The sequence below is a fragment of the Castor canadensis genome, chromosome 14 (assembly GCF_047511655.1).
Source record: "Castor canadensis chromosome 14, mCasCan1.hap1v2, whole genome shotgun sequence".
NCBI classification, from domain to species: Eukaryota; Metazoa; Chordata; class Mammalia; order Rodentia; family Castoridae; genus Castor; species Castor canadensis.
Window position 1 is genome coordinate 32,369,865 of NC_133399.1, and position 72,089 is coordinate 32,441,953.

Sequence of the window (72,089 nt, forward strand, 5' to 3'; positions counted from 1 at the left end):
TCAGGCTAGCAAAATAATAAACCATCATCTTACCATCCTAGTTCTTACTCATGGTTAGTTTGACTAAATTCAGGAATCCGTCTGACCTTCATCTCCCTTCAACAATTATACATCCAGAAATTAATTTCTTACTAAAAGTGACAATAATAAGAATGCTTAATGTCTTAATTTGGGTTCATTAGGAAACAGACTGAGATGGTAATTTGTGTTCAAGAAGTTTCTTGGGGCCTTTTGTTCAGAATGACACCAGCAGAACAGGAAGAAATTATAATAAACTTGTGCTGGTGCCAGTGCCTCATCCTGTAATTCTAGCTACTCACGGTGCAGACAGCAGGAGGATCATATGTTTGAAGTCAGTCCCAGTACTGGGCAAATAGTACAGTGAGACCTTGTCTCAAACAAAAAAAAATCACAAGAAAAGGGCTGGCAGAGTAGCTCAAGCATCAAGAGTGCCTGCCTAAGCATGAGGCCCTGAGTTAAAACCCCAGATTTGCCTAAAAAACTAGCTAGCATTTGTTGCCCTTAACGCAGAGAAACTAAAGCAGATACCTTAAAGCAACTGAGGCCAATAGGAAAAGGGGACCAGAAACTAGAGAAAAGGTTAGATCAAAAAGAATTAACCTAGAAGGTAACACCCACACACAGGAAATCAATGTGAGTCAATGCCCTGTATAGCTATCCTTATCTCAACCAGCAAAACCCCTTGTTCCTTCCTAGTATTGCTTATACTCTCTCTACAACAAAATTAGAGATAAGGGCAAAATAGTTTCTGCTGGGTATTGAGGGGGGGAGCGGGAGGGGGTGGAGTGGGTGGTAAGGGAGGGGGTGGGGGCAGGGGGGAGAAATGAACCAATCCTTGTATGCACATATGAATAATAAAAGAAAAATGAAAAAAAAAAAAAAAAAAGAAAGTAGCATAGATGCAAGAAAGACCTCAGCTCATAACACACGGCTCTGGAGCTGATATCATCCTTTGGAGTTCTGAGCTGGGACAAAGGTATCTGGCCAGTCCACCCACACTTTGATTATTCCTTGGTGTAGGCTGTCCCAACAATGCATACAAACTTTTCTGAATCATTTTCCCTGGGGGCATATGCTAAAAAGACCTGAGCAGTAAGCAGTCTGCAAACTATATCTCTCAAATATGGCAAAATGTGTAACTGGGCCAAGTGTGGTGGTCCATTCCTGTAATCCCAGAAGCTTGGGAGGCACAGATAGGGAAGATCATGGTTTAAGGCTAGCCTTGGCAAAAATTAAGTGAGAGTCCATCTCAACAAACTAGCCAGGTGTGCTGGCATACACCTATAATCCTGGATATGCTAGAGGCATAGGTAGCAGGATTATAGCCTGAGACTGGCCCTCAGCAAAAATAGACTCTATCCAACATATAACTAAAGCCAAAAAGGGCTGGGGCAAGATTCAAGTCATAGAACAAGAGCCTAGGAAGTGCAAGAACTTGAGTTCAAACCCCAGTTCAACCAAAAAACGTATACCTGGGTCATTAAAAGTGTCTCTGGATGGCTCCCTCCAACATGTCTACACTGCCATGGTCCATGTACACACATGATATAAATACATACTCATGCACATATATATGCACACACACTACAATAACATTGCTGCTGTATATCACAGCACCTTGACCTCACTTAACAACTCCTTACAACTTCTAATTTAAATATACAATTCCTCAAGAGAGGAATTCAACAAAATTGCATCAGGAAATCTCTAGTTCAAATCAGGCTATTTTATACTGAGCATCAAAAAGTCATTTTACTGTCTTAAAAATAGCATTCTCTGTACCTCCACATTCTTACAACTACCCCACAGCTCCACTCAAAAGTTTTTATAATAAATTTTCTGAAATGTTTCTAAACACATTTCTTTTACAGGGAGAACAATACTCTCATGTATAAAAACCTATATCTCAGCTAATGGCTGAAGATTACTGACTAAAGACATAATGAAGTCAACATGTTCATTTAATATAAGGATATTTCTCTTTAGCCTTTTTTGTCCTAAGTGTCAGAGTAATTATTCTTTCCTGTTAAAAATTCTATATTCTTCTTCACTCATAATAAAATTTCCCTAAAATAACGCCTGATGATAATCTCTATCTTTGGAAACATTTGTCTCATTGTTTTGACTCCCAGTTGACATTGTCAAAATAACTTCTTTTAACAAAGATTTTTGATGATACTACATGAATACTATTTCCTATTTTTATTGTAATGAATGTTGCTGAATTAGATGGATTAATTGGTTTCTTTTCTTATTATGAAAATACATCAAAATATTAGCTCTTATGAGAAATTATGTCTTCCTACAGCCAGTAAAATAAATATTTGGGGGCAAGCTACTTATTTATTTTAAAGTTGTTCAAACTAATTAAAATGCAAGTTATATTGGTTATTGAAAAATGGTATTTTTCTTCACACACAATGAGATTATTTCTTTGCTGGTCTGTCAGGGTAGGAGTCAGATTCTCGAGCATAATCTTTCCAAGGTGTCCAAGCTACTCAGAACCAAAAGCTAAGTTCTCCCTTCAGACCTGCTGTGAATTCATTTTTACTCTTTGCATTGCAATTATTATCAATGACTAGTTATTGTGTTCAGCATTAAAATGGACATTAAAAGGCTGGAAGTATTGCTCAAGTGGTAGAGTGTCTCCCTAGCTAGCACGAGGCCCTGAGTTCAAGCCCCAGAATCACTAAAATAAACAAGCAAACAAACATTAAAGGAAATGATAAGATAAAAAGTTAAAGTAAAGTGGTGAAAACTTTTGAAGAGTGTAAAACAATACTCAACAAAACATCTCTCAAGTGCTAAGTATGTGACAAGTAATATCTCAAAAGCTTTGGTGTTTTAGCAGTAAAGCAAGGCAGATATTATTTCTGAGTTTTCAGATGAGGAAATTGAGGCACAGAAAGAGTCTGACATATGACCAAAATGATAGCACTACTAAGCTGATGAGCTTACTCAGGCAATGGGATTCCACAGTTAATATCTTGATTGTTACATCACAGTTTCTTCTAATGAAGAAAACATTAGGGAGTTTATATTTACCTCACATTTCTATAATTTAGAGTGTTTCTGCAGTGATATAAATTCTTATTTCTGACTTTTTGAAATATGAAGGAATGCTTTGGAAAAAGTAACATTGGCCAAAAACTTATGATAAAAGTAGAAAGGCAAGGTTTTATAGATGAATAGATAGTGATATGCAAGGACTTGGATCATATCCAATCCCTGTTAAAAAGAAAGGGGATAACAGTTTGGAGTGTGTTAAGGGAGGAGGTCAGAGCTGATATTCTTGGCAGGTGCTGCTTTCTCTCTTTCAAGTTGTGGATCTATGGCCTGGCTGGTTGTTCTATCTGAACCCAAGAATGGAGAAAAGGTACAATGAATTGATCAACAACCACATTTTTTGAATTAATAATATGAAACTGGTCAATACTGATTGATAAAACATTTGTATCTATAACCTGATTTTGCATTCTAAATAAAGCTCAGGCAGAGTCAATGTCCAAACCAAAGTAATGAATTTATTCTTGGTATAGATGGAGAATTTAGGTCCATGAAAAATTGGTTTTATTAAGAATTTAGTATAGCCATGAGTGGAGCACTTTTGTAACCCCGCAATCAGAAGGCTGAGGCAGGAGGATTGCACATCTTCATACTGAAAATCTCTCAGGAAAAAAAGTACCTAATTTACCTATCTATTTCTCTTGACTGCTTTTTCAGAAGGAAAAACAGGTCCTATTTTATACCTCTTGGCTTTTTGCCATTGCAGTGTTATCTTTTCAATAAAGGTTTCTTAGTGTACTTTGTCTGAAAGTCATCCTTTTAAAATTATTCAGGTTTTGGGGTAGTCAGTGTAGTATTTTATATTGTAAACAACTTTTTGTTCCCTTTCTTCTCTTGTGGCATCCCCGATTGATCAGCTAAGTTATCTGAATTCAGGTAAAAAACATGACACGGTAGAAAAGAGAATAAAAATATTTTCTTGTTTTGCATCTTAAAAAGTCCTATGTTCCTTGGGGAAATATCATTAGTGAAAGCTAGGCTTAATTCCCATTACTCCCCAAAGGACAATACACATCTCTTATACCCATCCTGAAGATGGAGAGAGACTGAAGAAATGAGATGAGAAGAAAGTGGCTGGAGCATAAAGGGCCAATCCACCCAGGAATGAAGACAATCTCAGCAAAGGTGCACTATGAAGACATTATCAATTGTCCAAATGCTCCTGGAATGTGCATCTGCCTCTTCATCCCCCAGAGACTTTGTGAGGATTTCCTTCCTTCAAGCTAGGGCTTTTCTGGTGACTGTCTAGCATCCTTTGCTGAAACTCAACTGTCCACCCTCATTGGGTGAACAAGGCCCTCTTTTCTACACTTCTCAGTGTCTAGAAGAAGGATAGGTCTTAGAAAACTTAGATCAGGTTTGGGAAATGGAAAATAAAACTAGTCCAGCATCCCCAATACCCCACAAGAGAGGATGACATAAAGCCTGTACCCTTGTTTGCTTCTTTTAACCAAAGTAGTTATCTTGATAATGCTATGGCATTTTTTTTGTTCTTTTTTAGCCCCTTTTATTTCTTTATTTCCTGGGATTTTTCTTTTCAGATTATCTTTGCTCCTTTTTCTTTGTTCAGTCTTTAAATGTTGGTGTTTCTTAGCCTCCCTTTCATACCTCTTCTTTTTTTCCTTTTAAACATATTTTGGATAAATTACTTCATCCATTCTCATAGCATTGACTACTACTAATATTGAAAAGATTCTCAGATCCATACTATTAGCCTAGACTAGTTCTAAACTCCAGATCTACGTATCAAATTGTCCAGTGAACATCTCTTCTTTGATGTACCACAGGAAATTGTCCAGTGAACATCTCTTCTTTGATGTACCACAGGCATTTCACTACAATTGAATTTACTTCTAATTTACTTCTCCTGTGTCTTGAAGAATGCCACAACCATTCTCCCAGTGTTTCAGCTTAGGAAACTGACAATTATCCTTGTGGACTTCTCCCCTTCTCATATCCAACTGATCTAATTCATATTCTTGTTTAATAAAATCCTGATTCTTATTTTTTCTTAAATGAATCACTGCTATAAAGACTGTACCAAAATTCCTTCCACCACTACCCAAAGTTCTCAGAAATGTATATGTGTTTATGTTATCCTCTATGTAGACTGTGGGATAAAAATTTGAAATACTAAGTGGACTATTCTGAGGTCAGAGCTTAGGGAGATCTCATTAAGGACAAAGTCTGGTAGACAAGGAGAATAGAATTGATTAGTTCTGAGCTTCCTCAAGAGGTAAGGGTTTTAGCCTCTGTTTGAACCCAATTTATTATGTGGCATATGACAACAGATTGCTGGCCTCCTCCAGGCATAAGCACAATTCTTCAGCTTCCTTGCGAAGTCTTCAGCATTTAGTAGTACACTAATTTTACATAAAGAGAAGTACTTTGAGTGTATTAATATGCTTTAATTGTTTGGAATTTAGTGTATTGAGAAATATCTGTTTTCTTCAAAGCAAACTTATTGTATGGGATTGCATGTATTATATCAGAATTGTAAAGAAAAAGTGTTACTATCAGCTCCCAAAATTCAAAATAAGACTTTAAACATGCCATATGAGAAATATTTTTTCTTTTGTTTGTGTGTTGTTGAATCTATGCAAGTAAAAATATAAGACTGCATTTTAAGGGTAAGGCAAGAGATACCAACAGGTTACAATATGAGGTTGGTATAGTAAGAAGTGATGTCTGCGTTGAGTCTTGATGTATAAGTAGGAGACAGCCTGGAAATTTTCATTTGAGGGTGGGGTAAAAGAAAAAGCAGGCTAAGCAGGGGATGTGCGTTAGATACAAAAAATGAGAAATCATAGTGTATTTTCAGAGGTGGAGATTGTTCATTGGAGCTGTACTGCACACTTGAAAGGGCAAATGAAAGAATCATTTCCAAATCAGAGACAAGATAATGAAAGGAGGGGAACAATGTAACTGTCACATTTTCTGTGGTCTAAGAAGTCATAGATTATAAGATACACCATCTATTTTTATAAGAGCATTCAAGGGGAAAATTGAATTATTAATCTAAGAGTTCATACTTCTTTTCAAATTAACTATATCACCCATTTATCAATCTAAACTCTTTGCTTTTAATACTTCAATCAGAATTTGCATCTAAACCTTGTTGACAAATATAGAACAAACAGAGATCCTTTTAAGCCACTGTTGGTCATTGGGTAGTTATATTTAGCTTCTCACCAGGGTTTGGGGACTTGAATTTTTTAAGACTGACAGTAAATTTTGACTTATTTTTATTTTTAAAAGCCCATGACATCTGAATAGCCTATAGTTTTCAAGAGCAATGAAATTCTGTCCCTAAAATTAACAGAAAAATCCAGAACTTCTTTTTGTTCTTAGAAGTTTATTCCATTTCAGAACTAAATACTCCTGATAATATAAATATGTATAATAAAATAATTATCATAACTAATTCTTATCATAATTAAAACAAGTATTTAGTATACAGTCAAATATGTCAATAAACAGAACAGGAAATCAAGATAGTTCTTATCGCCAATACTACATGAACCTCAGTTTATGCTTCCATCAAATCTTATTGAGCATCTACTACTACCCTGTTATGGTCATCAGGAATGCATTAGTGAAACTTTTACCCTAAAGTTCATTTGGAAACACAAGAGACCATGAATAGCCAAGTCAATGCTCAACAAAAAGAGCAATGCTGGAGGTATTACAATATCCAACTTCAAACTATATTTTAAGGCATAGCAATAAAAACAGCATGGTACTGGCACAAAAATAGATTTGAAGACCAGTAGAGCAGAATAGAGGACCTGGATATAAATCCACACAGCTATGCCAACCTTATCTTTTACAAAGGTGCCAAAAATACACTATGGAGAAAAGATAGCCTCTTCAACAAATGTTGCTGGGAAAAGTGGTTATCTGCCTGCAGAAAACTGAAACTAGCCATGTCTATCACTCTGTACTAGTATCAACTCAAAGTGGATCAAGGAGCTTAATATTAGACCAGAAACTCTGAGGTTAGTATAGAAAAGAGCAGGGAGTACTTTGGCAGCAATAGGTATAGGAAAGGACTTCCTCAATAGAACTCCAGCATCCCAGCAACTAAGAGAAAGAATGGACAAATTCAACTACATGAAATTAAAAATCTGCACAAAAAAACAGTCTCTAAACTGAAGAGACCACCCACAGAGTGGGAGAAAAATGTTTGCTAGCTATACATCAGACAAAGGACTGACAACCAGAATACACAGGGAGCTCAAAACATTAACTCCCCCAAAATTAATGAACCAATAAAGAAGTGGGCAGCAGAACTAAACAGAACTTTTTGAAAGGAAGAAATCCAAAAAACACATGAAAAAATGCTCACTATCCCTGGCCATAAGGGAAATGTAAATCAAAAGCACGCTAAGATTCCACCTCACCCCTGTTAGAATAACTATCATCAAAAAGGATGCGAGAGAAAAGGAACCTTCATACACTGCTGGTGGGAATGTAAGCTAGTACAACCACTTTGGAAAACAATATGGGGCTTCTTAGAAAATTAAATATATATCTGCCATATGATCCAGCAATACCACTCAAAAGAATGTGACTCAGGTTATTCCATAGGTTCCTGCAATACCATGTTTATTGCAGCACTATTCATAGTAGCCAAGTTATTGAAACATCCAAGATGCCCCATTATTGATGAATGGATTAAGAAAATGTGGTATTTATACACAATGGAATTTTACTCAGCCACAAAGAATAATGAAATTTTATCATTTGCAAGTAAATGGATGGAACTGGAGAACCACATCTCAAGTGAAGTTAGCCAGGCTCAGAAGGAAATCATATGTTCTCCCTCATATGCAGACTTTAGACCTAAAACAAATGCAGTAATGTCATTGGACATGGGTCACACACTAAGGGGAGACCACATACAGGAGGAATAGGGAAAAGTAGGAATTCAAAACTTGAAAGTGTTTGATGTGCCCACTTTAGAGGAACTAATATAGTAATCTTAAACTTACAGAGGCCACTATGGGAAGGTGACCGGGACGTAGTGAAGAGGTCAGGTAAAGATGAACCAATTCAGGTTGTAATACACATGTGCATGGAAGCAATGCTAGGAGTCTCTCTGTATAGCTATCCTTATCTAAAACTAGGAAAAACACTGTCTATATTCTTATTGCTTATGTTTTCTCTTCAACAAAATTGGAGAAAAGGACAGAACAGGTTCCACCTGGAAGCAAGGGGTGTGATGGGAAGAGGGAGGGGGTGTGGGGCAGAGGGAGAAATGGCCTAAACAATGTATGAGCACATGAATAAATGAATAATGAAAAAATTGTTTGGTACACATAAAAATCCTAGTCTTTATCACAAAGTGACTGATACTGTGTTATCTACTGATACTGTTTCATCTAGTAAACTCGTTTGAGCTCAATAAATGAAGAGACTGTGTCAACCTTACAAATTAAATTCAAGTTTTGAGTTTGCCAGCATTGTATCTCTGTAGTAAGTTCTCTGTGATGTATTCAGCAGGTCTCACTTCTCAGTGAAGTCCATGGCTAATCATTATGGTCAGTGAGTTCTGAAATACCAATACATTCTATAGGAACCAGATACTAATCCTACCCATGCTCCTCGGAAGAAGGTTCTCACCAGCAACACTGGGGTTGAAAGAGGGCTTCATAGTAACTTCAGATAGGACTCTGAGTTATTCCAAGTTGAATCCTTAGAAGTTCACCTTCTCAGTTCATGTTTGTTTCTTAAGTCATATGACCCAGTATCAAGGATTTCAAGCAACTCTACTGAACTGGAATTATATTTCACACATTTATGTATTATACATAATTGTAAAATATTCCATATATTACAGATTTATACTATATAACATACTTGTATTATATGCACACAAACACACACATGAAAGGACAAAAATATTATTTATTTCTTCAGGTATTTTTAGTTATGTATGTATTTTTATTCTGTATTTTGTAGGCATTATTTTTAATTATCTATTTTTATTAGGTATCATTTGTATTTATTAAGTACTATTTTTTACTTTACGTATGTATTTATTGATAAACCTGTGCATTTATGTATTTGTTCATTTATTCATTTGCTCTTACTGAGTTTTTAATTTATGTATTTATTCTTTCAGTAATTCATTCATTGGTTTATGTTTTCTTTCTGTCTTTCTCTCTGCGGGACTAGAGATGGAACACTTTGCTTCAAAATAAACCACTAATTCTTCTGACAGCCCCAGTTTTCAATGCGTTTGTGGAGGTGGGGATGCGCCATCCCCCTGATCTGAGTGTCCTGAATCACAAGAAATGCAGGGCTGAGCCACTGGAGTACAGCTGGAGGAAAGAAAACCGCAATGCCCACGGAGGGGGTCGTGGGATACCAACCATGCAGCCCCTAGCCCCGAAGCCCACTGCTCTACCACCTGAGCTGCGCTGCCAGCCGCTTCCTACGCGCTCTTTTGCTGTCCTATATACCTTCCTTTCCTACAGGCCCCTGAGTGAGAACAAAGCAGGGGAGGAAGAAAACTGACCAGTGCAATTCGGAACCTGAAGAGTTGCGCACAACTAACACGAGGTGGAGTTCGCTCACACTTCTACCTGCCTGAGGGAGAGAGGCAGGTGAGAGACCTGGGGAGGGGACTGTTAGCAGTCAGCTGTCAGCTCTCAGATGTGCTAGACAATGGTCTCCAAGAAGCAAGGGGAAGGGCGTTCGCGGGTGTGTAGGTTCAGGAGACATGAGTAGCAGGAGGCAGGAGGCAGAGGAAGATGAATCACTGCAGGGAAGCGGAAGGGAAGGAGGTGGAGGTGGATGACAGCAATCTCCTGGGGGAGCAGTCTGAGCTGAGCAGGGGACTAAGGCAAGGTGGACTGTCCCGAGGTTGGCCTGATCGAAGGCTCCCTGAAATTGACCGTTGGGCGCGAAAGCCTGGCCTCACCCTGAGCACAGAAAGTGCCGCCGCTCTGGTGCCCTCCACCTCTCTGTGACCCTCCCTTTTGTCAAATCCAGGTTACCAGCCCTGCCATGGCAGCTGCTGTCCTCTTGGGCCGCGGTCAGGCGCCGCCGCCTCCAGTAGCCACAAGCTGCCTCTACAGGGACCTCGGTCCTGTGCCAGGTGGGGCCCGGCCCTGCTGCTCGCACCAGTTCTCTGCAGGCCCAGCGCGCGCTGGTCGCCTAGACCCGGAGGTGGAGGCGGGGTTCGAGGTGCCCTAGCCTCCCAGTGCCTGAGGCAGCCAGGTGGAACCCAGACAGGGCTGCACTCCCCTGTCACGTCCTGTACCTGCTTCGGAAACCTGCGTAGCTCTAGGCAAACATCCTCAAGCAGGCAGAGCTCAGCTTCCAGCCAACCAGCGCTGTGCTGGCCACCATGAAGCTGTACATAGATCACTTGTGGGCTGGATCTCTCCTTAGCATAACCTGTTTTCTCATATTGCTTGTATTTCTATCGGGCCTATATTCCACACTTTAGAGAAAATGTATGTGCAATGTTTTGGCTTTCTGATGTTGGCTTTCTTAACCTGAGTAACTTCACTTAAGGTGATGTTCTTCAGTTGCACCGATTTACCTGCAAACAAAATTTCATTCTTTTTGTTTGAATAAAATTCTATTTTATGTAAATACCATATTTTCTGAATTCATTAGTCAGTTGTGGGGCACCTTTGCTGTTTCCCTAGCTTAACCATCATGAATGAGCTGCTGTAAACATTGGAGTGCAGATGTCTTCATTGTAATCTGATTTATAATTCTTTCTGGTATATCCCCAGGAGTGGTTTTGCTGGATTGTATAAGCCGATTATATCAGGCATTTTTTTCAGTAACAGAAATCTGATTAACACACATTCTCTTCCTACTCTTGTTCTATATACTACAGGAAGTATTAGTCAGAGGAATAGTGAAAAAGAATTTAAAGGCAGTTAAACATGAAAGGAGGAAACCAAATTATTCCTTTTTCTATATTTAGAAGAAACTAAAGACTCCATGGAAATATTTTTAGCACTGATACATTCAATACTGATTAAGAATGTAAAATCACCATAATGTCCTAAAGCTGTCCTACCTTATATTTCAAAAGTTATAAATTTACATGGAATGAGCATATGTATTATAAAAATATGCTAATAAGCACAAAACGTATTCAATCCCTTAAATATAAATGTCTCAACATGATCATCAACATGACATCATTTCTATAGTAGTAAATGATATTGAAATGTGGTCACGTGCTCTGAGTATTTGGATACACTGCATATTATTGCCTTTTGGTAATTTTATAATTGAATGAAGATATTAATTTAAAATGAAGAAATATATTCATATATGAAATTATCACAATGATATCTCCTTATATTATTAATATAGTCTAATTCCAAAATAAATAAGATTAACATAAAAGAACAGTACAATACAACCTAAAATATGTAGGTGAATAATTTCACTTCATACTCCTTGTGAAGGAATCGTTGAAACTATGGCAACAATACTGAAAAGATTTTATGAAATTGTAAACCAGAGAATCATGTTTCTGTCTATATTTTTGCATCCAGAATTGATCACAAAATACTTTAGGATCTTCTATGAAAACTGTATTAAATTTAAAATTTCAGTATACCTCAATGATAGTGAAGAAAAAAGCATTCCTGAGTGTTTGTATTTTACTGTATTCTTGTTAATATTTATATTTTCATTATTATACACACATATATAACATGTGTGTTGTCTTCTAAAACAGACATATGACTTCCTGATACCAATCATCATACAGAGTTTCATTTGTTAATAGCAAAAAGGATCACTGGGATTCATTAACAGGTTTTCTGCTATGAATTCAAGTTCCATGAATGGAGATGAGCAGAAACAATGGAGGGAACTGAATGATTTGCATCTGTTCTCAGGATTCAGGAAATTATCCATTTTGTAGTCCTTCCTTCTGTAGGGTTAGTATGTAGCATACACACTACTGTGGTCAAAGTAATAGTGAAATAGCTGATCTAATGAGGAGCTTTGGATATTAAGCCCCCAGGGAAGGGGTGTCTGTAGAGACTGTAGGAGCTGGCATGTGATCTCACACAAAAAGCTCTGCAATCATGAAATAATACCTCACAACTTCCCTGTGATGATATTTTGGCCTGGATTCCATTGACTCACTCAGTCTTTCTGCCCTTTCTGAGGAAAGATTGTCTATCTTCAATATCCAGGTGACATATGGAATATACTTTCTCTTGAAAGCAATGAATTAATACAATGTTTCAAATTTTTTGGCTGTGCTGGGGTTTGAACTCAGGGCCTCACATTTGTTAGGGAGTTGATTTTTTGAGCCACTCCACGAGCATAAAATTTCATTCTGAGAAGCATTGAAGAAAGTTGGAAACAAGGTAGAGAAACAACATCCACAATCTTGCCAATCATCTGTCATTATCTTAATGCATTCTCTGTTTTCCTCAATAGTGACTCAATACTCACTCTGTTCATCTCGTACTCTGTCCAAGAAGAAAGCCATTTCCTTAAGAGCAAAAATCTGACGATTTTCAAACAATATGACAGTTACAAAATGTACTGAAAACTTCTTGAATTCTTGTGGAGATATTTGAGGTTTTTTCTTGACAGTAATAGATGCTAGGGATGTCAAAACTCAGGACAAGAGACTGGGTAGGATAACAGCAGTAGTTTTCCACAGTTCTGGAATCTAGCAGTCTAAAAATAAAGGTGTCTTTAGGTGGAGTTTTTATAATATATTCCGGGATACTGATGGCTGGCAGAAACATTTTGTTTTCTTTTACCCGAATTTTCCATCAGATCCTTCACCAGCACAGAAGTTAAAAACCAAACAGCTGTTTCAAATTTTCTTCTCCTGGGAGTGAGTGATGATCCATACCTGCAGCCCCTCATCTTCAGCCTTTTCCTGTCCATGTACCATGTTCCCAAGATGGTGGTCTTGGGGAACCTGCTCATCATCATAGTCATCAGTTCTGATTCACATCTCCACAAACTCATGTACTTCTTTCTCTCCAGTTTGTACTTTACTGATATCTGCTTAAGCAGCATCACTGTCCCAAAGATGCTAGTGTACAACCAAGCACAGGATCAGAGCATCACTTATGCAGACTGTCTCAGCCAGGTCTGCTTTGTCTCAGTTTTTTGTGGCATAGAAAATTGTCTCCTTGCAATGATGGCTTATTATCACTCTGTGGTCATTCATCATCCCCTGAGGTACACAGCTATCATGAACCCCTATCTCTGTGCCATGCTAATTCTGGTCTCTTTGTTCATTATCATTGCAGATGCCCTGCTGCACAGTTTTATGGTTTTGTGGCTGTCCTTTTGCACAGAAGGAAAAATCCCCCACTTCTTCTGTGAACTTTCTCTGATCTTTAAGTTTACCTGCTCTGATCCCCTGACCATGAACCTCCTCGTAATTATTAAGCTTGTATATTTGGTGGTGTTCCACTCAATGGAATAATTTTCTCTTATATTCACATTGTATTTGCTGTTCTGAGAATACCATCAGCAGCAGGAAAGTACAAAGTCTTTTCAACCTGTGAGTTTTAACTGTCTGTTTTTTCCTTGTTCTCTCAGACAGGTTTTTGAGTGCACATTAGCTCTGCAGTTACTGATTCATCCAAGAAGGCTGCAGTGGCTTCAGTGATGTAATCGGTGGTCCCTCAAATGATGAATCCCTTTATTTGCACTCAGAGGAATGAGGAAATGGAGGAAGTCTTAAGGAAATTCATCACTATGAAAACATCTATGATGTATTATTTCATTTGGACTTAGGTTTCCAGAGAAAATCCATGTGACAGGAGACAGAATGATATCCTTATGTCACTACATTCTTCTAGAAAGACTGGATAGCATATTATCTATATACATTTTAGCTTGGTATCTGAATATTTTCTGTTTTGGTCTGTATACCATGTCACACATTATTTTAATTTTCTAAACTCAGTTTCTTTATTTGGGTCCTAAAGAAGCAGAGACAAAAGGAGTAAAATTTTTGCAAATTTTCTTAGGCATGCTCTCAGAAGAAGGTAAGTTGGAGAAGGAAGCCAGGGCAGTGACAATATTTAAGGAATGATGACATTGTATCCAGAGAACAGTTTTAACTTCATCATGTGGCTAGGGTTATAAGAATTACATTCTAGTATAGGTCCTACTGTGAAGCAAAGGAGTGAGAATTCATAGCCTGAGAGATATCACAAGGCCTATTACTGGTTAGCATCATACTGAGGGAATCCTATCTACCATATTCAGTATAGTGATCTATTAAATTGACATAATTATGTGATACCAAAGTTTGAGATGTTTGTGAGTAATATTGGAAACTTACCATAAAAATTCCTTAAACAGTAATCAGGAAAAGAAACTCTTACATTCATGTAGTCACCAATAAAGGGAGTTACTTTCCATTCAATTCACATCAGAGATAAAAAAAATGCCAGAACAGAGAGTTGAACTTAATTCATCCCACCACAGTGGCCTCATCCTAGGAGTGGTTCTCCTGTAGGTCACTAGTTCTTTTTAGGAAACATAGGTGTCAAGTTTGACACCCAACCATGACACAGAGAAAGAAAACTGAATAGTCTTCCCTGAGTTCATTCAGAGTTAGCTTTTCCATATATTCACCAGACCACATTTCTTTTTCTTTCCTTCTTTCCTTCCTTCCTTTCTTCCTTCGTTCCTTCCTTCCTTTCTTCCTTCCTTCTTTCTCTCCTTCCCTCCTTCCCTTCCTTCCTTCTCTTCTTTCCTCCCTCCCTCCCTCCATCTTTTTCTGTCTCTTGTTCTCTCATTTTTGTAGCACATGATCTTACTATGTTATTCAGACTGGCCTGGAAGTTACTTTGTATTCACTACTGTCATCAGAAGTGTGCTCCTTGTCCCTCAGCCTAGAAATTCCTGTACTATATTGAATAAGAGTGGGAGAGTGAACACTCTTCTCTCATTCCTGATTTAAAAGATATGGTATCAGTTGTTCCACATTTAATATGATGTTGGTTGTAGGTTTGTCATATATAGCCATTTTAATTTTGAGGAAAGTTCCATGTAGATTCTTTACATTCCTCAGAACTTTTTATCATGAAAGGATGTTGAAATTTGTTGGAGGCTTTTTCTGCATCTATGTAGATGATCATGTGGTTTTTGTCCTTGATTCTGTTTTATGTGGTATATTACATTTATTGATTCAAGTATATCTACCTTCCTTGCATCCCTGGGATAAAGTCTAATAGATCATGATGTATGACCTTTCCAATATGTTGTTAATATTGCTTTTTAAGTATTTTATTGAAGATTTTTGCATCTATATCATCAGGGGTGTTGTCCTATAACTTTCTTTTTTTTTTATGTGACCTTATCTGCCTTTTTGAATTAACGTACTACTGGATTTATAGCATTAGTTTGGTTGTATTCCTTTCCTTTGTGTTTATGGACTAACTAGAGGAGCACTGGAATTAGTTCTTTAATGGTCTGGTAAAATTCAGCAGGCTCAGTCTTTTCTTTGTTGGGATGATCTGTAAAACTGACTTAATTCCATTAGTCATTATAGATCTGTTTAAATTGTTTACAACCTCTTGGTTCAATTCTGGTGGGCCACATACATTGAGGAATTTAACTATTTTTTTCTTGATTTTCCAGTTTGCTCAAAATATTTTTATGTGACCTTCTTTCATGGGTGTCTCTTTCAATATCCATTTTATCATCTCTGAATTAATTTTTGTCTTTTCTTGTTTGGTTAGTTTGGCTGAAGGTTTTTGACCCTGTTTATCTATAAAAAGAAGAAACTTTTTTTTTTCATTGTAACATTCTTTTGATCTCCACTTAATTTCTGCATTAAAATCATTTCCAACTACTACATTGAAGATTGTCTTGTTCTTGTTTTCTAAGAGTTTCTGGTACATCATCAGTTTGTCTTATTTGATATATCTCTAATTTTTTGATATGGGCACATATGCCTACACACTTACGTCTTCAGACTGCCTTTACTGTGTCCCAAAGGTTCTGGAAAGTTATGTTCTCATTTTCATTTGAATCTAGGAATTTCTTGCTTTCTTCCCTAATTTCTTCAATGACCCAATAATTACTAAATATATGTTGTTCAGTCTCCAGGAAATGAATAATTTTGTAGTTTTCTTTGGCATTGATTTCTAACTTTATTCCATTGTATGTGTTATGTTTCAGATGATTGTACTTTTTGTATTTGTTGAGATTTGCTTCATGTGATCAATTTTGGAGAAAGTCCTATGTGCTGCTGAGAAAAAATGTGTAATCTGCTTCTGTAGAATGGAATGCTCTGTAAATGTCTGTAACATCCATATCATTAGATTAGTCCTAGCATATATTTGTTAAATTTTCATCTGAATGTCTTATCTATTGATGTTAGTGTAGTGTTGAGATGTTAAATATTATTGTAACTGGACCCACTTGTTACTTTATGCACAGAAGAGTTTATTTCATGAAGTGATATTTGGCACATATATATTAGAATTTTTATATCTTCTTCTGAATTGTTTCCTTTATTACTGTTTAGTGATCTTCTTTACCTCTTCAGCTGATTTTTGTGTAAAATCTGTTTTGTCTGATATGAGAATAGCTATTTTAGCTTGCTTTCTGCATCCCTACTGTATCTTTTCCCAACCTTTCATTTTTATTTTTTGTGTGTCTTTGATTGTGAAATTTGTTTCTTGTAGTCAAGGGATTGTTGGTTCTTGCTTTTGGATCCATCAGACAATCTATATGTTTTAATTGGAGAACTATGCCCATTATATTTCTGGTTATGGTTGATAGGTACTTACTGATTCCTATAATTCCATTGCATTTTTCCAGTTTGAATCTAATGTTGATTGTTGTTTACTTTTGACATTGCTCATCTTCTGGATTACCAAGTTGATCATGCTTGATACTTTCCTAGTTCTCATGTTTTCACCATTTCCTGTTTTTGGTTTTATTATTTCTTGGCCTCACATATTTGTGATAGATTCTCTTTCTCATCTTTCTGAAATATTCTCTTACTTATCTTCTGTAATACTGACATGGTAGATATGGACTACTTTAACTTCTCTATATATCAAAAAGTTCTTATTTCTCAATCAAGATTGAAGCGCAGCTTTGGTGCATATATTGTCCTTGGTTGACAATTATTCTCTCTCAGAGCTTGAAATACATTACTTCATACATTCATGACTTTTAGGGTTTGTGCTGGAGTTCTGATATGATTCTTATGAAGCTTTCAGCATTATTCTTTCTTTGTCTTGTAATTTGGTGTTTTAATTATGATATGACACTGAGTTGTTCTATTCTAGTCATGTCTGTTTAAAGTTTGTAATGCTCCTGTACATAACTATCTCTACCATGATATAATCTTGGGAAATTTTCTGCTATTATTTCATTGAGTAGATTTCCTATACCTTTAGTTTGTATTTCAGCTCTTTTTTCCACCCTATGAATTCTTAGGTTTGGGTTTTTTTTATTGTGCCCCAGGGTGCTCATATTTTGTAATCATAGGTACTTATTTTTTATTTTATGATAGTTTGTGTGCAATATCTCCTCTATCTTGTCCCCCATCTTTACAATGCTTTTGCTTGATCTGGTTGGCTTATACTACTATCCACATGTTTTTTTTATTTATTGTGGCTTTCATTTTTACTTTTCTTCTTTTGTTCATACTTTCCATGTTTTTGTTGAGTTTTTCTTCTGTGTTGCTGACTTTCTTGTCTAGGTTTTGAAATGATTGAGTAAATTAATTTATGTGTTTGTTTGAATTCTCTTTAAGGCCACTGATTATTTTTACCCATAGCTTTCTGAATTCTCTACCAGACATATCAACTGATTTCTTATGTTTGGATTCAGTTATTGAGTTATTGTACAGTTTTTATTAGAATATAAGAATTGTAAAGTGATATTTACATATGTGCTTTACATATCTAACTGTATCTTAGTTAGATTTACTCCTTTCATCATTCTCCTGATCCCCACCTCAGTGCCTTCTTAAAGAATTTCAATATTTTGATTATTCTATTTACATACATGAATACAAAATACATCCACCAAATTCACACTTATTCACCCTTCCTTATGCTCACCCCTCCCACTAGTACCTACCACAGGAAAAGGCCTGCTTTACCATCCTGCCTTTCCTTTTGTTAATGTATGGTGAGAATCCAATTGGGTTTCACCTTGGTACTTCAGACTATGTATAGCATGTTTTATTCAAATTAACTCCCCTTATTTACTATCTCTATCACCATGCTTGCCTAATATTCAACAGCTTACAGTGTATTATATATTATAATCATACATAGATGAGTTGTTTTAATATTTTTCATTCTCTTACATTTTTCCTTCTGTTGCCTCTCATTTTCCACTCAGACATAGCCACCAAATATTTATATATAAATATATGGATATAATTATATATGTATTTATATACACACTTATGTTATAGGTTTATTGTCCACATGTGAAGGAAAACATGTGATCTTTGACTTTCTAAGCCAGGCTCACTTTGTTTAACATGATGTTCTCCAGTTCCATCCATTTATCTAAACAATATAATTTCATTCTTCTTTCTGGCAGAAAAAACTTTATAACTTATATATACCACATTTTCTTAATACACTTTTCAGTAATGTGGCATCTGGTTTGCTTCTAAAGCTTGCCTATTGTGACTAGTACTGCAATATAAATGGGTGTATAAGTGGCTCAATCATATACTGGAGCATATTTCTTTAGATATATGCTAGGAGTGGTATGTCCGGATTGTCTGGCTTTCTGTGTTTAGGTTTTGAGGGGCCTAAATCAAGCATTCCATAGTGTTTGCACTAATTTACATTCCCACCAAGAGTGAGGTGTTGTAGAGTTTGGAAGGGTAGAGAATGTCTTGATTTTTCATATTTAAATTTCTACACTGTTATATTAACATCTGTTGAGCTAAGTTTCTCTTTTAATGCCTTGCATATGTGGAGAAAATACTGCAGGAACTATTCAGTACCTGCAACCTGCGTGGGTATGCTGCATGAACCTGTCTAAGAGCAGTGGGGAATGAGAAATAAGACATACATAGACATACAGACATAAAAGAGAAAAGCTGGGTACAAGAGTCCTGCACATTCCTGATGGGAAACGTGAGCACCTACTTAAGCCTGAGTGTTTATTTTATTAGGTCAGTACAAGGAAAAGACTCAGATAAAAATCGAGCTTTAATTCTTGATGCAAGGTGAAAGGACTGAGGTTTGGTGGGCTAATAATCCTAAGGCTTATGAAACTTAATGGCAGCACATCAGTTCTGGAACCATCAAAGCATGCAGTACACCTTATCTAAGGTATTGATTAATGAGGCATCGGGGAGTCTTCTAACAGTTCTGGTACTTTATCTAGTTTTGCATAGGGGGCTGGTATGCAGACACAGCAGGTTGTATTCTTCAAGGAGGTATGAGAAGAAAGGTCAAGACACCAGGTACTGGGAAAATTATGGTAGAATAGGCTGTGCAAATTTCTACATGGAGAGGCTGTGCAAACTCCATTATATCCCAGTCCAGGGTTCATGCCTGGTCCCCAACAATTCAGTAATAAGTCAAGTATTTGAATAAATAAGTAATAATTGGCAGCCTTACTTATCTTTCTACTAAGGTTGTATGGAGATAAAACTCTTCTTCCTTGGAAGATGATCTAGAAGCTTAACATTTGTTTAACTGTATAAAGATTGGAAATTGAGTAATGAACGTTATGAATGTGTAGAGGAGAGGATAGTAGGAAGATAGGAAGAAGAGGCACATATAAGGATAATAGTATAAGGAAGTGATATATATTTATAATGGGGAAATAGTGAATCAATGAGAATTAGGGAGAAAAAAATTAAGAACTAAAGAAAAAAGCTTCCAACATTAAGGAACCAAGTTTGAAAAAGAAACAGCCAAACAAGAACAAATTAAATTAAAACAAATTCATAGTTCTTGTTTAATAGGAATATTGATATGCACTGCATTTTATACAAGTTGATCACTTTTGCTCTGGTTTTTGTTGGCCCATCTTTTTCAGGAAGGCCAAGTTACACCTATGGAAATTTTCAGCCTGTCAAGCCAGTTTTTCCAGTAAAGAAGTTACTGCAATGAGTGGAAATTCATACTTTAGGACACACATTGTGGCCTCTAGCAGAGACAGCTCAGATCACATGGTTGACATATTCCAGAACAAGTCTCTTAATAAAGTACATTAAAATGGAGTTGTTACTGTATGACACAGACTCTATAGAGGGGTCAGGCTTCTTGTCAAAATGTCAAGACATCTGAACAGACAGTGACATTGTTCCATGGTTGGTGTTGCAAGGATAACTAGTGGATGATAGTTCAGAATATGTGAATAACACCCTCCACCTAAGATCTGTGCTGTCCTCTGTGCTCACTTTAGCATGCAGTCATGTGGAGTGCACAGTTATCACCATGTACTTCTGTTAATCAGTTTCTTTGAAGAACCTAAATTCCCATCAGCTTGCTGAGCCCTCGCTGAGCTTCAGTTGGTCTCCATCTCATGAAACTCCATGTGGGTTTAAGGATGAGTGTCTTTGGTCAGCCTGCTTAGCAAAGTTGTTTTCCCAGTAAGATGAATTTTTCCTCACTGTCACATGTACTAACTTTCAGGGATGAAGCAGTCTCACCTTTATGGATGGTCTCTGATCCATTCTTTCTGCTTTGGGTGGTTTGCACAGATGCTGGTCATCTTGGGCAAGGAGGGCCAGTGTGCTTAGTCCTCCTTCCTGTCTTGTTTGCAGGGTGTCCTTTGAGGGTGACTCTTGTGGGAAGCAATTCACAAAAAAGTAAACACATTAAAAACCCTTGGTCTGGATGGGACACAGGTTGGAGTAGGTTCAGGTTCACAATCTCATGCCAATGGTGGATTTGCACTTTTAGAAGTTTGATTAGATGTTGGTACTAGCTACTATTTATCCCTAATAACAGCACTCTCTTTTTTAGTGAAGTAGCTTGTTCACCTCTCCTTGCAGCCACATACCTGAGGGGTTTTTTTCCAGATTTTTGGAGCCAAACAGAACTGGTGTCTGTCAACAATCCTCCATCTTGTGCTTATCTCATTTCTATTTATTAACACATTTAACTAAATAGACCATCCACTTAGTGTAATGACAATTCAGAAATAGAGACTGTTCATTTATGATTTAATATTTTTATGTATTTCCCTTTAGGAACAATAGAATTGTTGTCTGTCTTCATTATTGCAGCATATTCATCAGATGAAACAAGATTTGTTGTGTTATCAAGTAAGCCCTGCCACATTTTTAGTGATAATCACAATGATACCATGTACAACAGATTAATGGCTTTTCTGAAGATTTGCAATTCTCTGCAACAATATTGATAAGTCAGATCCATAGTTTCAATCTATGAACTGCCATTTGTCTGTGATTGTGTGTGTCTGTGTCTACATAATACATGGTATAGTTTTGTACAAAAATTTGTAGTAATATTCAGTAAAAGGATTAAAGTATCATTTCAACGGGAATTCCATTTTGATTACAAAAATACAAAAACAAGCTCAAACTTTCCTGAAGCATTCAGATAATTAGTCCTCATTCCTGCATTATGTACAATGAATATATTATTACTTGAATTAAATATAAATGTATACATCTATTTATATATGCATCTACCTATACATAGTGTCAGATATTGTCTGTAAGCATGATTTTGATTATAAAGATACCTAATAAAGAGAACTAGAATTCAGTATAACAGAAAGCTGTGTTCATGAGTAAATTTACCTACTGAGGGACATGAGCAGAAACAAAAAGAAGGAAAAGGGTGATAGATTTGTGCTCAGGATGAGGGACTAGCTAGGAACACTTTGGGGAAGGTTACAAAGTTCTCAAATTAATATTTCATTTTCTTAATTATCTCAACAATTATACATTACAAGGAAATAATGCACAAAATATGTGAGTCCCCTTCACAACTATTTGTATTGACTAGATGTTTATTTTTCCTCAAAGATACCAGCTCTTGAGGTGTTCAGGTATATTTTGCTCAATGCTCTTTTTCATTCTTTTCAGTATCCCTCCTATTCCTCCTCCCACACATTCCCAGGCAACCTGGACACTACTACCATTGGGAGAGTCAGCTTAGGACAATAACACCAGAAGTGTTTGCATTTTTCAGTTTTTTCAAAAGACCATTTACTAAATTTTTACTAAATTTTAGGAAAAGAAGATTAGTCTTTTATCCTCATAGGAGAGCAATGCTTTATCTGTAAATAAATGTGTAAAATTAATATGTCCTAAAATAATACCCTATGTAAGTGGAGGTTTCAGAAGTAAATTTTCAGGTTCCAAGTGTGGTTTGAATCTGTCTCTTTCTATATAGTTGTTAAAGAATTGTATACATTGAAAGCAAAGTAATCCTTTGTTGATTTATTATGGTAGCAATTTTCGAATACACCCATATGTCTATAAATTAATCACTTTACCTTTATCCTTACATGAAATCCAGGGTGAAGTGGGATGATGGAGGTATCTAATTAATAAAGCTATTGAAAAGATAAAATTAACTAATATTGAAATGTAGAAAACTGTGTCTAATAATAGAACTCCATAAGTATTAGTGGTGGTGGCGAGAACAGTTTGAGATAATTATCATATTAATGATAATGATTTATAATAATCTTCATATTAGAAAAATTAAGTCAAAGGATAAATGTTCAAACAATGGAATGATGAAATGAAATGGGTTTTTTAAAATGACTTTGGAACTCTGGATATTACTGAAGATGATATGTTGACTTATGGACTTGGATTTCCTACTTTTTCTCATATAGAGCATTAACGAACTAGTTCAACTGGGTACTGGTGACTCACACTGTAGTTCTAGCTATGCAGCTGTCAGAGATCAGGAGGATTATGGTTAGAGGCCAGACTGGACAAAATGAAAGTGATACCCTATCTCAAAAATACCCAATACAAAAAGATATGCTGGCAGAGTGGTTCAAGTGGTAGAGTGGCTGATAGCAAGTATAAGGCTCTGAGTTCAAACCCAGCACCACAAAAAATAAACTGGGACACTCTGGATATTTAGGAATTTCTCTGCAAACCAGTGGAAAATTGATTAACCACACCACAAGGCAGTCAATTTTCTGGGATAGTGCTCATCAAAGAGTGGCACAGCATATGGAATGTCTTTATAGGGAAAATGCCAACCCATGTTCAACTTTATGAATCTGAAACACTGAGGAGCCAGCACTGTATGATAAGTGCTCCAGCTGATCCTGATGCAAAAAAGCCTCCTTTACATAACCACTGCTATGCAACCCAGAATAAATTCTTTTATATTTTGCCTCCTTGGAATTTTGAGACATATTGATTCACCAAATAATCAATCAATTAATCAGTTAATATGCTGAAAGATTTCTGCATGGTAGTTATAAAACTGATCATTGTGTTGAAACTTCCCAACATTTTATTGAAATTATTTTGCTAAAATTTATTGAGAAATTTTACAACTGTATTTGCCAAGGATATTGGCATGCAATTTTCTTTTCTTTGTTGGGAGTCATTGTCTTTGGTAAAGGGGATATGCTGGCCTTATAAAAAGTGCATTAAATTTCTTCCTCTCCTCATCAAATTTTTGGAGGAGTTTTTAAAGGATTGGTATTTTTTAAATCTTTTATAAGACTCACTGTCAAATCTAATGTGTCCTGGGTTTTTCTTTGATGGGAGACATTTCATTGCTGATTCACTCTTCTAGACCATTATTAATCTGTTCAATTTTCTATGTCATTATTATTTGTTCTTTGTGAGTTACATATGTAGAATATCTCCATTTCCTACAGTTTATCTAGTTTGTTGCTTTATAGCTGTTCATATTAAACTCATATGATAATTTTTAACATATGTAGCCAATTGTAGAATCTCCTTTTCATTCTTTATTTTCCTAACCTGAGTCCTCCCTTTTTTTGCTTAGATACTTTAGGTAAAAGGATTATTGATTTTTAGAAACTTTAATAATCTCCTCTAACTTTTGTGGTTTATTTCATTTATTTCTGCTCTGATATTTGCTACCTCAATTCTTTTGCTAATTTTGAGCTGGTTTGTTTTTATTTTGATAGTGCCATGTGATCTTATATAATCTGTACCAGAGACAATCACCCATGTAATTGGTATGAAACTTACTGTGATTTTATTGAATGGAGGTTCTGTTTGTGTTTGTTCAGTCCATTGGTCTTAAGAGTAGTTTATAGATATTTATTGATTTTCTGTCTGTATGAACATTGTTGCTGATGAGACTTTGGAAACTTCTATTATTTATATATTGCTATCTGGTTTTGCCTTCAGTTCTACTGATTGCTTTATGCATTTCACCACTCAAATGATGGATGCATGTATATTAATAAGTGTTCTTTTCCTGATTAATTGACCACTTGAAGTTATATGATAGCCGTCTTTATATTATTTTACCACTTTTGACTTAAAGTTTAGTTTGTCTGATTAAAATAGAGCACCTTCTTGTAAAGTCAGGAATGAGACATGCGTTTCCTCTTTCTTCACCCTCATTCAATATAGTGTCTGAGTTGCTAGAAGGAGAAATAAGGTAAGAGAAAGAAATAAAAAGGATAAAAATATGAAAGGAGATATAAATTATTCCTATTTTCAGATTGACCTTGTGATCAAAAGTCTTTAAAAACTTCACCAAAACCTTAGATTTAATAAACACTTTGTCAAAGGAGTAATACACAAAATTCACATATAAAATTCAGTAACTTTTCTATATAATAACAATGAATGGGCCAAGAAAATAATCAGGAACTAATCCCATTCACCATAATCTCAAAAGTTAGGTATACATTTAACCAAGAAGATGAAAGACCTCCTCAGTGAAAATTATAAAATGCTGAAGAAATAAATTGAAACCTCCCATTTTCACGATTTGGCATAATTAATATTGCAAAAATTACTAAACTACTGAAAATCATCTACAGACTAAATAAAATTTCCACCAAAATTCCAATGTCATTCTTTATATGGATGCATAAATGACTCCACATCACTATAGCAATTGTAAGCAAAAAGAACAATCCTAGATGTATTCTAATACCTGACTTTATGTTATAGTACACAGTCATGGTAACAAAAGATTATAATGTAACAAAAGCAGACATTTAGATGAAGGGAATGGAATATAAAACTCAGAAATAATTCCACATATCTACTGTCATATGATTTCTGACGAAGAAGCCCAAAACATACATTGGAGAAAAGGTAGCCTCCTCAACAAATGGTTCTGCTAAAACTGAAGATTCACATGTACAAGAGAGAAAACCAAGTCAATATTTCACTGTGTAAAAAGTAAATTCCAAATGTATGAAGGACCTTAGTGAAAGATCTTAAACTTTTAAATTTCTAGAGGATAATATACGGAATACTCTTGAAGATATGGGAAAGACCTAGGTAATACTTTGAATATGCACTTGAAGATACATGTTTAGACAATGTTTTGAATAGGACTTCAATTGCTCAATAAGCAAGAGTAAGAATTGGTAAATATGATCATCTCAAGTTAAAAACTTTCTGCACATTAAAGAAAATAACTGAATTCAACTATGATGTATTTGGTATACTGTAAGACGTTTTGTAATTGCCACCAGCACAACAATAAAAAAGGGAAGAATTTAATAAAAGAAAACTACCAGAATGAAGAGACAATTCACATAGTGGGAGAGATCTTTACTGTATATTTATCAGAGACAGAATTTATATCTGAATATATAAAGAACTCAAGAAGGGAGAAGAAATATGGCAACAGTGTAGCATCCTCTAACATCTCTCCCCACACCAAACTGAACTGCACTTTTCACACTAAACTATCTCCAGAAAAGCTATGGAAATCTGGACTGGCATCATGGTGGACTGGTTAACACCAGAATCTCACAAACATGCTGGTGGATGTCAATGAGCAAAGAATGACCATGGAATGTGAAGGTGGTTAGGCAGGAGCTTTGTTAATGCAGCTTCATTGCTGGGGATTCCAGGTTCACATTGGCCATTTCTGCTACAAAAAATTTCCAAAAATCAGACTGAAACAACTGGATCACAGAACTTCTCTTCCCCCATGAGTTAAAAGATAGAGCTCTAACTATATTGACCTAGCACTAGCCACAGGTGTAGCTTGAAAATTTTGCCATGGACTTAAGTGGCCTGATTAGAGAAAACGCTGAGCACTGTGGTGTTGATGTGGGGACCACACAGAAGGAGAAAATATCCTGAGTGATGTTAGGGGTCTGAGAGACATGAAAAATATCACAAATCAAGTCTGGTGTGAAACCAGATTATGAGGTTAGGAATCTAATCCCTGGCAGTCCACATTGGAACGTGTAAACAGAATTTTAAATCTACTTTCTTGTACTTGGTCTGTGGTTCAGATATGCAGAGGTACTGAGTGGCAACTCTACCACTGAGCTAAATCTCCAAACTAGCCAGCCCCTACTTGATTAAGCAGTTGAGACAAAAAGAACTGTGCTGGGGAGGAGATGGCCACTTTCCTCTATAAAATCAATGACCTACCTGTTAAGTTAATATTCAGTTTCAACTCTGTTTCTCTTGCTTGTCATCCCATCTCTAATAATTTTCTATTCAAAATTACATTATATCTATTATCTTTTATTCTGACTATATATCCTTATTAAAAATACTTTGTTGTCATTATATTAGGTAGGTTACCTGTTGCCAGGTGAATATTTTTTCTCTTTCTCATTTCTCTTTAACTATACAGTTTTTCTATCTATATCCATCTTTTTACTCAATACCCAATTTATTTACTTTAGCTGCCTCCCCATCCATCTGCATTATACCACAACACATCAGGTATGATTCACTGGTATTATCCCTCCTAACTTATTTCCATTGCTACTCTTATTAATGAATATCTTCCTATTCATGTTTTCTCATTTATTCCTGTCAAGATATTGAAGAAGAGGTCATGATTGCTCTCAGTTAGGGAATTGCTGTATTCTCATAGGGGGTGTGTCTATCAACTGTGACTATTTCTTCAGCTTCTCATCTCCCTGAGTAGGGGAGTGGAACTCAGACCTGAGTTATATGATCATTGTGAATGAATGTGTGACTGTTGAGCCACATAACTTATCAGTTTGTGAGACAGCACTACCTGGCCAAGCTTGCTTAAACACTGTGAGCAGTTCAATTGAGAAAACAGAGAAGAATAAATTCTCTAACCAAAAACTTGTCCTTAGATGCTTAAATCCAAATGAGGAAACATAAATAATGTGAAAAACAAGGCAACATATCTCCACCAAAATTCAAAATTTCTAAATAAAGGACTTGAAATACAATGAAGTTGATTAAACGTCAAACAATTAACTTAAAGGAATGATGAGAAGAATGTCCAATGAAATTATGGAGGATACATATTAGCCCCTGAATGATTTCCAAGAAAGTGAACATAAACAGATAAGAAATTCAAAGAGAATACAAATAAGCAGCTGAATGAAATATGAAAGACAATACATGATATGAAGAGGAATTCAAAAATATGCAGAAATCCAGAACAGAAAAAAAAATTGAAATTTTGGAAATTACCAACTTTGTAAGTCAAAAAAAATTCAGGTGACATCCTAACCAATAGAGTAGATGGAGTTAAAGACAGAATATCAGAGTCTTATATCACAGTAGAGGAATTATACTAAATAAAAATAAAGAAAGTATGAAAGGAACATCAAGACAACTGGGACACTATTAAAATTTCAAACATATGAGCCAAGGCATATAAAAAGAAGAATACATATAAGTTAAATGCATAGAAAACATTTACAGAAAAATAATATCTGAAAATCTCCAAAACATTGAGAATAAATGATGTCAACTAGGTACAAGAGATTTTGAGGCTATCAAGTAGACAGGCAAGAAATGAATAAGCATATTATAGTTAAAACAGTAAGTATACAGAACAAAAAGAACATTGAAGTCTGCAAAAGGGAAGTATCAAGCACATTTAAATCCAAAACTATGAGAATAGTAGCAATTTCTCAAAAGAAACTTTAAAAGCAAAGAGGGCATGAAAAGATCAATTTCAAGCCCTGAGGGAAAAGTGACTGTCAACGTAATTTATACTCAGCAAAGCTCTCTCCAATATTTGAAAGACAAATTAAAATCTTCATGATAAACAAACACTCATGTAATTCCTGATCATAAGGCTATAACTGCAGAAGATAGAAAAGGTGTCCTGAACAGAGAAAGGTATATAAATTCAACCATTGAAAATATAGGAAAAAATAAGTCACACTATATGAGTAGCCAAGAAAATGAGGATTTGTTAAAAAGGAAACATTTCAAAACCAACAAATAAAAGAACTACTATATACATTTGATTAATAACTTTGAAGATTTCTACACTCCAATCAAAAGACTCTATTGGTGTGTATGTTTAAATAACAAGACTCAGTGTGACTCAAGTATTAGAGCATCTGTCTTGCCAGCATGAGACCCTGAAATGAATCCCTAGGACCACCCAAAATGACCCAGTCATTTGTCTATGAGAAAAGAACTTAACTGGAAAAATCAACAGATTTGTAAGATGAAAGGGTAGTAAAATATATTCCAAAACATGGAGCTCAAAAGCAAACAGCAGTAGCTATACTAATGTCTAAAAGAGCAGAGTTGAAGCCAAAATTAGAAGAGACAAAGAAGGTCACTTTAGAGTGATAAAGGGAAGAATCCAAGATCATAGACAATTGTAATCATATATGCTCTAAATGTCAGTGCACCAATTTCATATAAAAACAGTGCTGGACATTAAAATACAGAATGACCAACAACACAATAGTAATGAATGGCTTTAATACACCACTCTCACAAAAGATAGGTCAACCAGAAAAAAAAAGCAAAATAAATCTTAATAAATACAAAAAATGGAAGTAACCATTCTATGTTATCAGACCATTAGTAGTCAACAGAAACATTACAGAAAAACATTACAGAAATTATACAAACATATGGAACATGTACAATACAATGTTGAATTATTAGTTGTCACTCATGTTAGTCCTTCCTTAGAAGTCTTGTAGAATTTGCCAGTAAATCCATCTGGATGTGGCACTGTTTTTTGGGAGATTATTTATTACCTCTCCAATCCCATTGCTTGATATCTGTTTCATGGTTTATTATAGTCTTTTGTTTCACTCAAGGTAGATCATTGCACCTAGAAATTTGTCTAGATTTCTTTTAGATTTTCTGGTTTTATAATGTAATTTTTCAAATTGTTCTGTAATGATTTGCATATCTTGACCCTTATTTCATCTCTGTAATTAATCCAAATTAATCATGGAATATATATTTTAATGTGTTTTTGAATTTTGTTTGCAAGTACAATATTGAAAATTTTGCTGTCTGTGTTCTTCAAGGAATTAGGCACTAATGTTTGTGTTCTTACAGGGCTCTGGTATCATTGCTTTTAATACTTGCTTTGTAAAATGAATTTGGTAATGTGTTTTTTTATTTTACAATACAGTTTGAGTAGAATTTGTGATAACTCTTCCTGAAAGGTCTGGTTGAATTCAGAAGTGAATCCATCAAGTCCTTACATCTTTTTTTTTTCATTTTTCTTTTATTATTCATATGTGCATACAAGGCTTGGTTCATTTCTCCCCCCTGCCCCCACCCCCTCCCTTACCACCCACTCCGCCCCCTCCCTCTCACCCCCAATACCCAGCAGAAACTATTTTGCCCTTATTTCTAATTTTGTTGTAGAGAGGAAAACAATCTTTATTTACTTGCAATCCACAGTGTAAGGGTTAATTCTGTAAGTTGGCTGAAGGCAGTGTTGTAAGGGTTAGTTGTCCATTTTACTTTACAAGTCTCCCTTTGTTGTATATAGGAGCCACTGTTGGTTCCAAATAGTTGCTGCACATGGGTTGTGTGAGTTCACACATATTCCACAAATCCTCTAATTTATTTCCCCAGGGACTGAAAGCATCCAAACCCAGAGGTGTCCCATAAATGTGTGAGAGAGTGGGAGAAGCAAAAATCACTGAGCGGTGAGTGTCACGCTGGTGGTCAGGAACAGATGTCCTCTGACACTCTTCCTGGTGTGTCAGTACTTTTTGTCCTTGGTCTGCATACAGAACAAGGAGGAAGGGTGGGAGGGTTGGGCCTTAGGAAATGACCTGATTTGTAGGAACTGAATTCAAACCACTGTGTCCCATCTGGAAGCAAACACATGCACTGGGATGCAGCTATCACAGAGAAATCTCTGAGAGCCCATGGTCCATGCTTTGTTTATGGAGTGATCATTAGCTGATGCAACTCACTGGTGTTCAGCTAGGGTAAAGCCATTGACCGCCAGATACTTCATTATCCAAGCTCTCCACTTGTTAAACTTCTAAGCCAGTCCATGTTTGATCCTCTCCCTTTCCATGAGTACTTCTCATGGCTTTCTGCCACCCAGAATACTATAGCAGGTGTATGAAGACTCTGAGCTATGACTGTTCCTTGTGTTCAAGTATCCAGTGTAGTAAGTGTAGAAAAATAGGCTCTGTCTCAAGATATTGCTTCACTACAGATCTACAAAACAAAGGGAAGAAAAATATATTCTCCATAGATAACCTGCCATGCAGGAGCAGTCACTGATACACCTAATCCCCAAACTGGGTTTGAGAATTGCAGGAAGTGTGGTCTTATCCAATCATTAGAATTGTGAGTGTGTCACCAAGACTGTCTGGCTTACCCAGTGGTTGTGTTTTCAGCTTTGCCTCCATACCAGGTTGGAGGGGAATCAGGGTTGTAGTTGAAGACTATTTTCTACTTTTCTCTGTTGCCTTTCTGCTTCTCTTTTTCCTTATATTCTCTGTCATTTTCTGTCTTCAAAATTTACTCTCTTTTGTTATCCTGATCCTTCTAATTCATCCAGTCAAATGGAAGATGTTTCTAATACACCCTTATGTGATTTTTATCCCTCTTTATAATTCTGTGCTGTTTTATATAATAGTTTTGTGTATGTCAAACCATTCTCGCATCCTGGAGTGAAATCAATTTGTTCATGGTATATGATCTTCTTAATGTGTGGTTGAATCTTGTTTATAAGAATTTTACCAAGAAATTTTCCTCTAAGTAGATTGAGAAAGTTGGTCTGTCTATTCTTTTATTGGTCTGTCCTAATCCTAATTTTTACTATGTTCATTGTAATACTGTTTAGTCATTTTGGCAACATCAACTCCTATAATATGATTAGGTGTGGTCGTTTGTGCCTATAATCTCAACTACTCCAGAGGTAGAGATCAGTAAACATGCAGTTTGCAGTCAGGCCAAGGCAAAAACTTAGCAAGATCTCTTACCAAACAACAGTATGGCATTTTGGCATATATCTGTCATCCTAGCTGTGCTGCAAGCGTAAATATGAGAATCACAGCCCACATCAGCTAAGGCAAATCCCCATACAAAAAATAACTTTAAAAAGACTAGGAGCATGATACAATTAATACAGTACTCACATAATAAATACAAGGCCCCAAGTTCAATCTCCAGTACCACATTTTTTTATTTTATCATTTCATTATTTTTACATTTACTCATAGGTGTATACATTGTTTGGGGCACCTTCCATTCCCTCCCTCCCAGCTTCTGGGCACCACAAAATCATTTTAAAAATCTGTGAACATAGGAAGTATTTCCACATTTTAGTTTCTTCTATAACTTCATTCCTTTTTTCAGTAGCTTGAAATTCTAACTGTAGATTTTTTAACTGCCCTGGTTATGTTTCTCACTAGTTATTTTTTTTCTTTTCTTTGATTTATTTATTACCATATTACATTTGTATTGGAGGTATATCAAGGCATTTATAAAAGTACTTACAATATATCATAGATAGATTCACTATCTCCACATTTCTCCTTTATACGCCCCCCTTCTTAGAACAGGTTCAAAAGGCCTCATTGCTCCATTTTAATACGTGAATATATAGCACTTCCACTGTATTCATCCTCCTTCATCATTTCCTTACACCCTCCTCTCTCTCACTGATACAAACCCCTGAACAGGATTTGTTTACCTTCTTATCCTCCATTTTTTTGGAAAAAGACATTTTTGTTGGATTAGCATGATTATACAGGGGATTTCATTGTAATATTTTATGTGTGTGTGTGTGTGTGTGTGTGTGTGAGTGTGTATTATACCCCAAACTGGTTAACCCCTCCATTATTCTCTTTTCTACCTTAGTGTGCTTCTTATAGTGATTTTGGGTAATTTCAAGGGAAAATTCTATATAGCATATGTACTTTATTCTTATTCATTTCAAAAATGTAAGAAAAGAGAAGTAATTCAGGTAGTAAAAATTGAACCACCAAGCAGTGTAGTAAAGAATACTGAAATAAAAATAGATAAAGAAAAGAGAGAGAGAGATAGAGAGAGAGGAAAACCATGTAGGAAGATGAATAATATTCACTTTGAAAAGCAGATGTAAGAGTTTTATTAAATAATGAGTTCTATTCATTTGTTTTTTGTCCCATCACTTGTATTTTATCATCAGCCTCCTAAACAACTTGGTTTCAGGAAACCAAACAGGTATCATGGAATTTCTTCTTCTGGGACTCTCAGAGGATCCAGACTTGCAGTCCATTCTCTTTGGATTTTTCCTGACCATGTATCTGGTCACAGTGCTTGGGAATCTGCTCATCATCCTGGCTATCATTCTGACTCTCACCTTCATACCCCCATGTACTTCTTTCTCTCCAATCTCTCATCCACTGACATCTGTTTCAGTACTAGCACAGTCCCCAAGATGCTGGTGAACATGAAGAGGCAGAGCAAAACCATCAGTTATACAGGCTGTCTCACCCAGGTCTGCTTTGTCCTCATTTTTGCTGGATTGGAAAACTTTCTCCTTGCAGCAATGGCTTATGATCATTATGTGGCCATCTGCTTTCCCCTTAGTTATACAATCATCATGACATCCTGTCTGTGTACTTTATTGATTTTGTTCTCCTTCTTCATCAGCATTGGGGATGCCCTGCTGCACAGTCTGATGATGTTACGGCTGTCCTTCTGCACAGATTTTGAAATCCCCCACTTCTTCTGTGAACTTGACCAGGTTATCAAGCTTGCCTGTTCTGATACTCTCATCAATAATATCCTGGTGTATACAGTGACTAGCTTATTGGGTGGTGTTCCTCTCCTTGGAATTATTTTCTCTTACATTAAAATTGTCTCCTGTATCCTGGGAATGCCATCATCCGGGAGAAGGTATAAAGTTTTTCCACCTGTAGATCTCATCTCTTTATTGTTTCTTTGTTCTATGGAACAGCCTTTGGTGTATACATTAGTTCTGCAGTTGCTGAAACATCCAGGATTACTGCAGTGGCTTCATTAATGTATACTGTAGTCCCTCCAATGATGAACCCATTTATCTACAGCTTGAGGAACAGGGACATGAAAGAAGCCTTGAGGAAATTAATCAGAAGATCTTCTTTTTGACTGTGTCATGTCTTTGGACTTGGCCTTTTAGAATGCCTCAAGTTCGAAGTGAGCCAAATGGGGATCTCTTCACTACCAATTTCTTTTGGCAGGAGGAGTAAGTATCATAATGACTAAGGATGTTTCTACTCAGGATTGGGAACTGACTTTGTTCTGTACTGGTATTGGGATTCTTGAGAATTCATGTGATGTTTCTTAGCTATTTGAATGTGAGTTTTTACAAGACCATGGGCAATGATAATGTGGATGGTCTAATAATAATCTTATGAGTGTACCTGATGAGTGTGTTATAGCTGTTGAAAAGACACTTAGCACAATTCTAGTAGACAGTAAATACTCAATGTATTTTTTGTTATCATATTCCATACTAATATCTTTATTTTGGACATGTATGCCTTTTGATTTCATACATTTATTTATACATATGCATCACAATTTAACTTCACTGATTTGAGTTTTAATATATTTCAACATTTTTGGTAGAGCTACTAATGTGATATGTTTTTGTGATTTTTAATCATAATTTGGATTACAGTTTTCTTTTTTGATTCCTCATCATTGAATATTTGCTAAGGGTGACTTTAATATTTCCCTTCTAGCTTGTAATTTTAAGAATGTTCACTGTTTATTCATCTCACATGAATTCAACAAAATGAAATGTTTGAATAAAATTAATTCAATTTCTGCAAACTTAGAAGACCTTTGTCATAGGTTGGAGATGTTGTGTGTAAAGATAGAAAGAAGGAAGAAGAAAGTCATCTTTAAAGTATCACTGAGAGTCAGTGGTTCCTACGAAAATCAAGGGATTGCTCAGGAAGACATCTGTCCTTGTCAGCCTTGGGATCGATTGCATTCACCACCAACTCTTCAGAACAGCTCCAAGACAAGCAAGGTGGAGACTTTCTATAATTCAAGCTACTTGGAAGGCAGATATAGGGGAATACAGAAGCACAAGACCTAGCTAAAGACAAATTAAACAAAAATAACTGGAATGCCGATCAAGTGATAAATTGCTTGTCTAGCAAGTACAAGGCCAAGATTTTAAACCCCAGGACTTTCTGTCAAATAAGAGTTGAAGCTAACATATGATACTTGTGTCTTGTTTTTGAGATATAATAGTGTTATGGTGTGTCAGGAGTACACTTTTATCCTGTGGATTTTGAAAGATATATAACATTAAAAATAAATAAATTTGATGAAGAAGTAATCCTTGCATGTAATTTAATTTTATATATTTAAGAGACACAAAATGAAATTATTATTATAGCCAAGTAAATTTGCAAATTCATTTTGCAGAGTTTTTTGTGTTGTTTACTTAAAAATGGTAGACCCATTTAGCTGTGGTTGTTCTTCCTATGATTTTAGCTCAGTAGTCAACTATAATCTGAAAATATTAAACAGAAACTTTTGGAAATATTCTTAAGAAAATTGTTGTGTATTATGCCCCAGATGTATCTTTCCTAGACTTCTGTTTTGATCAGTGAAAATGAAAACCTCATTCATTCATAGAGGACTGGAAATAAGGGACTGTATGCTGTGTTCTCTCAAAACCCTCCTTTACTTTTTAAAATGCTTTTATTAGTATATGATAGATATGTAGACTGTTTAATTGTGACATTTCCATATACACACATATTGTACAGTGATTTGGTTCAATCTCTCCATCATTCTTCCTCATTTCCTTCTCCCCTTCATAAAATAACATTGACAGATTTCAATGTTCCATATTCATACATGTATAGAAAGTACCTTAACCATATTATCCACTTTAACCTCTTCATTAACCTCCTCCTGCTGCTATTACCCTCCCCCTAAATGTGTCTTGTTTTACATTTCTATCCTTCATTGTTCAAGTGTTTGTTCATTGTTCAGTGGGATTTTGCCTTGGAATATTCCCTATAAATATATTGTACATTTATCCATCTAACAATCTCTATTACTCTTCTTTACCATTTCCACTACCCTGTATTGCTCCACAGCAAATAGTGCATTTAATTGTGTCTTTTCCTACACAGATGTGATGTATTATAATATCATTCACTTTCTGTCAATCTTTGTTTCTCTTCATCCTTCCTTAGTCTCCCTGAACAATCCCACTTCTAGGAACATATTTTGTATGTATATGCACATATATATATGTATATATATATTGCAATATATATGCACTTCATATATTTTAAGTTAAACACTGCTCAGACTAGATACTGTGAAATATAATGTAAATATATGGTAATGCTTATATTAGTATTTGGATCTTCAACATATGAGAGGAAATATGTGACCCTTGTCTTTCTGAACTTGGCTTACTTCACTTAAGACGATGTTCCCTATTTTCATCCATTTACCTGTGAATGACAAAATTTCATTTTTCCTTGTGGTTGAAAAATATTCCATTATATACGTACATATACATATATCTGTCACATTGTCTTAATCCACTCATCATCAAAACCCTACTTCATAACATGCAGTATACTAAAGTGCAATGAAATACCATAACTTATTCCTCCTAGCTATTTATAATTTTGTACCTATTGACTGATCTTGCCTTATCTCTTCCTCCTCCCTGCCTTCTCCAGACTCAGGTAACCACTATATCATATTATATTAACTTTTTTGTGTTGCTGGAGTTTGACCTCTTGGACTTCAATTGTTCTATATCGCCCCTAGCTCTTTTTCATTTGGTTATTTTTGAGATAGGTTCTCGAATTTATGCATAGGTCAGGTTGTACAGCAATCATCCTATTTAATCTTTTTGAATAGCTTGGTGATATGCCACCACAGCAGGCTTTTATTGGTTAGGACAGACTCATGCAGACTTTTTGCACAGATTGCTTTCCATGCGGATGCTCTCAAAACCCACTGGGAGCTACCTAAGCCTCATTTGTGAAGTAGTGTGGAATACAGGCTTGAGCCCCCACACCTACCCTAATTTTACATTTATACAATTATCACACCAACACATGAAGTCATATTTCAAATTGATTTGGATTTTTCCTGCTCTTTTTAAAACATTATCAGTACTTGACAAATGCTTCCCTTATGTACTGTATCTCTCTAATTTTTATTACCTGCCTTTAACCAGAGTATATGGAAAATTACAGATATGAACAATTCATATGTTTTAAGCTGAACAGTGTTCAGAGAATATACTGTGAAATGTAATTACACCTTAACATGTGCTAAAAATCTGATTGTATTGGGTTCATCTGTGTAACATTTCGCAAATGATTTCAATCTCAATGCTCCAGTTCATTGATCTCCATAGAAGAGAACAACAGTTAATGAACTTTTATGGATATGCCTGAGAAGAAGAAAATTTACAGAAGCTTAATCAGTTAGAAAAGGGCTAGCAAGGAACAGATCATATGCAGAGACCAGATTTAGTCTATTCCTGTGGTTAGGGCAATGTGGGTTCTATATAACAGGAAAACCCACTTTGAGGAAAATGTACTGAATATTCATCTTTGGTTAAGTAGTTACTGAGATGTTTCCTAAAAAACACTTTCCTTCTGAGGTCATGTTAGAATGCCCTCTACTTATTTTCCTTATTTGAAAAATTCTCCTAATCATATTACCTAAATAGCTTGACATGATTTTGTGACACTTTTACTTCATTAGTAAATATGCTGTCATTTCTCAAAGGAAAAAAACTAAACTTTATGTACTGAGAACATACTGATTATTATTGTACTCATATTTGAAGTATTATAAGATGTTTGAATGTTCATGTCAAGTTACTATGAAAATTATGAAACAAACTAGATAACTTGCAGGAAATGGAGAAATTCCTAGACACATGTAATCCATCAAGATTGATTCATGAAGACAGAAAATAGAACATACTAATAACAGTTTAGGAAAGTAAATCAATAAGGAAATGTCTCCCATCAAAGGAAGACAGTGACTTGTAGAAACCACTAAGAAAGAGCAATTGTTCACAAATTCCTCCAAAGACTGAAGATAACAGGAAATACTTTCACAAATCTTTAATGAGAGTACAATAATTCCCTCACCAAAGACAAAACACCCAACACAATAAAAGGAAACTCAATGCCAATGTTCTTGATGAACATAAATGTGAAAGCTCTTTAAAAAACTTAGCAAACCAAGTTCTATAAAATTTTGGGAGGATTTCACACATGGACAAGTTGGTCATTATATCTACCATGCAAGGAATCTTCAGCATATTCAATGATGGATGTATTGATTGGTTGTTTGATTCAAATATCAAACTACCAAGAAAATGAATATGAAAATATTCATTCTAGGTTTTAGCAAGTGGTTCCCAAGTGATCTTACATGAGAATCAGCTGGAAGACTTATGACAGCACAGAGGGCTGGCCCCACAGTGTTCCAGATTCATAACTTTGGACTTAGATTGACATAGGGAACTATGAAGACATTCCAAAATGTTGTGCTGTTAACCTTGGAACCAATATATATGAGGACCACTTGCCCATAAAATTGCCAATCTTATCACATGATTAATTAATTTTTCCATTGCATAGAGTAGAATTAATAAATTTTTATGGATTTACCTAGTTCTTTGTTACTCTACAGAGAGAACTAAAAGTTTCCAAGTCCATGAAACAAAATAGCATCTTCAGCAAGAGGTAGCTTTTCACAGACCTCTTAAATAACCTATATCATTTCTTTGTCCTATTGTTTGAATATTTATCCCTTGACTTAATTTTTCTAATATGAATATTATCATAAATGATTCTAATACATATACATTACAATAAACTTATATCAACATAGCACTTATGGCATTTTATTACTGGGCACATTTCTCAGGACTTTACTAATATTGACTGATTTTATACTTTCAAAAGCTTTAAGAGTCAGGTACCTCCATGGCTCCCATTTCAGCCCAGATTTCATTTTAGGATAAAGCGAATGTGACTAAGTTATGGACACATGGATGCACTGACACATCAAACCTTGATGTTATGACATAGTGGTTCAGAAATTTGAAGCCAACAGACTGAGATTCAGAGCTGACTATCTATCACCACATGATGTGACCTCAAAGACTGCAGCATTAGGAATTTGGACAGGTTGATGTGGTTCTACCTCCTGCTTCTGAAAATCAACATGGGATTCCTTCATTTTCAATGTCTCCAATTATAAAATGATTATGTAGCAAAAGACTGATTCAAACAAGGACACACACTTGTTTAGAGAATATAGTTCAGAAACTGGCATTTATAATGACTATTATTTGGTGGGATATTAATTGTACACACTTACTTATAGATAAAACACTAATCTCCTGTAAGGATATGTTGCATGTCTTCTTTCCCAAAAAAGCAAATGAGGAAAATGATGAAAAGTTCAGTCTTTAGATAAAATTGAACAATGTAAACATTTTTGTTGGTATATCTTAAGCTGATTCCTAGGAGGAGAAATTTCAGTATCATAAATTTCCAGTCATCCTGGAAAGATGTAGAAAGAGGAAAGATAATGGAGACTGAAAATGGCATTGAGCAAAGTACACTTGAACAGTTCAAGAGTTGGCATAATTGAAGTAGAGTAATTATTTAATGAATACAAATAGAGTTTAAAGGAACTCACATGTGCTGAGTGGGATTTCCTTATTATGGAAAATTATTAAGATAATCGAGTAAGGAAATGAGAGAGTAATTTGGGAACTTTTTTGTTGTCTTTCCCAACTTAGTCTCAGATAATCTGTCAGCACAAACTTGTGGTCTTTTGCTGTCTACCTGTTTCTGTCCTTGTCCATCTCAAGGGCCATTCACTCATGGACATATCTTCCTTTCATATTGAATTCTAGTTCTTTTTCCCTAGGTATCTTTATAGTCAAAATCATTCTTACAAACAGTATCAGGTATATTCTTGTTATGTTTATATTTTAAGTATATTATATAATATATGCATATGTTGCAAATGCAAGTAATAATATAGTCATTGTAGCATAAATAATGCAAAAGTGAGTGCTGATAGATCAAGTAAATTTGAACTTGATTTTGTGTACTATAAAGTGAAACTTCCAATTTATTATGTGCAATAATATTGGATTAGACATTGAAATTATATTTCACTGTTTCATGCAAAACAATAGCATATATTATACACAAACATATTAACACAGATTACTGTTCTTAGATTTAATTTGTGTTTCTGGATTAACAATATCATGCAGACAATTGCAAGCCTTCAAAAAGGCAATTGATCTGTGGCACATGGTACCATTGTGATTATAAGTAAAAATGTTTTACAGCTCATTTGTGGCCATAACAAATTTTGTTTTAATTGGGAAATATGCTATAATGATGAAGACATGAAATTAATGTAAGAAAAATACAACAGTTCTATTGTTCAGAAAAGAAAATCCATAAAAGTATTATCACATAAATCTTTATTCTGAATTGCCATTATAGTGAATGGATTGTCTGCTTAGTCAAATGTGTTACAAAATAGAAATGAGTTTGGGTTATTTTCTCAAATTAACTGCTAAAAGAAATTTCTTATTTTTTATCTGTAAATTACAAAAAGAGGCATATAAACCTTTTACTGAAGCAAGGAGGGGTTTCAATATCAGGAGCTATTGAACACATACCAAAGAAAATATTGACAAATTAAACAATGTGAAACCTACGTGCTTGAGGGCATATAGTAAGCACTACAAAGTAAATACAAAAGTAGAGTCACTCCAGAAGACTAAATTAGCTATATATTCATATTTCAAGGACAACTATTCCAATAACAAAATAAAATCTATTTTGGAGTTGAGGATGAAACTTTATGCTTGGCTAGCATGGAAGAGACACTAAGGATCAATCCCCACAAAAAGATTATGAAGTATTTTAACACTTAAGCCTCTCAATGGAAATATCAAAAATAATGTTTCAAAAAACAGGAAAATTGATGGCACTTAATAGGGAAAAGGGATTCTTAATTTCATAGTAGTAGAAATGTGTGTTAATGAAATGCTATTCCACACCAATGATATTGTCAGAGTAAATAAAGTTATTTGTGGAACACCAGAAGTATTTAGTGGGAAGGTAAATTAGCTCAGTAATTTAGGAAAAGTCCTTAGAAGTACCAATCCATGGCAAGCTACACTGTGTCAGCCAACAATTCATCCCTATTAATTTTTATTACCTTCAAAAGTCACAGAGGATTTTTTCAAAAAGCTTAATTCAAAATATCACAATATAGACATCAAAATTTCATAAACACCAGATATTCTTCTTATTCTAATGTCCCCAGGCACAAAATAAAAACATGAGCTATTAATAATAATTGAATAAAAACATGATTGATTCTTAAGTACAATGATGGGCACTGGTGGCTCACACCTGTAGTCCTAACTATTCAGGAGGCAGAGATCAGGAGGATCGTGGTTCAAAGCCAGCCCAGGAAAACAGCTCATGAGACCCTATCTTGAAAAACCCTTCACAAAAATAGGGCTTTTGGAGTGTCTCAAGTGAAGGCCCTAAGTTCAATCCTCAGTACTGCAAAAAAAAAAAATGATGAGACTAACAAGAAGACATGAAATCAATCACTTAGTTAGAATTTAACACAGTCAAGGATGAGGACGTGCATCAAGTGGAGAGTGCCTTCATGGCAAGTGCAAGACCCTGAGTTCAAACCCCTGCACCACCAAAAAATTTTAACACAGTTAAACTACAGCATATTTATGAAATATATTGTACAGGAATTTCCTCAAAGGTGATTGAAAGCATTACTGTCCTGTGAAAATGACAATATTAAGGGCCAATGATCGAGAGAGAGAGAGAGAGAGAGAGAGAGAGAGAGAGAGAGAGGAAGAGAGGAGAAGGAAAGAAGAAGTGTAGCAGGAAGAAGAAAAGGAGGAAGAAGAAAGGAATGCAGTAATATAGATGTATGGAAAAGATAACTATAAATGTATCCAGGGAAGGACACTAAATTTTCTTTCTCTGGAGTCAATATTGGGTGTCAAACTAGACAGCTGTATTTCCTAAAGTGACCACCTGTGGTGGACTGAAAGACGCTCACCTCTAGGTTATGGCATATTGTTCCCCTCTGAAGTCCTTTTAATGAAAAGCAATTCTCTTTTTTAAAATTCATTTATTCACATGTGCATACATTGTTTAGGTCATTTCTCCACCCATCCCACCTCTCCCCACTATGCCTCCCTCTCACTCCCTCAGATCCAGGTCAGTCCTGTTCTGCCCTTATCACTAATTTTGTTGAAGAAAAGAAACAAGCATAATAAGGAATACAAAGCATTTTTTAGTTGAGTTAAGGATAGCTATACAGAAAGATTCCCCACATTGTTTTTGTGTACCCATGTGTTATGACCCATGTTGATTCATCTCTCACTGATCTTTACACTGGTTTCTGATACACTTCTCATGATAACCTCTGTCGCTTTAAGGTTTCTGTATTAGTTCCTCTGGTGTGGGGACATCAAATGCTTTCATGTTTTGGGTTTTCTACCTATTCCTATATCTCCCGTATGTGCTCTCCCCTTATCATGTGATCCATGTCCAACCACATTGCTGCATTTGCCCTAGATTTAAAGTCCACATATGAGGGAGAACATACGATGTTTGGTCTTCTGAATCTGGTTCACCTCACTCAGAATAATGTTCTCCATTTCTGTCTATTTACTTGCAAATTATAAGATTTCATTCTTCTTCACAGCTGAGTAAAATTCCATTGTGTACAAGTACCACATTTTCTTGATCCATTCATCAGTAGTAGGGCATCTTGTTTGTTTCCATAATGTGGCTACTGTGAATAGTACTGCAATAAACATGGGTGTGCAGGTGCCTGTGTAGTAACCTGTGTTGCATTCCTTTGGGTATATACCCAGGAGTGGGATTGCTGAATCATATGGCAGGTCCATGTTTAGATTTTTAAGACATCTCCACATTTTTTTCCGGAGTGGTTGCACCAGCTTGCATTCCCACCAGCAGTGGACTAGGGTTCCTTTTTCCCCACATCATCACCAACACATGTTGTTGTTGGTGTTTGTGGTGATGGCTATTCTAACAGGGGTGAGGTAGAATTTTAGTCAAGTTTTGATTTGCACTCCCTTTATGGCTACAGATGGTGAGCATTTTTTCATGTGTTTTATGGCTATTTGAATTTCTTTTTTTGAGAAAGTTCTATTTAGTTTAGTTGCCCATTTCTTAATTGGTTCCTTGAGTTTAGGAGTGTTTAGTTTCTTATGTTCCCTGTATGTTCTGATTATCAGTCCCTTGTCTGATGTATAGCTGGCAAATATTTTCTCCCACTCTGTGGGTGGTCTCTTCAGTTTAGAGACCATTTCTTTTAATGTGCAGAGGCTTTTTAATTTTGTGAAAACTCCCATTTATTCATCCTTTCTCTCAGTTGCTGGGCTTCTGGCATTCTATTCAGTAATTCTTTGCCTATACCTATTACTTCCAGAGTGTTTCCTGCTCCTTACTGTAGTAACTTCAGAGTTTCAGGTCTGATATTTAGGTCCTTAATCCATTTTTGAGTTAATACTAGTACAAGATGATAGACATGGATCTAGTTTCAGTTTCTTGCAGATGGATAACCACTTTTCCCAGCAACATTTGTTAAAGCTGCTGTCTTTTTTCCATCGTATATTTTTGGCACCATTGTCAAAAATGAGGTGGGTATAGTTGTGTGGATTCATATCCAGGTCCTCTATTCTGTTCCACTGGGTCTTCATGTCTGTTTTTGTGTCAGTACCATATTGTTTTTATAAAGCAATTGTCTTTATTGATGAGTACCAATTAATGTAAGAGTTCATTTTCCTCATTAATACTTAGGGAATCTTTACTGATCAGCTTCCAGTATCATTCAAATATCTCAAAACTCTAATGTCATTTAATCACTCCTAAATATGAAGAAAGTTATGATTCCCTCCGAAGGATTTTGTTAACCAGTAACAAGTCTAATGATATCTGACAGGCTATGATTTCCCCCTCTTCTTTCTCATTAGATATTATTCTTGGATGAGATTCTGACAGTCTTAGCCACATGAACAGGTAGAAGTTGTTCTCTAGCTATGATGATCTTTATTTAAATATTATCACTGCTCTAGTTGCCTTCTCCAACTTATATCCTTCTGGGAGTGTGCCTAAAGGTATGTTAAGATTTTGATCTTTCAGGCTTCTCTAGATTCCATATAAAGGAACTAAATTAAGAGGATAGAATTGTGTATAACATGGTACAGAACAAAGCATGAAACTGTCAAATCCATAACTAAAATGCACCTGGAAAATACATTGTCCAGTCATTTTGGAAGAATACAATGGCAGAAGTTTCTCACACTCTGGCATATTTCACATTGATTTACTCTAGAAACCCAAGCCCTTAACAATTGATACATAGTAGAAGTTGTCATGCTGATAAGTTTCCTCAGAGCTTCCTTCATTTCCTTGTTTCTCAGGCTATAGATAAAGGGGTTAAGCATTTGGGGGACTACAGAATACATCACTGAAGCCACTGCAGACTTCCAGGATGAGTCAGTAACTGCAGAGCTAATGTAAATCCCAAAACCTGTCCCATAAAACAAGGATACAACAGACAGATGAGACCCACAGGTTGAAAAGGCTTTATGCTTTCCTATTGATGATGGCATTCTCAGAAGAGAGAAAACAATGTTAACATAAGAGAAAATTATTCCAGCGACAGGAACACCACCAAATACACAAGCTGTGACAAATATCAGGATGTTATTGATGAGAGGATCAGAACATGAGCGTTTAATGATCTGACCAAGTTCACAGAAGAAGTGGGGGATTTTTGGTTCTGTGCAGAAGGACAACCGCAAAACCATCAAACTGTGCAGCAGAGCAACTGCAGTGCTAATAAACAGAGAGATCAGAGCTAGCATGACACAGAGACAGGGGTTCATGATAATTGTGTACCTCAGGGGGTGACAAATGGCCACATAGCGATCATAGGCCATCACTGCAAGGAGACAATTTTCCATGCCACCAAAAACTGAAACAAAGCAAACCTGGCTGATGCAGCCCATGTAAGAGATGTTCTGATCCTGCTTTTGGATATTCAGCAGCATCTTTGGGATTGTACTTGTGCTGAAACAAATATCATTAGCAGATAGGTTAGAAAGAAAGAAATACATAGGTGTGTGGAGGTGGGAGTAATAGCTGATGGTCAGAATAATTATCAGGTTTCCCAAGATGGTGACCAGGTACATGGACAGGAAGATGCTGAAGATGAGAGGCTGCAGTTCTAAATCATCACTCAATCCCAGGAGAAGAAATTCTGAAATAACAGTTCGGTTTTTTGCTTCCATGATGCTGAAAGATCTGATGGAAAATTTGGGTAAAACAATGACAAAATGTATTTATCCACCAGCATCATCACTTGGGAACCTGTTAGACAAACATCCCTGTAGATACATTTATCTTTAGACTGCTATTCTCCAAAACTGTGAAGAAGTGAAATTTTTTGTTTGCTCACCCAGACTCTGATCCTGAGTTATGGTCGTCCTAGTATTTAATACTCTAAAAACAGTCTCACCAATAATCTAGAAAAATGGAAGCATATTTCAGCATATTTTGTAATAGTAATCATGTTTGAGAATGGACAAATTTCTGCTCTTAAAAATGGGCCTTCATTGTGAAACACACTGAAAATTTCTGAATAATAGGAGTTAGGTAGGAATGGGTAAGGGAGAGTAACAAAAGAGACTAATCTGAATAAAGAATAAAATACAATGCTGAAACCTCTGTGAACAATGAACATACTTGAAAATTGATGGACAAGAATGTTAAACAGGTCCTGACAGGAGGTGAGTACATGTGCGAGTGAGATAATGAACAGACAGGGTGAAAGAGAATAAATATGTTCAATGTACTTTGTATTCTTATATGACAATTGAACAATAAAATCTTTTTAAAGTCTTTGAAGTAGGCTAAAGGTTGAGAATGTATGCTGGTGGGGATGAATGTAATGAAGGTAAACTGGATGGATATATGGAAACTTGGCAATGAAACACACTGCATAACCAATACATGCTAATAAAAATGTTTAAAATGGGGCTTCTTCTTGGATGGAGTATGAGATGAGCAGCATGAGTCTGGTTCAGCATTGGGGAAACAACTATGGGGACCTATTAAGAGGAAGAGGATGACAGATAGTTGACAAGAGAAGCAGGGGATGTTGTTTCTCATATTTTTCTCTGCTTTGTTACTTACTCTCCTCACTGATTCTCAGGATGAAATTCTAAAACATAACTTCCTCCTTTCTACTACATTTACCAAGGGACATTGTGTTACCTGGTATACTTCAAGGGAAATGATGTTCACCATGTCTTCTGGATATTGAAGATGGAAGATCTGTGTTCAGGAAGGGCAGGAAGACTGAATGATTTAATAGTCTCATGTTCAAAAGGATCATTACTTAGAGGAGGCTCAGGTATTGTTTCATGACTGGAGCAGAGCTTTTGTGTGAGAATATGTGCCAGCTCCGATGGTCTCTATCTCTCTGGGGACGTAATATCCAAAGCTCCTCATTAAAACAGCAATTTTATTATCAATTTAATCCCAGTATAGTGTGTATCCTAAAGACTATCCTTAAAGAAGGGAGTAATATTGTACGGATAATTCCCTGAACCCCGAGAACAGACTTGCGTCATTCACTTTTCTCCATTGTTTCTGCTCATTTCCTTTACATGGTACTCGAATCCACAACACAGAACTCATTAATGAATCCCAGTGTTCACTTTATGTTATTAACAAAGGAAACTCTGGATGATTGATATTAGGAAGTCTGATTTCATTTTAGATGATAACACCTGTGTTATATATGTGGGTATACTAATGTGATTATAAATATTAACTAAGATATAGTAAAAAGGCAAATACCTAGCAGTTTTGTTTTCTTCACTATCATTGAAGTACACTGAACCTTAATTTTTAATACAATTTGAATGAAAGATTCTTAAACTAGTTTTGTAATCAGTTATGGATACAAAAATATAGACAGCAGCATGAAACCTGCTTAAAATTTCATAAACATCTTTTTCAATATTGTTGGCATTTCAATAGAGTCCTTCAAAAACAGTGTGTGAAATTGTGCTTCAACATTTATAGGTTATACTGTACAGGTATTCTTAGGTAATTTTACTTATTTTTGAACTAGCATACATTAAAAATATGAAGATATTTCATTCTTATAATTCCATACATGCAAAGACATCTACATTTTAATTAAGCTGCTAATTCACTACAAATCACTAAATGATTTGTAATTGAATTGCATACAGAGTGTCCAACTCTGCAGATCAATTGGTCAGATTTAAACCATTATTTCATAGTGTAATGCCCCCATGCTAAGGTTCATTTTAAGACTGTTTATATGTAAGGATATTTTTGTGTGTTTATCAGCATATTTTTTACCATATAGACTCATTATATACAAATTTATAATTTTATAAGTTTAAGTAAGTCAGCTTTGTGGTCTTCTCTTGCTTCTATATCCCAAATCATTACTGAATTTGTCACTTGTAAAAATATTTTCATGGACTATTTAGATTTTTGTATATATAGAATCATATAATTTACAAACATATAATTTGGTTTTTCTCTTCATATTCAATTGCCTTTTTATTATTACTATTTATTGACTGACCTGGCTAAAACTTCTTGTAGTGTATTGATTGAGAGTGGGAAAAGTAAGTATGTTAATCAGGTTTCTGTTATGGTGAAAAGTGTCTGGTATAACCAGATTATAAAAAAATATTACTTGGCTGACTCTTTGGGTGGCTTTAGTCTGTTATTAGTTGACCTTGTTGCATTTAGTCTGTAATGAGGCAGTGCATCCTGGTTGAAGCACATAGAAAATCTGCTTATCTCATGTTTCTGATGTGAGAGGAAGAAGAATAGGTTGAAATCCGAATATTCTCACGAATCATTTTGCTAATGACAAAAAGACCTCTAAGGAGTCTCCAAATCTTTAAGATGGTATGCACACCAATAGTGCTTAGGGATGGAGAACAATACTTCAAGATTTGGTCCTTGAAGGAGCACTTATCCAAACCACTGCAGTGCACTCGTCTTATTTGAAAAATTAAGAGATAATGTTTTCAGCTTTCTGCTTAGCTGTGTATTTGTCATGAATAGTTTTTATTATGTTGAAGTAAGATTCTTTTATGCATCCTTTGTTTATAATTTTTATCATGAAGTTACCTTGAATTTTACCAAATGCTTGTTTGCATTCATTAAGATGAACATAATAGTTCCTTTCTGTTGGTGTGGTATAGTTCACTCATGGACCATCCATGCATGCTAGGGAAAAGCCCCACTAGATCATTGCAAATTATGTTTTTCATGTGCTGTTTTGTTCTTTTTGATAGTATTTTTGAGAATTTTTATGTTTGTGATATTGGCAAATAATTTTCTCTTTTTTTGAACACTTATCTGGTTTTCATATGAACGTATTTACCTTTATATAAAAGCATTACCATTATATTGTTAATTCTGTCTTGTAGAATTAACTTAGAATGGGTTCCTCCCTTTAAATTCTCCATAATAGTTTCAGAAAAATTTGTTATTTTTGAAACTTTGATGCAAGTCATCAGTGAATTCAGTACCAAATATTTCTTGGGAGACATTTATTAGTGATTCAAACTCAGTATTTATTGCCAGCTTGGGAAGTTTTCAGTGTACTCATGATTCAATTTCAGTAGGTTATGTATATTCAGAAAATTCTTAATTTTTCTAGATTTCCTATTTGTTTGCACAAAGTTGGTCAGAATAGCATCTGCTGATCCTTTTCATTCCTGTGGTATCAGTTTTAATGATCCACTTTACATATACAATTTTACTTATTTGGATTTTTGTTTACCCCTTAGTGTAGCTAAAGTACTGTTGGTTTTGTTTGCCATTTCAAAAAAATCCACTCTCATTGATTTTTGTGGGGCCCTTTAAATCACAATTTCATTTACTTATACTCTGAAATTTGTGTTTTCTTTCCTTCAATTAATTTTGATTTGTACTTTTTTTTCTGAATGTTTGACATACATTTGTTGGTTGATTACTTGTTATTTTTTCTATTTTTATATTGCTCTAAAATTACTTCTTGATACTGCTGTTGCTGTACTAGTTATGTTTTAACATGTTGTGCTTTCATTTTATTAATTTCAATAAGTTATTTACTCTAATTTTGTAAGCATACATTCATTTTATGGGGGTCGTTGTGACAATTCTGAATAGCCTTATGTTATACATTAGCTAGATCACCCTCTTCATGTTGTCCCAGCACCCTTTCCCTGTCCCACTTAAAGCAAGTACAAGAGGTTTCATCCCTCTACTTTATATTTTTAAATGAAGTCCTTCAATTATATTCCTTCACTTTTATCTCCTCCTTTCTCCCTCCCCACTCCCATAGTTACCTCTCCTGTTGCATCTATTATACAGTCCTGTCTTTCATTATCAATTCAAAAGTCAATATGCAAAGGACTTTCCTAATGTACCCAAGTGCGACTATGCTTTATTTTGTTCAGTTTCAATGCCCTCTCTTACTCTTCCTTATCCTTTCCCTCCCAACTCCCACTATTCAAAAGTTTAAGTATATATTGTACATCCTCTACATATGCAGATGTGAAGGATTTCAACATTATTGAGTTTCTAACATTCAGTCTTTCCCTTCCCTCCTCCCATGAGTTCTAATTGCAGTCCACTATTGCCAACATGTCCTACCTGTAGATGTGTATGTGGTCATGTTTGTTTCTTTGTGTATATTTACTTTTTGCTCTGTCTTCAACATAGAGAATACATATAGCCTTAATATGATGTCTTCCAATCACATCCATTTACCTTCAAACCACATAACTTCATTTTTCCTTATGGCCGACTACAATTTCATGTGTCTATACATCACAGCTTATTAATCCATTCATCAGTTCCAGGGAATCTGGGCTGTTTCCATAGCTTGGCTATTGTGAACAGCACTGTTATGAACATTGGTGTGCCAGTGTCTCTATTGTACTCTGACTCACACTCCTTCAGGTATATACCCAAAAATGGTATTACTGGATCATATGGCAGGTCTATTTTTAGTTTTTTAAAGAATCTCCATAGTGGTTTCCATAATGGTTGTATTAATTTACATTCCCATCAAGAGTGTGTAATGGCTCTTGTTTTGCCTTATCCTCACCAACATTTGTGGTTTTGTTCTTGAAGATAGTCATTCTAACTGGGGTGAGATGAAATCAGTACAGTTTTGATTTGCATTTCTTTAATGGTCAGTGACGTTGAACACTTCTTCATGTAGTTTTTGGTCATTTTTATCTCTTCCATTGAAAATTCCCTGTGCAATTCATGTGCCCATTTCTTCATAGGGTTGTTGATTCTTTGGGGATTGAATTTCTGAGCTTCCTGTAGATTCTGGATATTAGTCCTTAACCAGATGATTTGCTGGGAAAGATTTTCTCCCATTCTGTGGGCAGTCACTTGAGTCTACTGAGTGTTTCTTTTCTGTGTAGAATCTATTTAGTTTGATGCAGTACTATTTATTCCTTCTTTCTCTTAGATACTAGGCCCCTGTACTTCTATTTAAGAAGATGTTGCCTATGCCTATATGTTCCACAGTGTTTCTTACTATTTCTTGTAGTTGTTTCAAAGTTGCAGACCTTATACTAAGATTTTGGATCCACTCTAGTTAATATTAAGTACCAGGTGAAAGGAAAAAGTGTAGTTTCAATTTTTTACTTGTAAATATTCAGTTTTCCCACCAACATTTGTTGAAGAGGCTGTCGTTTCTCCTTCATGTAATTTTTGTCAAAAATCAGTTGGTTTTAAAAGCATGAACTTATACCTTAGTCTTCTATTCTGTTCCAGTGGTCTCACTCTCTTTTTCTGTCAGTACCCATGCTGTATTTTATTGCTCTATCTCTGTGTACTTTGGAGTCATGTATTGTGATACCTCTAGCATTAGACTTTTGCTCAGAATTGGTTTGCCTATTGGAGGTCTTTTGGGTTTCCATATCAATTTTAGGATTGGTTTTTCTATTTCTTTAAAGAATGTCCTTGGAATTTTGACAGAGAATGTGTTGAACCGGTAGATTGCTTTTGGTAGTATAGACATATTCACAATATTGATTTTTCTGGAATATCCGTGAGCATGGGAGATCTTTCCATCTTCTGATATCTTCTTTGATTTCTCATTTCAGTGATTTATAAATTGTATTAAAAAGTTCTTTGTTTCATTCCTTAAATTTGTTAAGTATTTTATTGTTTGAGGCTATTGCAAATGGGATCGATTCCCTGAATTCTCTCTCAATGTGTTCATGTTTGGTATGTGTATTAATTTTGTATCCTCCTACTTTGCCAAAAGTGTTTATAATTTCTAAGAGTATTTTAGTGAAGTTTTTCAGATTTTCAGGTGTAAGATCATATCATTTTTGAGTAGGGATAGTCTGAATTCTTCCTTCCCTATTTGAAATATTTTTATTTCTTGCTCCTGTGTTACTGCTCTGATTAGGAATTCCAAAATTATATTGTACAGGAGTGGGGAAAGTGGTCATTCCTATTTCTTTCCTGAACTTAATGGGAATGGTTTCAGTTTTTCCTCATTTATTATAATGTTGGCTATTGGTTTGACATATTTAGCCTTTATTGTACTGAGAACCATCCTTCTATTCTAGTGTCTTCAGTGCTCTTATAATGAAAGGGGTTGAATTTGTCAAAGGTTTTTCTGCATCTATTAAAATGACTATGTGTTTTTGTCTTTGCTTCTATTTATATGCTGAACTATATTTAGAGATTTGTCTATGTGGAACCATCCTTGCATCCCTGGGATGAATCCAAATTGATCATGGTGTACAATCTTTCTGATGCATTGTTGAATTTGGTTTGCCAGGGTATTTTTCAGAATTTTTGCGTGTATGTTCATTAAACCCATTGGTCTGTAATTTTTTGTTTTGTGCATCTTTGTTGTGTTTTGCAATGATTATAATACTGCCTTGATAGAATTAGTTTGGTAGTGTGCCTTCACTTTCTGTTTCTTAGAAAAGTTTGAGAAATATTAGTGCCAGTACTTCAAAGATCAGGTAGAATTAGCTGTGAATTGGTCAGGTTCTGGTCTCTTCTTTGTTGGGACACTCTATGCTGCTTCAGTATCATTGCTTGTTGCAGATCTGTTTAAGTGGTTAATTTCTTCTTGGTTCAAATTTGGTAGTTAAATGCATCAAGAAATTCATCCTTTTCTTCTAGATTTTCCAGGTTACTTGAGTACAAGTTTTGAGGTCTTTTTCCTTTGCTGTCTAGACATATTAGCTAAGGGTTTACCAATATTATTACTTTTTGAAGAACCAATTCTTTGTTTCATTATCCTTTGTATAGTTTCTACACGCAATCTCATTGATCTAGACCCTGATTTTATTATTTCACTCCTTATGCTAGTTTTCTGTTTGTTTGTTTTTCTTAAAGCTTAAAGTGCATCAATAGGTTGTTTATTTGAAATGTTTCTGTTGTTTTTTTTTTAATGTAGGCACTCATAAGTATAAACTTTCCCCTTATCAGAATCTTTGCTATGTCCCACAGGTTCTGGTAGGTTGTGTGTTCATTTTCATTAGATTTTAGGAACATTTTGAATTTTTCACTTGTTTCTTTGCTGACCCACTGGTCATTCAACAATGTGTTGTTCAGCCTTCATGTGTTTTTATATATTCTGCTGTTTCTTTTGTTGTTGATTGCTGGTTTTATTTCCTTGTGACCTGATATGATATTGGTGTGTATTTCAACATTTTAAATTTGGTAACAATTGCTTTTTATCCTAAAATATGATTTGTATGATCCATTTTGGAGAAAGATCCATGAGCTGCTGAAAATAATGTGTATTGCTTAATGATTGGATGAAATACTGAATAGACCAGCCCAGGTTAACAGTTGTTTTCTTTCAGGGCCTGAAATATGATTTTTTATGACCCCCTTGTGTTAGAGTTTGTGTTGAGAATTCTGCTGCTAGTGTAATGGATTGGCCTTTATATGATAGATGTCTTTTCTCTTTTGCAGCTTTCACTATTCTTTCTTTATTCTGCATATCGACTATTTGATTATGATGTGTGATGGACCAGGAGAGAAGTGGTTTATGGTTGAAGACTGAAAGGCGGGATAGAGGGTGCTTCTGTGATGACAACTGAGTGTGGGAAGGGTGGAAGGTAGGATTAGAGAGAAAATTGGGTGGGGGGGAGAATGTGAAACTGCTGTTGAAGTATATGGAAAAAAGGATACAGAAAAAGGAATACCAAATCTACATAACATTCTTAACAGCAATAAACACAAATTATTCATAAAAATTTTGACATTTTCTTGAGGTCTTATGACCAGTTGATCACCTCCAGCCTGTTTTCTGTTTGAGTCTTTTAGTCCACTAGATGGATACCTAATTGGATACCTGTCTGTGGAATGGTGTCTGGTAGTTGGGAGGAGGGGGTGGTTGGAGATCTACTCAGGATATCTATAGTTTGTACTTTCAACTTGCCAGACTCACATCATCACCTATTGCAGCTTTCCCCTCATCAGGCTCCCTTGTACTTATAGTCTATAGTTATGCTCAAAGACAGATGTCCTCACTGACAGAAGTCTCAGATACCAGAATCTTTTCCTCTGGTGTGTTCCTTCACTGGCAAGGGCATTATGTTCTCCTGCTAAATGATTTTTCATGTGTTTGGTTGCCTCTCTCTTTGGAAATTCAAAAAGAGCTCTGCCATTAGCTGACTATAGGACCTGTGCGTGTCCTCCATGTCTCCCAGTTTCCTCCTTCTTCAGGATTGTACAGTTCTGAGATTCAGGGAATATCAGCAATCTGCTGTCTTGCTAACTTCCTCTCAATAAATCTTTACATTACCCTTTGGTTTCTGCAATGACCAATTGTTACTTAAGTAGCATGTTGTTAAGTCTCCATGGATTTCAGTTTCTAAAGTTTTTCACTGATAATTTCTAGCGTTATTCAAATTTCATCAGAATATGATATTTTTGTTAATATATGTGACCTAATTGATCATCTATTCTACTTAATGTTCTATGAGATGAAGAAAAATTATATATTCTGTAGCTTTTGGATGAAATGTTCTGTAACCCTCAAATCTTTTTATCTACAGCATAGTTACCCTGGTTGCTTTTTATTGATTTTACTCTCTGGAAGAAGAGTCGATTTCTGAGAGCACGGTATTGAAGTCTCATGTTATTTGCATCAAGGTCTTACCTCTCACTTTACATAAAATAGTATTTATCTGATAAAATTTGATGCTCTGTCATTAGATACATTCATATTTACAATTACTATCATTTCTTTTTTTCATGGTCTTAAAATATTTTGGATTTCTTTTCATATTTAGTCATTGGTTATCTTCTTCTTTTATACTTTATTGTTATTGAATTAATTCCTTCATTGTTATACAGTGTGATTCCTTGCCTTATTTTATGTCATATGCCTTTAAAACTATTATGTCTCATACAATAAAGCTTTTCTTACTCAGTTTTGATCAATGTATGCATGTATGGAATCAGTTTTTCCATCCTCTCACTTTTGGATTGTGAATACAGATTGAATAGAGAATCTTATCTGCAGTATACCATCAGGTCCATTAAGCCAAATTTTATCATTTTATGCATGAATTTAGAACATTCTTTTGTTTTTTGCTTTGAATCTTTTTAAAACTTGCTGTGTTACTTTTTTTTTCTTTTTTCTTTTATTATTCATATGTGCATACAAGGCTTGGTTCATTTCTCCCCCCTGCCCCCACCCCCTCCCTTACCACCCACACCTTCCCCTCCCTCTCCCCCCCCAATACCCAGTAGAAACTATTTTGCCCTTATTTCTAATTTTGTTGTAGAGAGAGTATAAACAATAATAGGAAGGAACAAGGGTTTTTGCTGGTTGAGATAAGGATAGCTATACAGGGCATTGACTCACATTGATTTCCTGTGCGTGGGTGTTACCTTCTAGGTTAATTCTTTTTGATCTAACCTTTTCTCTAGTACCTGTTCCCTTTTTCCTATTGGCCTCAGTTGCTTTAAGGTATCTGCTTTAGTTTCTCTGCGTTAAGGGCAACAAATGCTAGCTAGTTTTTTAGGTGTCTTACCTATCCTCACCCCTTCCTTGTGTGCTCTCGCTTTTATCATGTGCTCATAGTCCAATCCCCTTGTTGTGTTTGCCCTTGATCTAATGTCCACATATGAGGGAGAACATAAGATTTTTGGTCTTTTGGGCCAGGCTAACCTCACTCAGAATGATGTTCTCCAATTCCATCCATTTACCAGCGATAGAACATTCTTATTCCCATTATTGTACCTATGTAAAGTGTCAGTCCTCTCTTTTTGTTAATTTTTTTCTGTTTTGAGTAACATTTATTTGATTATTCCACATTGTAGATCCATCTTTGTGGTTTGTTGGTTTATTATATGGGTAGCATTGATTATATTGTATTTCTCTTTTATATTTTATTTCTACTTTACCAGGGGTGAGATTTATACTTTCATGTATTTTCATGATGGAAGTTGTGTCTATTATGCCTCTCATTGTAGGATGTCCTTAAACATCTTTTATGAAGCCATTTTGGTCATGATGAAATCTGGCAATTTCTTTGATGTCTTTAGCCTGCATTTTTGATGGATACATTTACTTGACATAGTATTCTTGCTTTGGCACTTATTTTCTTTCAGAACTAGGAATATGCAATTCTACTCCACCCTGTTCTGCAAAGATTCATCTTTGAAACCTTCTCTAAGTATAATGCTGGCCCCCTTAAATGTGACTTCTTGTTTCTTCTTCCAGCTTTAATAGTGTTTTCATTGTCTGTTATTTTGACAGATTGACTGTATCCTACTATGTCAGGATAAGTTTATTTCTGGTCATGATATTTAGCAATCTGTAAGGTCCCTGTACCTAAATGTGTACATTTTCCACATGATCAGGGAGGTTTGCAGCTATTATTTCACTTAATAAGTTTTCTTTGGCTTTGTCTTCTCCTGTAGGTATTCTAAAACAGGAAAATATTTTTTATTTGGTGATTTCCTAAAGTTCTCAGAGACAGTAGTTTTTTGATTTCCTCCTTTCTTTTTCCCTCCCTTCTTCTCTCCCTCCCTCCCTTCTTCTCTCATTCTTTTTCTATTTCTTTCTTTCTTTTTCTGTTTTTCTCTGTCTCAATTTTTCTTTCTTCCCATCCCTCCATTCCTATATCTCTTCCTTTCTTTACTTATTTCATTCATTCTTTCCTTCTTCAGTTGATATATTTCTAAAAACCCCTTGATCTAATTTATTATTAAATCTTAAACCACTGTTTTTACTGGACTTCTTAAGTGGTTTGTTTCCTTAAACATCTATAGCACTTTGCTAAATTTTTATTCACATTACACATCATGTTCACAATTTTGTGCAACCATCTGTCATTCTAAAATCTTATTTAACTACATGAATATTCCTTTGATTTCATATTTTTGGGAGTAGTACAGATTTTTAATTTCTTTAGCTAGAATTTTGTCATTATTTTGACAGAAATTCTGGACTTTATGTCTGATACCTCCATAATTTTTTATTACCTGCCTTTAATAGGTAAAACTCTATTCAGTTTTGTTATTTATAAAGTTCCCATAAGCATATTATCTAAATAGTTTGAGATGATTTTGTGATAGGATTACTTCATTAGTAAACATGCTGTCACTTCTTAAAGAAAAACCCAAAGTATATACGCTGAAAAACTAGCATTATTGTACTGTGTATTATGTTCAATATTTGAGACTGGAGAATTATAAAGATTAGGGCTTTCCTGACATCTTCAAGAGGTTGCCTCTTTCAAGGAATTTCTCTCAGATTCTCCATTTGGTTATGCAGACAAAACAAAACTAACATACCTGGAACATGATGACAGACACAATATCTAAGTGCCCTCTACTTGGTCTATTGATAACAGACCTGTCCATGGAGTCACAGAAAAAAAAACATAACCCTGAGTTGAATTGTGACCTTCAAAATGATATTTCCATATCCTAATATGCCTTGTTGGTGAATCTGATTTTTTGAGATAGGAGGCTGCTACTTATGTCCAAAAAACTTCAAAGAGAAGTTTATCCCAGATAACCTGTGTACAACCTAAATGTAATTTCATTTGTTCTTATAGACAACAGAGGGATGTTAACACATATGACCAGTTTTGATTATTGTCAGTATTGCATATATATTTATCCATAAAAGTAATTTCATACAAAATGAATGTATTTTGCCATCCTTTTGTAAAAGACTGGAAAATTTATGACAAAATTGTTTTATTTTGACTTTGATAAACTTGAATGATATATAAGAATTCCATATCTTGGTTGTTATTTTCATTGTTGTAGTTCTGAATGTCCATCATATCCATCCAACAACTTGTATTTATTTTCCGAACTCTGTTTTATGGAATGTGTAGTGACTATCAAAATAAGTACCTTTTACTTTAATGATTTAATATGGAAAGTTTTAGCCTTGTCATCATGATCAAATCTGACTGAATATTCTCATTCATGTATATTGATGGAAATGAAACATAGTTGGGTACTTGGGGTGGAATTATTTGCTAAAACACTCTAACTTTCCTTACTAAGTTACATAGGCAAGGAATTTGTCAAATTCCAATACATTCTTCAAATATTCATTGGGATAATCATACATAACCAGAACTTCACAATTTCCATGTCTCAGTTCCCTACTAATACATATTGTTTCTTCTATTTTGAGAATAACATCTGTGAAAGGAAGGTATAAATTCTTTTCTACCTGTGGTTCTCACTAGTCAGTTATGTTCTTGTCCTATGGGACAGGCTTGGGTGTGTACATAAGCTCAGCGCTTACTGACTCACCTAGGAAGACTGCAGGGGTATCAGTGATATATTCTGTGGTAACTCAATTGCTGAACCCCTTTGTATAAAGCCTGAGGATCAAGGACATGAAGGAAGCCTTGAGGAAACTCATTAGTAAGGTAGCAACCCATATGTAATATGCCACTTTCTTTATACACAGCTTTCTAGAACAAGTCATATTGACAGGATTCCTGCTGAGCCAGAATGTGTGACTTCCTTCACTAAATTTTATAAAGTAAGCAGATGACATCAAAGCTAAGTATATTGCACCTTACACTTTTTGTTAACTGTCTTTGCTTTTCTGTGCATATTTCTGATGTTGTCAAACGATTTTAACACTCTGACCATGATTTCTTTGCTTAGCCTTAAAATCCAAGTGTAAACTGTAGATACTAGTCTTAGTTATGTATATATATTTCAGTATATATATATATATATATATTTGCATATATATTATATATAAGTATAATATAGAGATATTGAAATATAGCAATTAAATATTTTATTCAAACAATGAGACATTTCAACATATGTGTACAATGCAAACTCCACAATGACCAGATGAGGATAATTGCATATGCACCATCTCAAACATTTATCATTATTTTTCTTTTTAATCATTGTTTTTCTTCTATTCATATGTGCATACAATGTTTAGGTCATTTCTCCCCCCTCTCCACACCTCCTCCCTCTGACCCCCTACCTCCTTACTACCAGGCAGAAACTATTTTGCCCTTATCTCTAATTTTGTTGAAGAGAGAGTATAAGCAATAATAGGAAGGACCAAGGATTTTTGCTGGTTGAGATAAGGATAGCTATACAGGGAGTTGACTCTCATTGCTTTCCTCTACATGTGTGCTACCTTCTAAATTAATTCTTCTCGAGTTAACCTGTTCTCTAGCTCCTGGTCCCCTTTGCCTATTGGCCTCTACTGCTTTAAAGTACCTGCTTTAGTTTCTCTGCATTGAGGGCAACAAATGCTATCTAGTTTATTGGGTGTCTTACCAATCCTCATACCTCCCTTTTGTGCTCTTGCTTTATCATGTGATCAAAGACCAATCCCCTTGTTGTGTTTGCCTTTGATATGAGGGGGAACATATGATTTTTGGTCTTTTGGGCCAGGGTAACCTCACTCAGAATGATGTTCTCCAGTTCCATCCATTCACTTGTGAATGATAAGATTTCATTCTTTTTCACAGCTGCATAAAATTCCATTGTGGATAAATACCACATTTTCTTAATCCATTTTCAGTAATGGAGCATCTTGGCTGTTTCCATAATGGTTATTGTGAATAGTGCTGCAAAAAACATGGGTGTGCAAGTGCCTCTGGAGTAACCTGTGACACATTCTTTTGGGCATATCCACAAGAGTGGTATTGCTGGATCATTTGGTAGATCAATGTTTAAGATTTTTAAGAAGCCTCCAAATTTTATTCCAGAGTGGTTATAATAGTTTATATTCCCAGCAGTAGTGTAAAAGTGTTCCTTTTTCCCTGCACCTGTTATTAGTGGTGTTGCTGGCTATTCTAACAGGGGTGAGATGGAATCTTAGTGTGGTTTTAACTTGCATTTCCTTTATTGTTAGAGATGGTGAGCATTTTTTCATATGTGTTTTGGCCATTTCAATTTCTTCTTTTGAGAAAGTTCTGTTTAGTCCACTTGCCCATTTCTTTATTGGTTCATTAATTTTGGGAGAATTTAGGTTTTTGAGTTCCCTATATATTCTGCTTCTCAGTTCTTTGTCTGATGGGTAGCTGACAAATATTTTCTCCCACTCTGTGCATGGTCTCTTCAGTTTACAGACATTTCTTTTGTTGAGCAGAAGGTTTTTAGTTTTATGAAGTCCCATTTTTCTATGCTATCTCTTAGTTGCTGAGCAGCTTGGGTTCCAATCAGAAAGTCCTTGCCTATACTTATTAGTTCCAAAGTATTTCCTACTCTTTCCTTTACCAAGTTTAAAGTTTGGGGTCTGATATTAAGATCCTTGATCCATTTTGAGTTAATATCGGTATAGGGTTGTAAAAATGGATCTTGTTTCATTTTTTTTCAGACTGCTAACCAGTTTTCCCAGCAGTTTTTGTTGAAGAGGCTGTCTTTTCTCCATTGTATATTTTTAGAGCCTTTTGAAAAGATAAGTTTGTTATAGTTGTGTGGTTTCATATACAGGTCATCTTTTATGTTCCACTGGTGTTCATGTCTGTTTTGTTCCAGCACTATGCTGTTGTTATTGCTATTGCTTTGTAATATAATTAGAAATCAGGTCTTGTGATGAAGAGGAAGATAGCCTTGAAACAGGGTTGTAAAACATGGTAAACTGTCAATTAAAAGCTGTAACCTCGGACAGAGCTGTGAGGAATTGCCCATTAGAGCCATGCAAAAATTTGGGACCAAGATAATAGGCACCATGCAGAGATAAGCACCCATTCCTGCCTTCCTTTGTCTCCACTTGTAAATAAACTTTCCAAAGCAGGCCTCCCCTGCTGTTCTTATCTAAACCTTAGGTCTCTAACCCACTACTGGCCCTACTTTATGGGAGAGCACATTCCTTGTAACCTGATACCCTGCACTGCCTTTTAAATATCCTTTGAATCCTTTGTTCGGGGCTCAGACACAGGTACACATCTGGGCCTGCTAGCATAAAATTAAAATCTGAGTTCTCCACTCCTCCGAGTGTTGCTTGGTTTCTCCTCTGACTATATTGCCACAACAAATGGAGGCCCCCAGCAAGATTCCAACCGAATGGCCCCTTGGGCCACCAGCAGGAGGCTGGGCTGCATAGGAGTAGGGAGGGACACTGGACTGAATGAGGTGGCATGCCACCTGATGGTATTCTGGGTTCTCCTTCACCCTGGTCCCCCAACTCTCTGAGCAGTCTTGACCCGGCTTGGACTCCAAGGAGAAGTGGACCAACTCATCTCTCATCTGGCAGTCTCGTCCGGACTTGGTAAGCACCACCCCCGGGAAATCAGTCCTAAGTCAGGTCCTGTCCCACTGGATGGAAGGGGAGCTTGATCCACTCCTGGGAACCTCCAAGAGGAGTTCCACAGGTCTGCAGTCAGGTCCCGTCCTACTGGATGGAATGGGAGCTTAATCCACTCCCAGGAACCTCCAAGAGGAGTTCCACAGGTCATGCACTTCTCCCAGAGGGGGGGAAGGAAGGTGTTATAACTTTGGTGTGAATGTGTGTGTGTGTTTGTGTGTGTGTGTGTGTGTGGTTTGTGTGTGTATGTGAATTTGTTTAAAGCATGGGCAAAATTTAATTTGCTCCTGGAATTCCAGCTCATTTTATGCGTGCTTAAATTAACAGTTTTTCTGGCATGCTTAATTTATAAAACTTTTTGTGTGTGCATGTAAACATCTTAAAAATGGTTCTTAAATTGATACTTTAAGGTTAATATGATATTCAAGGAAAAAAAACAGGATATTTGTTTTAAAGATCTTTGTTATAAACTGCTTAGACTTTTACATTTAAATATGTAAACACCTTAAGGACGATTCTTATTGTAGAGTAAACGTAAAAGTGATTACTCTGTTCTACTGCTACCTTAAACAACAACAACAACAACAAAAAAACAAGCTTTCAAACTTATTTCAGTCAGGCCTCACTAGGATGCAGACACTCAGGGGTTAACACTCTGGCTTAGCTAGGAAGGAAAAAAAAAGAGGCTACAGTCTGCAACAAAGTCTTGGAATTTAGGTAGTTAAAATGACATTAGCCTGTTTCATTCTGTCATAAATAAAATCTGGGATTTAATTCTCTCATATAATATATGGGTCTATTAACAAATGAGTTTTCTATAAATTGCTTTTATACAAAAAATAAATTCAGGGTTGCTTTCTTTCTTGTTTTTTTTCATGCAAATATAAGGCTCTAAGTTAAAAGATTTTATGAGTTATTTTCAACAAGTAACAAAATATATAAAAGGTATTAAGGATATGGTTTTTTTCAAAATAAATAAAGGGTTAAAAAATACTTTTAGATAAAAAAGAGGATAAAGACCATCTCCCCAGAGGATACAGAGTAAATTGTCATAAAATGATACAGCTTATGGATGGTATATAACTAGTTAAAGTTAACTAAAATCCAGTTACATTAAAGGTTTTATAACTTCAAAGTTTAATGTACTGATGTTAAACTAAAATTTAATTCTCTAAGCTCATAATAACAAGGCTACCTTAAAAATATTATATTGGTATAGATAACATTTACAAAAATTGTCCTATAATTGTTTTGTTTTGTCAAGATAACTCAAAAATTTTTGATACTCCAGGTTAATCCATAAATTTGTCAAGATAACAAGAGTTTATTAAAACACAGAGAGACAAGAGGCAGCTGAACATAGGGAGTACTGCTGTACTGATATGAGGGTTAAGACAGATTTACTTATGTAAAGCCAAAATACACCTTCCAGATAGGATAAAGAATAAATAAAAACTCCAAGAGGAACACTACACTGGAAGTCAAGATCTCCAGTTTTATTAGACATAACAGAGTGGAGATGTTAGTCCTACTCCTTCCACATGGCAGGTGGAAGAAATTTTTCCCTGAGATGAACAGATTGGGGCTGTTATTTTAGGGGGGGTTCCATTGACTACAGGTTGATTGGATTCTGCTATATGTCAAGAGCCATCTGTTAATGTCAACAATCTGGAATATGATTTCTCATCTACATCTGAGCCATGGTTCTTGGCCACTATGTTTCCTAACTTCACACTTAGTCCCCATAAATATTTACCTCTGTTCTCTGGTGATTTTTGTCAGGGTTTTAACTACTAAGGTAACTGAGTCATGTTCATTTAAGAGTTGGTTTATGTTGGGGTTAACAATGAGGACAGCCATGTTAGGACTAGACCCTCCCCCTTGCAGCTGGCTCACCTTTGTCATCCTGGATATATGCCAGGGACAGCTGGGCAGACAGTGACTTTCCTGGTACTTTTCCACTAGCCCCCTATGTCTAGCTCAAGCCTGTATATGGCAATGGGCTCTTGCTGTCTTGCTGGGGTTCCCCTCCACAAGGCTCCTGCCTAAATAATAAACCCTGTACCAGTGTTTCAGCTGTCTCTGTGCCTATTCCATGCCTCTTATTTTCTAACAGTTATGTTAGTTATGTAAAACTTTCTAGATGACCTCATGGTTAAACAATTGTTGTCTTGGATGATTCTAATACTGTTTGTACTCTATGCTAGTTTGTGACTGGGCTGTTTGGGTTTGCTAAAACTGTTCTTTTCCCCTACAACTGATAAAAATCTAAAGTTTTACTTCAAAAACAACAACTAAATTAATATGTTTATTAACCTCTATAGAGTTGTGATGCTGTTGCTGGTTCCTGTGTATTAAGTATATTTGTGTTTTCAAGTATATCAAGTCTTCTACAATACAAAATTTAGGTAAACATGGTAACAAAAAGCTAGTGGTACTGATGTACTGTTCTGTTGGTTGCTAAATTGTCCATCAAAATTTTAACCATGGCTCTTTTAAGTTTTTCTCATTTCAGTTCTGATCCTCCTGGGACATTTATAATCAAGTCCATAAAAATGACTCTAATGAGTGTCTATGTGTCAACCAAGCTAACTACTTAGACATCTGCTTTTGTTAGATTTTGTTTTGTATTGTCCTTGTCTAAAAGTGCACTGCCTAAGAGCCATTCCTTCTAAGCCTCTTTGTTGCTTAAATTTGGCCAAAAGGGTCTAGTTGGCACTGACTCCCATCTGATCTGTTCATTATTCCCTCCCAACGTGGGACTGAAACCAAACAAACAAAATCCAGGAAAAAGCAGCCAATCAAGAAAGATCTTCAGTCTGCAGCCATACCACCCTGAATGCACCCGATCTTGTCTAATCTTGGAAGCTAAACAGGGTCAGGCCTGGTTAGTACTTGGATAGAAGACAGATCTTCAAAAGAGACTGTTCAGAGACTAACAATTTGGAGACAAAGGGGGAAATGCCATCAAAGTTCCAATGGAGTCATTGGTGCCAGACCTCTCAAAGATAATCAAGGCCAAGAGGATTAAAGAAATGATTCTTATGCATGTGTGGCTATCTGACATTAAAGCTTTTCCAGACACAAACTCACATTTTTAGACAGGGTCTTCTACTTAAACAGAGACAAAATAACTATTTTTTACTGGATCTAAACATGTCCTTTAATACTTAAAGATGGTGCTTTTAACTTTAAAAAAAAGTTTTCTTAGACATATATACTGACAGTATATTGTTGCCAAGGTAATTCTACTCAGTAAAAAAAAGAAAAAGGAGAAGTATAATACATAAAAAAATTAAAAAAAAACTACTCCAACCCACTTGTATGGGTCCCCATCTAGTAATGTTGACAGCTCTTAGGACTATTAAAGTTACAGGAGTCACTCCCGGGACTCATCACTCCTGGATAAAAGGACAGCTGCCCCTGCAGAGCCCAACGTCTGACAGGCTCTCCATGATTCAACTAATACCCATCAGATTAAGGTTCCAGAGAACTTCACAACAGCGTGCCATCACTGGAGAGATCTCTAGCCCTGCCCCAGCCACATCCTGGAAGCTGTGGAGAGATCTCTAGCCCTGCCCCAGCCACATCCTGGAAGCTGGTTGGTCAACCCACGACAGAAGCCTGAGGATTCATTCACCAGGACACAGATGTATCCTCTTCTCTGTCACCCATACCTTATCCTGCTGATTAGCATTGTGCAATCTGTTTACACGAGGACTGGCTGTCACTGCTCCCCAAAATTGAAATGTAAGCCAGAGATTACTGCTGGCCTTCTGTTACCTCCTCATAGTAGGAAGCCTTACTGCTGTTTGGTGTCATCTGTAGCCCAGACTCCAGTCTCAGGCATGAGGTCTCTGATGTGTTATTGCCTTCTGACTCTGCTACATTTTGAGGTTGTCTAATTGGGAGGCTGGGATGACTGCTTGGCCTACATAAGGCCACCTTCCTTCCAGGGAAAACTGAGGTATGCCTTCACCTTTTATCAGTATCTGTCACTTGTGTGCAGCATATCAATCTCTGAATGCACCAGGAGAGGGATGATTTACTATAAAAAAAGCTGATAGCCTAACTGGGTTACAAAAAACAAAGACATTATAGGGCATATGGATTGCTGGGAAAAAGACAGGGACACCTTAAAGTCATAAAACAGTGGAAAAAATAAACCTCCTTGTGCCACCCTACCCTTCTACCCCACTCCCATATCAGTTTACTAAAGGGAGAGCCACAGATCTAGAGAGGCCACCCAGAGGTGATTACCTAGGTGGACCTGGGCCAATAAAAGACATTAATCTGCCACCACCATGACCCCCATTAAGGCTTCTAGGACAGGAAACCTTAACTTGGAATCTCAACTGTACAGCTACCGCCATTAGATGTACAGTTGACAGGCTATGGTACACCAGCCTGGGATTCTTCCTTGTCTGAGGGACCCTTGCTTACCAGTACTTACCAGCTGACTGGAAGGGCATTTGCACATTAGCATTCCTCACCTCAGATAAACATAGTTCCTAACAATCAGACACCCCCACCTCTAATGGCTCATGTGTGGTCGAAGAGAGCTATCCAATTCGTACCTTTATTAATGACTGGGGATAATGACTAAAAAAAAAACAGACATAGGAGGGACTGCCTCATCAGCCGCCTACTATAATCAATTATCTGTGTACCTAACAAATGACATAAAACAAGTGGCTAGGTCTATAGTGACCATGCAGGACCAGCTAAACTCTCTAGCATCAGTGATCCTCCAAAACGAGAGTGGGTTGGATTTACTCATGGCCAAGAAGAAGGGCTTTGACTTTTCTCAAACACAGAGCGTTGTTTTATGTAAAACAGATAAAAATAGACAGAGATACGGCTGATTCCATTATCTGGCCCTCTCCTTATGCTTCTATTGGCACTTGTGTTTGTATGTGCCTTCTTAATGCCATAACTAACTTCATTAGCTCACAATTGGAGGTGATAAAGTTACAGCTCCTGGTAACACAATATAGGTCTTTGGGACAAAAAAAAACCTTATAAGATTTCTAAAGTCTAGTGTTGATGCTTGTCCACAAGTGGAAAAAGCATCAAAAGGGGGAAATAAAGAGGAAGATAGCCTTAAAACAGGGTTGTAAAACATGGTAAACTATCAATTAAAAGCTGTAACCTCAGACAGAGCTGTGAGAAATTGTCCATTAGAGCCATGCAAAAAGTTTGGGACCAAGATAAAAGACACCATGCAGAAATAAGCACCCATTCCTGCCTTCCTTTGTCTCCACTTGTAAATAAACTTTCCAAAGCAGGCCTCCCCTGCTGTTCTTATCTAAACCTTAGGTCTCTAACCCACTACTGGCTCTACTTTATGGGAGAGCACATTCCTTGTAACCTGATACCCTTCACTGCCTTTTAAATATCCTGTGAATTCTTTGTTTGGTCTCAGACACAGGTACACGTCTGGGTCCGCTAGCGTAAAATTAAAATCTGAGTTCTCCACTCTTCTGAGTGTTGCTTGGTTTCTCCTCTGACTATATTGCCACAACAGTGATACCTGAAGTGTTGTTCTTTTTACTGAGTATTTCCTTGGCTATTTGTGGCCTCTGGTGTTTCCATATAAATTTAAAGGTAAAGTTTTCAATCTCTTTGATGAATGTCATTGGAATTTTGATGGGAATTGCATTAAACATGTAGATTGCTTTTGGGAGCATAGACATTTTTACTATGATGATTCTACCAATCCATAAGCATGGGAGATCTCTCTACTATCTATAGTCTTCCCCAATCTCTTTCTTCAGAAGTTTATAGTTTTCCTTGTAGAAGTCATTCACATCCTTTGTTAAGTTTACACTGAGGTATTTGATTTTTTTTCAGGGTATTGTAAATGGAATTGTTTTCATATATTCTTTCTCTGTTTGTTCATTATTAGTGTATAGAAATGCTAATGATTTTTCTATGTTGATTTTATATCCTGTTACCTTGCTATAGCTGTTGCTGATGTCTAGGAGATTTTGAGTAGAGTTTTTTTGGTCTTTAAGTTATAAGATCATATCATCTGCAAATAGGGATATTTTTTCATTTTCTTTACCTATTTGTATTTCTTTTATTTCTTCTGCTTGCCAAATGGCTCTGGCTAGGAATTTCAGTACTATGTTGAATAGGAGTGGAGATAGTTGGCATCTTTGTCTCATTCTTGATTTTAGAGGGAATCATTTCAATTTTTAACTGTTAAGTATAATGCTGGCTGTAGGTTTGTCATATATTGCTTTTATAATGTTGAGGTACTTTCCTTCTATTCCTAGTTTTGTTATAGGTTTTATGATGAAATGGTGTTGGATCTAATCAAAGGCTTTTTCTGCATCTATTGTGATGGTCAAGAGGTTTTTCTCTTTGCTTCTGTTAATGTGGTGTATTACATTTATTGATTTTCAAATGTTGAACAACCCTGCATTCCTGGGATGAAGTCTACTTGGTCAGGGTGCGTGATCTTTTTGATGTGTTGTTGAGTTTGGTTTTCCATTACTTTATTGAGGATTTTTGCTTCAATGTTCATGAAGGAGATTGGCTTGTAGTTGTCCTTTTTAGAGGTGTCTTTGCCTGGTTTTGGGATAAGTGTAATATTGACTTCATAAAGTGTGTTAGGCAGTTTTCCTTCCCTTTCTGTTTCGTGGAACATGTTAAGGAGTGTTGGTATCAGTTCTTCTTTAAAGGTCTGAAAGTATTCAGCAGAGAATCCATAAGGTACTGAACTTTTCTTTTTTGGGGGACTCTTGATTGCTGCTTCAATTTCACTTTGTGTTATAGATGTATTGAGGTGATTAATGTCCTCTTGGTTCAGTTTTGGATGAAATCTAGCAATCTGTCCATTTCTTCAAGATTTTCAATTTTTTTTGAATATAGGTTCTCAAAGTCGTCTCTGTTGATTTCCTGGACTTCCATGGTGTTTGTTGTTATCTCCCTTTTTGCATTCCTGATTTTACTGATTTGGGTATTTCCTCTCCTCATTTTAGTCAAGTTTGCCAGGGGCTATCAATCTTGGTTATTTTTCAAAAAACGTTTTTGTTTCATTAATTCTTTGTATGGTCTTTTGGTTTCTATTTCATTGATTTCAGCTCTTATTTTTATTATTTTTCTCTTTCTACTTGTTTTTGGATTTGCTTGTTTTTGTTTTTCTAGGAGTTTGAGATGCATCATTAGGTCATTGATTTGAGATCTTTCAGTCTTTTTATTATATGCACTCATGGCTATAAACTTTCCTCTAAGGACTGACTTTGCTGTGTCCCATAGGTTCCGATATGTTGTGTTTTCATTTTCATTGACTTACAAAAACTTTTAAATTTCCTCTTTATTTCATCAATGACCCATTGTCCATTAAGCAATGAGTTATTCAGTTCAGCTGTTTGCATGTTTTTATTTTTATTTTTGTTGTTGAGTTATAGTTTTATTGCATTGTGATCAGATAGAATACATGGCATAATTTCTATTTTCTTGTATTTGCTGAGGCTTGCTTTGTGCCCTAGGATATGTTCTATTTTGGAGAAGGGTCCATGGCTGCTGAGAAGAATGTATATTGGGTAGAAGTTGGATGAAATGTTCTGTAGACATCAACTAGGTCCATTTGATCTATGGTATGTTTTAGATCTTGGATTTCTCTATTGATTTTTTGTTTGGATGTGCTATCTATTGATGATAGTGGGGTGCAAAAGTCTCCCACGACCACTGTTTGAGTCATATATGCTTTTACGTCCTTAACGGTATTTTTGATGAAATTGGGTGCATTGACTTTGGGTGCATGTAGGCTGAAAATTGTTGTTTCCTTTTTGTCTATTTCCTCTTTTATTAGTATGGAATGTCCTTCTTTATCTTGTTTGATCAATGTAGGTTTGAAGTCTACTTTGTCAGAGATAAGTATTGCAACTCCCACCTGTTTTAGGGGACCATTGGCTTAGTAAATCTTTTTCAAACCTTTCATCCTAAGCCTATGCTTATTTCTTTCAATGAGATGGGTCTCTTGTAAACAACAAATTGTTGGATCTTCCTTTTTATTCCAGTTTATCAAATGGTGCCTTTTGATGGGGGAATTAATTCCATTCACATTAAGTGTTAGTATTGATATGTATGTGGTGATTCCTTTCATTTAGTTGTCTTTGGTGTTTGAGGGTTTGATTGTGTGTAGGTAAATTGATGTTACTCTCTATTTTCTTGCTTTTTCTTTTTCTGTAGTTTGGTACTGCCTGCCCTTTCATGGTTATGTTGGGTTTCACTTTCTGTGTGCAGATTCCCTTGAAGTATCATTTATAGTGGTGGCTTTGTGGTCACATATTGTTTTAGTTTCTGCTTATCATGGAAGACTTTTATTGCTCCATCTATTTTGAATGATAGTTTTGCTGAATAGAGTATCCTAGAATTTAAGTTATTTTCATTCAGTGCCTGGAAGACCTTACCTGAAGCTCTTCTTGCTTGTAATGTTTCTGTTGAGAAGTCTGCTGTGATTTTGATGGGTTTACCTTTGTATGTTATTTGTTTTTTTCTCTCTTACATCCTTCAATATTCTTTCTTTAGTCTCTGTACTTATTGTTTTAATGATAATATGTCATGGGCTAGTTCTATTTTGGTCAGGTCTGTTTGGAGTTCTGGAGGATTCCTGTACCTGTATGGGCATAGTTTTGTCTAGATTTGGGAAATTTTCTGTAAATGCTTTGTTGAATATATTATGCATTCTTTCTGCTTGCACCTCTTCTCCTTGTTCGATGCCCATGATTCTCAGGTTTGGTCTTTTGACAGAGTCATTGAGTTCTTGCATTTTCTTTTCACAGGTCTTGATTTGTTTAACTAATAGTTCTTCAGTTTTTTGTTTAATTACCATTTCATCTCAAGTTCTGAGATTCAGTCTTCTGCTTGTTTTTTTCTGGTGGATTGGCCTTCCATTTTGTTTTTCTTTTCTGTTTCATTCTTTTTTCTGAGGTTTTCCAGATCTTGAGTTCCTTCCTCTTTAATATTGTCTATTTTTGCACTGAGTTCATTTCTCTTTATTTATTGTGTTCTTTGTTTCAGTTTGGTGTTTATACAGTGCTTCTATAGTTTCTTTTATTTGTTCTTGTGCTTTCTCAAATTCACTATTTTTGTTGTCTTGGAATTTCTGGAGTGTCTCCTGTACATTTTGGTTGACCATATCCAGTAATCGCTGTATAAAATTCTAATAGATTACTTGCAGGATATCTTCTTTTAGATTGTTCTTGTGGACTTCATTGGGTGCTTTGGCATAGTTTATATCTTCATTTTGTTGGAGTCTGGATCTCGGTATCTGTTTTCTTCATTTACTTCTGGTTCCTGTACTAATTTATTATGGGGGGGAAATGGCTTCCCTCTTTTTATTGTCTTCCCATCATTGCCCTTGCTATTGTTACTGTCTCTTTACTGTGTGTAAGTCAGTATTGTCTAGCTTGTAATAATAACAATGGTGGTATCTAGAATGGAAGGGTGAAAGGAGAGGTAAAGCAAAGAAGGTAAAGACAAAGGGGAAAAAAACAAAAGAAACAAACAAACAAAAGAAAAAGGGAAAAACCAAAAGAAACAAACAAACAAAACCAACCAACCAACCAAACAAACAAACCAGAGCCAAAGAAAAGAAATTAGATAATGTACTAATCAATGGTAAGCTAAACAGGCATTAGAGAGACAGAGAGAAGATAATAATAATAAAAAAAAACAAGTTCAAATGCAATAAAATTTCAGTCTTAATAATTTTGATGTTGTCCTTCAGCCTCCAGTCCTGGTGTTGGTGTCTGAGAAGTAGTTCTGTCATTGTCTCACTAAAGGGGAAAAAGCAACAAACAAACAAAAAATAAAAAATAAAACAAAATCCCAAGTTCAAATGCAATACAGTTTCAGTTAGTCCTTCAGCATCCATTCCTAATTCTCTTGTTGTCTCATCAAAGGAAGAGAAAAAAAAGGAGTCTGGAGACAGCTTTCTGAATGTCTATCTGAGGCTGCAGCTCACCTGCTCCCTACTGTCAGCCAGCTGCTGCTGCAGGCTTCATTAATTGCAGGTCGTCAGGAATGAGATTTACACTTATCTTGCCCCACAGGCTTTGTTTATTTAGAGTTCTCCTGGGCACAAGACTGTAATTGCAGTCTTTTTTTATTTAGAGTTCCCATGGGGAGGTTCTCCTCCTCCACTCTCCTCTGGAGCATGCCACATTTTGCCGCCATTGGAAGCCTTCCCCTCTCCAAACACAATAGGAGAGGTGGCACCACTTTGCCTTCTCCAACTGGCTTGTTTAGTTATAGTTCACATGAGGGAGTACCCCTTTCCCACATTCTGGTGGAGCTTTCCACAAGACAGCAGCTGTTAGAAGCCTTCACCTCAGGGGGAAGATATGACACAAACATTGTATGCACATATGAATAAAATTAAAAAAAAAAACTTCCCCTCACCATGGTTGCTGGGCAGGTGCCACCACTCCTGCCTTCTCAGGCCAGCTTGTTTATTTACAGTTCATGTGAGGGAGTGCCCTCTCCCACTTTTCGGATCTCAGGACACCCTGCCCTCTTTGCTATGTGTCTTTTTATTTTTCTTTTTCAGCTGCTTGTTTATTATTCAGTTTGTTTTTTTCTCTTTTTTACCCAGGGTTGGGGTCAGTCTTTCCAGGGGGCTATGCTGATTTGGCCAAGGGTTGTTTGTGGTAGTACCACATGCTGCTTAGCTCACCTGGTGGTCTGCTTCTCCCAAGCCAGTCAGGACCTAGTATCTGGCAGCATAGGAGCCCTCCTGGTTTCTCCATTTAATGTGGAGTGGGGATGCTATGTGCAGACTGGATGTGTGGAGATGTCGGAATTTTGCCTCTTCTTGGTGGTTTTTTGTGCAAGGTGTATCTCCAGCGTCTCTCCAAGATTTTACTTTAGGAAGCAAACTTTCTCCTTCTTCACTCTAGTCACCATCTTGTAATGCTATATCATTACTTTTCAGTGAGAACATAAAAAATTCTCATTTTGAAATATACAATAAATCATTGGCAAACGTATTTATTGTACTGGGTTATCAAACAGAAGTTATTTAGCCTATGTAGCAGCAACCCTGAACCTATTAACCATTCTATTTCTATCTCTCTTTCCTCCATATTTTCCCCAAAATCTCATACCCAGTATTATACTCTCTGCTTATGCAAGATGAAAGTTGGCTTTCATATAAAAGTGAGAATTTGTGATGTTTGCACTTTTGTGCCTGATTTTTTCAACAAATATCATGTCTTGTAGTTTCATTTATCTTCTTGCAAATGACAGAATTTCAACATTTTTATGATTGAATAAAATTCAATTGTGTATATATACCATATTTTCTTTATTCATCCATTAAACTGGTACTTAGGTTGTTTTCATATCTTACTTGTGTATATAGTGAAATATGCATAGCAGTTCAGATGTGCTTGGGCATACAGCTTTTATTTGCTCCGAATTTGCAGCTAGTAGTGACATGTTGTATAATGTGATAGCTCCATTGATACTTTTAGAGATGGTGCCATACAGTTTTCCATAGTAAGTATAGCAATTTAATCCACCAACAGTTTATGAGAGTTCTACTTTCTCTGCATCTGCACAGGCACTTGTTACTTTTGGGGGTTTCTTGATAATAGATATTGTGAAGTGAGATGATATCTCAGTGTGGTTTTGGTTTGAATTTTCCTGATTATATGTATGATGAGCATTTTCCATTTTTTCTTTTTCCTCTGCTTTATTTTTAAAGCACTTTTCATAGGATCCATTGTAC

At 35.8% G+C, this 72,089-nt stretch overlaps 1 protein-coding gene and 1 pseudogene across 1 annotated transcript; one reads left to right on the plus strand and one right to left on the minus strand.

Moving 5' to 3' along the window:
* The first annotated feature begins 13,000 nt into the window (after positions 1-13,000).
* Positions 13,001-33,541, plus strand: LOC141416222 (olfactory receptor 7G1-like; annotated as a pseudogene).
* Positions 33,542-41,302: 7,761 nt separating this feature from the next.
* LOC109702497 (olfactory receptor 7G2-like) lies at positions 41,303-45,104 on the minus strand. The gene has a single exon (XM_074054206.1). The coding sequence runs from the start codon at positions 44,814-44,816 to the stop codon at positions 43,788-43,790; it is 1,029 nt and encodes a 342-aa protein (XP_073910307.1). The 5' UTR covers positions 44,817-45,104; the 3' UTR covers positions 41,303-43,787.
* Positions 45,105-72,089: the final 26,985 nt, after the last annotated feature.

Coding starts and splice junctions, on each gene's coding strand:
- LOC109702497 (XM_074054206.1), bottom strand. CDS start 44,816: ATGGAAGCAAAAAACCGAACTGTTATTTCAGAATTTCTTCTCCTGGGA.